The sequence below is a fragment of the Bolinopsis microptera genome, chromosome 13 (genome assembly GCF_026151205.1).
Source record: "Bolinopsis microptera isolate Bmic1 chromosome 13, MBARI_Bmic_1.0, whole genome shotgun sequence".
In the NCBI taxonomy this organism is placed as follows: Eukaryota; Metazoa; Ctenophora; class Tentaculata; order Lobata; family Bolinopsidae; genus Bolinopsis; species Bolinopsis microptera.
In genome coordinates, this window is record NC_087084.1 from 411705 (window position 1) to 472652 (window position 60948).

Genomic DNA, 60948 nt, shown 5'->3' on the forward strand with positions numbered 1-60948 from the left:
ACTTATCCTACCTACCTATCCTACTTAAAACTTACGTATTAAATAACCGACTACAGTTTCTCGCACAAATAACAGTACATACCATTACTACTCCCTGCTACTAGAGTAATTACTTTCCGCCGTGATAACAACTCTATTAAACTATTCAGAACATTAACATGCAGTGATGGTAGAAATATTAAAATGTACTTGTCAGATGACTACAACACACATAACCCCGGCATGCGCAGGGATTATATTTCAATTTCTCCCGCGACGCGCGGGAAAAATTTATAATAATTTCGAGTGCGAAGCACGAGGGATTATTATGAAAATAACCCCGAACGTGCTTTAGCACGAGGGGTTATTTTAATATAACTTAAGCGTGCCGGTGTTATGTGTTATAAACCCTTCCGGGTTAGTGCTAGGACCAACAAATTTGACATTTTACTCTTAATTCTAGCTATATGAGATCAGTATGGAAAATATGAAATGGAATTGGGGAGTATATTATACTACCAAATAAATACAACTAAGGTACTATGGCATTTGAAATTTGCGTTATATCTAAACATTATTCCAAGTCCAAGTAAGTCCAAGTAATGTAAGAGTTTAAGTAATGTAACTGTAAGAATGTAAGCAGTGTGCTGGAGTTTTGCCAGCGCCTGCAGTTAGACCGATACGTAGATCAAGTGTATCTATAGTTCTTACGTTAAGCCATCTAGGTCACGTGACATTTTTTACCAATGCGCGTCGTAGTAGTTAGTCACGTGATACACGTCATCAAAACACGTGACAGTGCGCCGTTGAAATTCTCATGGAATATCAAAACAAAACAAATCTTGTTGAGCCAAATTAGCGGGGCGGGATTATAGAAGCTGTGCCGGGGTTATTTATTCAGCGGGAAAAAACTAACTGCGGGAGCCGGGATTATCAGAATCTATCTAGCGGGAGCCGGGATTATCAGAATCTTATTCTAACCCGGAGGGGTTTATAATAACATAAACCCGCCACGCAAAGGGTTTATATAACAGATCATCCCGCGCTAGCGGGATGATCTGATAAACACATACGAGTGCGCGCAGCGCACGAGTTTTGTGTTAATATGTAATCCCGAAGCGCCAGCTGAGGGATTACATTTATTTAGCCCTGAGCGTGAAGTGTTTATGGATTATAATTATCTCCGGCGATTTCGACAAGGGATTTATACTTTAGAAGAGAGTGATAAAATAGTTTTGTTGTGAAAAGGTCCAAATCTTCGTCCCAATCCCTCAATCTTCGGTTTAAAGCGGTAAAGACAGAATACATAGTCTTCATCTTCAAGTCAAATCCAACAGAAACAAGAAAGCACTCTAAAATGTAGTTGAGTCGTTGAACAGGAATTTGGTCAAAGTCATTGAAGTCACGAGCAAATCTGGATGACTGAAGCCAAGAATTAAATTTGTTTAGAGCCCAGTTGTTGACTCTAACTGTACTGTCCGGAACACAATTGGAAAGCAGTTCATCAATCTGAATGTCAAACCGATCTGTCATAGTGGAACAATAGCTTGAACGTTAGCAGGAACAAGAGCTGGAAGGAGAGCAAGCAAAACAATACTATTTTTAGGGCACGGACAAGGGTAGCTGGCTAGTCGCCAACTTCTCACGCCACGCGTTGGAGAAATTCCAAGAATTAGCTGCTTTGGCAACGTTCCCAGGAATTTGCGTGTAAAAGAAGTGGACGGTTACGATGTTTCATATCACGTGGTGCGCTTTCGTGTCACGTGGTATAGACTCGGCGTATGCTATTGGTGGCACGTGGTACGCACGTGACGCGCCCACGTGATCGTGCGTCTAACTGTTCTACTATTATCGAGTTCTAATCAGCAGTATCATTGATTATTGTAAGTCGGAGAATTGAATGATAAACATCAGTTACGACTAAAAAGCGGGCCGGGTTTATACAAATTTCCGGGGCGGGATGATATCACCTTGAGATGTTTATCTAACAGCGGGCCGGGCTGAGTGATAATATGATCCCGCGTCGAAATCCCGGAGATATTTATAAGTAAACAAGAACTCTGGAGTTATGCCTAGATTATAATATGTAATGGTACTGTAACCATAGTAATATTGTAGTTACCATAGTAACATTACCTTATATGGTGACCGGCATTGCTTTTACTTATCGGAGGCAATAATTAAGGAAACTAAACTAGTAAGCTGTACTTTGGAATGCAGGTTTTGGTACCGGAACAATTATTATATCCGATTATAAGATTATGATAAAATTTTTGTATAATAATTTTTTTGGAAAATTCTCAAAAGATGACGACAACTGGGCATGGTAAATGTTATACAATAGTACATTGTACACAATAAAATTGACAGTGATATGTGTATTATAGAGACTATTATAAGATAATGTGTTACTGTTAGTGTTAAAATGCTGTTACCATGGCACACCACATCTCATTACAAGGTACACTACCAGTGTGCATATTATCTACACGTGCACAAGCTAAACACCTGTACAAGATATGAGATGTAGTAAACTACAAGGTACTGCATGCTATATGGTACAACTATTTTAATACGATTTAAAGTTTAAACTGCAACAAATAATCCTTACACAAAAGTAAATCTGATATTGACTAAAGTAAAGTTTCTGAAGATGGAAACATGTTTGTAAAGTGAACTAACTGCATTATATATTAACAACTCTTAAAAATGTGCGTGTCAAGCAAGGAACTGTGCACGTGCCGAACTTAAGTAAAATGTGAATAATATGCATTTAGCAATAAAATGGTTACTTTTACCAACTTCACGAGGTATAAGGTAACCTTCACGTTAAAAGGTAAAATAAATGCACTTAGAGGACTCACACACTACTCTCTAGCTCTTTTATCTCGCACGTGCACATATGGAATATATTGTGTAGTTATTCATTTCACTATTATGACATAATCTGGTCCGGAATGTAATCTGGTCTGGAATGTAATCTGGTCCGGAATGTAATCTGGTCTGGAATGTAATCTGGTCCGGAATGTAATCTGGTCCGGAATGTAATCTGGTCTGGAATGTAATCTGGTCCGGAATGTAATCTGGTCCGGAATGTAATCTGGTCCGGAATGTAATCTGGTCATGTAATCTGGTCCGGAATGTAATCTGGTCCGGAATGTAATCTGGTCCGGAATGTAATCTGGTCCGGAATGTAATCTGGTCCGGAATGTAATCTGGTCCGGAATGTAATCTGGTCTGGAATGTAATCTGGTCCGGAATAAAAGTTCCTGGTCCGGATTAAAGGTGGAGCGTTAATGGTGTATTTAAACTCCCATCTCCTTATCTCCTAGCCTGCAGCCTATATGATACATACACTAAACAGGAATATATAATACAACTATTTAGTATTATATTATATTATAACCAAGTACGATAAATACCCTACATAATGGCGCACTGCAATAATACATTACACAAGACCTCCTTTTCAGTACGATACTATATTATAATAGCACCCATACTTCTCTAGCAGTAGTTAAATACAGTAACACCTATCATTAGTTAAATTAACACTTACTTATTAACTATAACAGTATTTTAGTTCTATATTTTCATTGTATTGTGGCACCAATTCATAGCAATTTTACAGAACTATTTTATAATAGTATTCTACTAGTTTATAGTTATAGTATTATTTTAGTTATAGTATTATTTCATATTGAATTGTAGTACTAATAACTTGATAATGGTATTATAGCTCATGCTATGAATAATCATAACTTAATATTCATAACTTTTATTGTGATTGACATTATTTGATGCGGGAAAAGGTTACGATTAGGGAATACTTCTAAGAACTTCGTTATCATTGTCAAATAAAAATCCATACTTTTTACAGTACAGATCTGTATGCTGAAGAGAATTTAAAACATACTGATTTTAAATTACCTCGACTATAGCTGCATTTCTAGTATATTACAGTATTACCCCCCCCCCCCCCCCCCATTTCTAGTATATTACACCCCCCCCCCCCCCCCATTTCTAGTATATTACACCCCCCCCCCCCATTTCTAGTATATAAAACCCCCCCCCCTCATTATGATGCATAGTATATTACACCCCCCCTCATTATGATGCATAGTATATCCCCCCCCCATTTCTAGTATATTACCCACCCCCGGCCCCCCCCCCCTCATTATGATGCATAGTATATTAGGGGGATATTTAAAACATATAACTGATACGAAAGATTTTATTAGCAGGAGCTTTCAAAATACTTGTGTAAATCGTCTTCAGCCATGTTTATCAGTTTATGCTACGTGACCCAACTTTTAATTTAATTTTTAAATTACATAGAATATATTCTAAAATTTGCAACTGTAACGAACACAAATATTTAAAATTCCCGAAAATCGGGAATTGAGAAAATTTCCCGGTCGGGGATTCCCGACTGAAAATCATCGGGAAATTCCGAGATTCGGGAATCCCTATATCGGGATTGACTTCACTAGAGAGAATTCCATGATTCAGGTACATAGAACTTGCTGAACTGCTAGTCGACTTCAGTTCAGAGAACTTTGGTATTTTCATATTATTATGAAGATAGATTGCATGCTGTTCTTGTTCTGGTTTCTTTGACAGCCATCAGCCATGTCATCTCTATTCGATTGAACCAACTCCTGGAGAGGCGCCAATCCATGAGTCACCTTGAAGCAGATGAGGCACACTTTGAAACATATCCTCAAACCAAGTTATGATAGTGGTAAGTGTGAAAATTACTTAATAAACCCACTAGTCGTCGTTTAAAACACAGTAATAACCTCAAATTTTTTGTTATATAGTAGTGTGAAAGTATTAAAAGATAGTAAGATAAGATAAGATAAGATGTAATTTAAATGAATAGAACGTTGCTGGCGTAACCAATTAGAGCGCACTGACATGACTAGGATAGGTCCCTACACTAAAATCAACAGAACGCAGCACTTCAAACCAAACCGGTTATTATAAACCAAATACTCGTTATATAGAACGCACAATATCTACAGTATATTATGTTATAATATACTAAATGTATAACTCTATACCACAGCAGAGTATAATACACAATAATAATATCATATATAATACAGCACTACAATATATAATACAGCACTACAATGTCAAAATGGTACGGAATAGGCGAGCAGGCTAAATTTAAACCAGGTTGGTATTGTAAGCTTGTGCGGATGTATTGACCAATCACAGCACTATATTAATGTCACGTGGTCTGCAACCACAACTCATGTGATAAGTAGATCCATCTTATTCCTGCTCTAAAAGGATTATATTTATAGCAGGTAGCAGGATTTTTAATTGTACATTGTTAATTGCTTAATTAGACTTGGAATTAGGGGAGAGTGACAGTGACACTAACTAAATCACACTATATAATTATTATATCCACCAGCGGGCTCTTTTTGTACACCAGGGCGTGCGCAGCCGCTTTAAAAAGGCCCCGTCAATTTCCTGATACAGCCCGTTAGCAGGCGACATTTTCCTGCCCGCTGAAGACATAGCCTGCGAGAATGAGACTTAAAACTGCAAATATGTAAACAAGCTGGAAACGTGAACAAGGCTAAGCGTAGTATCTCAAACTGACTTTTAATACGCTACAAACTATACAAACACACAAATTTCCACACAGAAGATGCTCAAACGAATACACGGCACGAGCACCATATTTATGATGATTGATACACAGCAGCAGCATCCCCATATAATTCAACAATATTTTTAAATAATTCTCACCAGCTCACTTTACTTCAACCCCGATACCACGCAGTAACCATAGTAACACGTGACGTGTTACAATACCACGCAGTTACTATGGTAACACGTGACGTGTTACTATGGTTACTGCACCGCACTTTATACGGACAGATGCTGCATTTAAGTTTTGTGAATAATAAAAAAAGTCTCGCTTGAATGACTTAAATCGATCTTTTTAAAGTATATTTTAATTTCGAAGCGTGCAATAAATGTTTGAATTTATTTATTAATAAATCTGTTTCAGAATTAGACTGAACAGAAGTAAATACCTGTGATTTGTGTCATGATCAGATTGACACTACACACAATATTAAACAGTTGAAAATATGCGACCATTGATCTATCAGCAGAATTAAACAATACCAGGAGGAATTTGTTTTACAATGTTTACTAGGATCACACCAACATTCTTTTATCAAGAGCTTTTAGGATTAGCTTACTACAGTATATCATAATGTAGTAAGCTATATAATGCTAGAAGCCCGCTGGAATCTTCTAATTGCTCGTATAGCACCACTGTGAACCGTATAGAGTATTTATAAGTAGTCATAGTACAACGTGAGCGCAAATATGAGCTAGTCATGACGTACCAACCCGCGCGGTGCTGCATTGTATCTGATCGCGCAATCTTTTGAGACACAGTAGAACTTGCTATGTATGGAGACAGCGAATTAATACTAGAACGCTGAAGCCGTCTTAAGTTCATCCAATTCATTAGAACAAACTAAACACTGAAATTGAAAAGAAGCAGTGTAAATGTAGTGTAAATGTGTAGTGTGTATAATATATATATATAATATGTATGTATAATGTATATAATGATAATGTATTATATTGTATATTGTATATAATAATAATATTCATGTAAGTATGTACATATTATTAAGAAGAGACTGGTTATAATGAAATATTATTATATAATGTATAATACATTACTGTAATACTACTGTTTTAAGAGTTCACAGTCCTTAAATTGTTATAGTGATGATTGATTACACACATTACATTGTATTATTATATATAATATGTATGGATAAACTGCGTTGAGTGTTTGGGCCAAGAAAACAGTTGATAGTCATCAGGATGACCCGGATACAAAAACTGATTAACTATAATACAGATATTGATTATGCTTGTATATACTACAGTAGTATTATATAATATAAGATTATATAATATATATATAATAGTAGTTTGGAAAAATTAGATAAACTAAGAAGCTGTGACAGCGCGGCGGGAAGTTAACTTGCAACAGGGGTAGTCAAGGTTACTTGCAACAGGAGTAGTCAAGGTTATTGCGACAGGAGTAGTCAAGGTTACTTGCAACAGGAGTAGTCAAGGTTACTTGCAACAGGAGTAGTCAAGGTTACTTGCAACAGGAGTAGTCAAGGTTACTTGCAACAGGAGTAGTCAAGGTTACTTGCAACAGGAGCAGTCAAGGTTACTTGCAACAGGAGTAGTCAAGGTTACTTGCAACAGGAGTAGTCAAGGTTACTTGCAACAGGAGCAGTCAAGGTTACTTGCAACAGGAGCAGTCAAGGTTACTTGAGACAGGAGTAGTCAAGGTTACTTGCAACAGGAGCAGTCAAGGTTACTTGCAACAGGAGTAGTCAAGGTTACTTGCAACAGGAGTAGTCAAGGTTACTTGCAACAGGAGCAGTCAAGGTTACTTGCAACAGGAGTAGTCAAGGTTACTTGCAACAGGAGTAGTCAAGGTTACTTGCAACAGGAGTAGTCAAGGTTACTTGCAACAGGAGTAGTCAAGGTTACTTGCAACAGGAGCAGTCAAGGTTAATTGCAACAGGAGTAGTCAAGGTTACTTGCAACAGGAGCAGTCAAGGTTACTTGCAACAGGAGTAGTCAGGAGGTAGTGTTACTATGGTAACGTCAATGTTTCTTACAACAGTGTGTATTGTAACAGGGTATGTGTTTTAAAACACCCTTATACTCATATAGAAACGCCCCAAAGCATGTGAGCATATAATTCTAATAGTTTTCCTGTGAGTTTATATTCCAGCTCCATATTAGGGAAGATTACTAGTTCTAAACTTCTAGAACTGCGAACCAACGTCCAACATATTATGAAGATAATATATATGAGCAGTGACGCCACTGTATATGAGACAAGAGAAACGCCATCTTAGGACGTGAGGAGGATTACTACAATTCCTTCTCAAATATATATAATAATATATAATAATATATAAAATATATCAAAAAATAAATAAATAAGAAAAAAAAAATATATATATAACATATAAATGTAATAGATTTGTAGTGTTGTAATTAGTTCTAAACTACATTATATCTTTATTTCACGTCTTAATTATCTATTACAATTTTATCATTAATAAATTAACAAGTAATAGCAATAATTAAGTTATTGCAATGGAAAACTAGGTAAACCTTTATATAGATTATAATTTAAACGTTGAGAAAATTAATTTCAGCAATAGTATTACTATTACCATGGTAACAAAGTTGTAGAAAATTGTCAGTTAAAACCAATAGAAAAAGCTTAACCACACAGTATTTACCGTAGTACCTATAGTAACCATAGTACCTATAGTAACCATAGTACCTATAGTAACCATGTACTGCCCATATTATCATAGTTATCAAATTATACGGTTGGCGGTATACTGGAGTGTGAGAAAAGTTAGGGGTAACACAAAAAAGAGAAAGAGATAAAGTTTCAACAAAAAAAATAGAAAGTGAAGGAAGTCAATGATAATTATATTATGTAACATTTTAGGAAATTTCAGTGTACCAAAATCACAAATGAGTTGACTGGGTACTATGTATGCAATGTAATGTGATGTGTCTCAGTTTGCTGTAAAGATAAATTTGATCCAGTTCCTATGGAGTTACACGGAACATTTAATAATGTATAATAATGTATATAATATGAATATTACATGTATAATAATGTATATAACATGAATATTACATGTATAATAATGTATATAATATGAATATTACATGTATAATAATGTATATAACATGAATATTACATGTATAATAATGTATAATGTATATAACATGAATATTACATATTGTATAATAATGTAGTATATAACATGAATATTACATGTATAATAATGTATATAACATGAATATTACATGTATAATAATGTATATAACATGAATATAACATGTATAATAATGTATATAACATGAATATTACATGTATAATAATGTATATAACATGAATATTACATGTATAATAATGTATATAACATGAATATAACATGTATAATAATGTATATAACATGAATATTACATGTATAATAATGTATATAACATGAATATTACATGTATAATAATGTATATATAATAACACAGTTATTTTGCGTAATTCTCTCTGTACAAGACACATGCTAAAATAATAAGAGATAAAATACACACTGAGAACGGAACTCTGATATTCTCCAGTGGTGATCAATACAATTACCTTAATTATCAGTAATTAATAATTACCTTACCAAACAAACCACCAGGTGTTCAATAAGATTCAAATACCACAGTTCACATACCACCACTGTATCTAGTAATTAGATCTATTAAATTCTAATCTCATCTCACTGGCCCAGGTATGTGGTATAGTATAGTTGCTACTAGGTATTCTAAACTTAAAGGTTTCGAATTTTGATTAATTGGTAAAATAGGAGCCTCCAAATTAAAGTCCGGAGAATGAGGGTAGCCACGTATCAAGATATTATCTACAAACTTTAAAATATTTTAGGAGGTCAGGAATGGGGCATTATCTCACAAAAACAGTTAGTTGCTATAGTTACAGTTTTACAGACAACTGCAAATGCAACTTGAGGAGTCTACTGTGAGTAAGACTACATATTGCTATGGTATGTAGTCATGGTTACTATGGTATGTACTATGTAGTCATGGTCACTATGCAATGGTATGTAGTCATGATTACTATAACTATGGTAGTCATGGTTACTATGGTATGTACCATAAGTAACTACCCATGCGCAACCCTTTAATAACTCACGTTATTCGTCTCCAAATTGCACCAAAATTTCAGAGATTATAGATATGGGTCAAACTTAGATTTCCTGAAAGTTTCATAATCCCAATTACAGTGGGCGTGGCGTGACACTCCCTCTTCTTCACTATTGTCTTCATAAAATGAGAACGCGTTAAGCTAAGAACTCAAAATTTTGTGCACACATTTGGCTTGATAATTTAAACCTTTCCCAAAGTTTCAAGTTCATTGTTCAAAATTTGGCTGAGTTATGACCATTTCAAAATCGATCGGATACGTGATCCGAGCAATACTGTGTGTTCAACAATAACTGATCACATATTACAGACCTAGCCAGGAGTTGCTAACTTTAGTGCCAGCTTTGGGAACCGTTATACAATATATTAACATTATATACCACATTATATTGAACGGTTTGAGAGTTTGTGAGAAAGTAGATTTAGTGGCCTGTTATAGCTACTCTAGTAGCAGGGAGGAGTTATAGCTGTTTTCTCTGATTAATTAGATTGCTTGAAAGAACGTTTATACCAGACGCTCACAGTGGTTTGGAGTTACGCACTACAGAATAACTAACCAGAGAAAACTTAAAAGCGTGGAGTTTAGCTGCCCAGCTGACATTTCACATTCAAAGAAATAAATTACAGAACTTCAGAAAATGCAGCATGGGGAATGGGGATTTAAATATCATATCTCCAAAATGTTAGTTTAAGTGCAATACATGAATGTAATACAGCAATGTAACATGTGTACAGCTATGTAGTCTCATATATAATATAATATGAACATCATAATATTATGATATGTCAAATTGTGTGGTAACCTATTTTTTCAAACTTATCTTATCACAGACACATTGTCCTAAAAAACACTCATTATAAATTTAAGAGACGATGTTCTTCAATGTTGCACTACCAATCACTTGATTGCATGCAATATTCGACTCAAGACACCTTACAAATCTTAACAGATCACAACAATTCAAACTTTTTCTCGTGTTTGTCATAGATTTGGCTTATCATCATGGCTGAGATGTCCTCTGAGGTTCCGACTCTAAACTTGTTTGAGATAAACAGAGGGCAGAACTACTTCCTTAGATTGTCAGTACTTGTAGTAGAGATTGTCCCATCCGTTCTTAGGTGGGTGATCTCATTAACACTTTAATTTTTGAATAAAAAAATCACTTACTTATTTTAGAAACTATATTTTACTAGTTAACGCTATCAATATTCAAGTTTTCATGAACTAATTGATTCATTTCAGGGAAGCAATTAAGATACTTGGGCCAGATAAGTGCAACAATTCAATCCAGGAATGGCTGCTTGATACAAGCATCTGGTCAAAACTCCGACAGAAAGGTTTAAATGGTAATCAAGTGTCACTTTTATACTTCTCGACAAAGCTCACTGACCAGCAACCAGCAGATGCAGTGAACACTTTTGCAGCATTAGACGTTACATTGGCATCTATTTTCCTGTCATTCACAAAACCAGTCCAGGGCTGGAAACCCAAGACACATGAAGCACTGTGTTACATGCGGACTGTTAAGAACACAGTGTACTCCCACACTAACAAGTGCTGGATTTCCGATGATGTTTACAGCTCACTCGAGACAAGCATTAACGCACATATCAATGTTATACTGGCTGATGAAATGATAAATTTTGAGGAAATGTTCAGGAAGAAGATTGAGGATTGGCTGAGTAAATCAAAAGAGCTGATGACAAGCAGAGATGATGTGCTAAAATATTTACAGGGTGAAATGAAACATGACTTGGTGAGGATCAAAGAGGACCAGATGCTTTTACTGGACAAAACAGAGGAACAAACAGGACTACTGAAAAGTCTCATTGAGGCAAAATCAAACTCTATAGGAGATATTTGGAACCGATTAAAGGAGGACAGTTGGAGAAGATACAAAAATCCACTTTTTAACAATGTGACTCTTTTAGGACCATTAAAAAGGTGCACATTGACTCTGATGGATTTGTGGCAGGAACTCGAAGTGTCTGGTAATGGATGGCTATCTGGACAAATCTCACTGGTGTGTGAAAGATTCCTTAAAACAACACAACAAAAGTGGTGTATAGAAGGTACAGGGGCATCTGGTAAAACTTGTTTCCTCAAAAAACTCTGTGTGCAAGCAGAGGTGTTCAACCCAGAAAAGTTGATCCTTTTTATAGATAAATCCTCTCTGACTGAGGGGTCATCATCTAAAAACATGTATCATGGTATAAATGTTCTGTCTACCCTCACCAACTTGGGAGTTTTTGGGACATTCAATGAAGCAGAAAAAAGGTCTGTTGAACATTGTTTAAGGCAATATAGTGACAATATATTATTCCTTTTTGACGGAGAGGAAATGGATTCAATGGTTACTGCTGCAGAGCAGTTAAGGAATAGCAAAATAATAACTACATGCCGTGGCAAAGCAGATCATAACATTAGGTCACTTATTCTTGGAATCAGTTCAGCAGGACGTAACTCGTTGCTTCATCGATGTCTCATCAATCTACTAGGCTCATATAATATTGGAACACATTTGCCAAAGCTGAGGCAATTTTGTGGAATTTTTACTGGTAATGAAGTTCAGAGCCTGGCAAAACATGCAATATTTATACAATTTATTAGTGTCTTATATTTTGAAAGGCACTGCAATACTTCAGCAGTTCAACATTTTTTATCTAGACAAGATGTCATGAGTGATTTGGTAAGAAGCCTTTTGGTTACAGATGGTCAGTCTAGAACTATTGGGATACTTGAGGATTACCTTGACAGTTATGGTCTTTAACAAGGATTATTTTGTTGTGATATACCATTTCATTTCTAGCCACTTGAATTATGGACAATGGACATTGGGCAACCATGATTCAATAATTCATAACTCACCAAACTGTTCAGTTCACTTTGTAGGTTTATATCATACAATGTTCTTTTTATATCTCTACTGAAAGATGCACCTAGAAGGCTCCTTTTAAATTATTAAATTTAAGGCCTAATATGTAATAAGTAGAACTGGACGCATAATATGATTAATAATTTTACTCTCAATGTAATTTTAGATTAAATGTAATCTAGCAAGCGTGCTAAATCACTTTACACTCGATCTTTGTGATTTTTATTAAAAGGGCCCCGACAGTTAAAATCAACTTGAATCGATGTATTTGATCGAGCGCTGATTTTGAATCACCCCATATTAATTTTTTTATATATAAAATTATTCAAACAATATACACATAATTGTTAACTGGTGATACTCGTAAAATATCTGTTCCGTCGACGAGTCCAACTCGGCGCGCGTCCTGGTAGGTTGTAAACCTAAAATCCCTATCTAAATTATTGGGATATTAATAATGGAATTTTAATCTTAATGCTTTAGGCCCTGTTCATGTTATGGGGATGATGATTAATCACTCTACACTCGACTGTCACGTGACAATCCTAGCCCTAACCCAATCTTTGACAAAAGCATAAGCTGAAACCCTGACCCTAACGAGAAATTATACCAACTTCCATATACGGTCATATCACGTGATCGAGACAGTTTTTCGCCAATAACTTGCCTGGCACAGGGAGACTAAAGTGCAAAGAAACTGTTGCTAACTGCTGCTGACTGCTGCTAACATGCCGCTCTTACTACTGTACTAAATCGCTCGTCCTAATTTTAATGTTCAAGAAAATTCTTGAGAAAAGGCTCTTTGGGGTATGAAATTGATCAAAATCGTGATCGGTGTATTTTTGAACGCTGATTCCGAATCACCCCCATGACGTAGGGCCGGTAAAATGTTTCCCTGAAGAATTATGGCATATGGGCAAAAAACCGTTTTGATCACTTGTTTCACAAGTAGAATAGGTCGCGCGCTACTGCAAGCGAAAGGGCTCTGCAGCTGCACTGGTTAGATCAAACAGCAACCTAGAGCTAGGAAAAAAGTCACATTGCATGTTGATGGTTCACCTAACTATGTGCTTTTGCGCCGCTGCGGGCGCGCAAGAGCGGAGGCGCGCTACTGCAAGCGCAAGGGCTCTGGATAGAGCAATGTTGATGCAATTAATAGTTAAGCGAAAGCACATGGTTAGCTGGTGAACAAAAACATTATAATTTTCTTATTTCTTCGTTAAAAATACAATAACGCAAACACAAACGTACAAAAATTTTGGTGACGTACCTCGATTCCCCGTTCAATTTTGGTCAATCAACTTAGTTTAAAATTACTGGGCGGCGGCCGGCACTCAGCCTGTCATTCCGCCTAATTTCTATTCTCATATGATTATGAACATAAATAAAATAGCCTGGGTCCCCAGGTAAAGTAAAAAATCAATTAAGTTATTGAACTCATTCATACGTATTTTGAAAAACAACGCTGCATCGATGCGCCTCACAAATTATCATTTTTGCTTCGCGTATTTTATTGACATCGTCAATCAAATACGTATTAAATTGGATATGTGCTTTGGGAAGGGATATAGCGGGCGCCATTCAAATTTATTACCGGATAAATGATATTTTCATTGTATTTTATTGTACAGGCTTGAATAACTAATTATACCAAAATGTACTCTCTAAACCATCGGCAAGCAATTTTGTAGGGTAGGCTCTTCCATGCTCTTAGGGTTAGGAGTATAGTTTTATCTGAGTACTGTCTCTCTCTCCTCTGTTTCCCTTTTCTGACATAGTTCAAGTTCTCCCCATGCATAATTTGAGCTTCTTGGTTAGCCTTCTCAAAACTCAACACCTCAACAGCAGTTGCAAGGTTCGACTCCTTTTCTGACAGCAGTCTTGATTGTCATACGTTGTATGACCCGCCGTGAAACGACCGTGGGGGTCGCAACGTGATACAAAGTCTTGACTGGATTTTAGGGTCTCTCAAACCTACCAAATACTGATCTAATAGAGCGCTGTCAAAGTTCCTGAAATTACAGTCGTTGGCTATTACTCTCAATCTGGCTAAAAACTCACTGGCTGGCTCATTAATGTTCTGCATTGTCCTGTAAAACTTAAAACGCTGAGTATACTGGGTTGGTTTGGGGGAAAGGTGGTCTACCTCAGCATACGTTTATTCAGTTACATTGTCAGGGTTCACCAGTGATTTAATAAGTGAGTAGATTTCACCGTCGACTGAGTTGATGAAGACTTTGATGTTCTTCTTGTTAGCCGCGGTTACCTGATCAGCATTCTCTGCGTCTTCTGGTCAAGTCGTTCAGTAAACGACCGGGGGGAGGATTTGGCCGGGGCCAGGGCCAAGGAATGTCCAAATTTTGCCGGGGCCGGGAATTGGCCGTTCTGGAATTTGGCCGGGGCCGGGGCCGGGGCCGTGAATTTAATAAATCCACGGCCAAGTTAGAAATTTTAGGATTTAGGTGGAATATCGTAATTGTAAAAACTATCAGAGGTTACAAAAACAAAGGACTGCTCTTGAAAGTTGGCACTCTGGACATCATCCTTTCAAAATTGAAAATCCATTTTAAGATTTATATGAAAGTTTTAGGCCGATTTCGATCAAAAATTCCCGGCAAAAATTGAAAATCGGCCGGGGCCGGGGCCGGGAAGAAATAGCTCCCCCGTTGCCGGGATTTCACGGCGCCGGGAATCCCGGTCGATTACTGAAGTCGTTAACATTGAGATAAAATTCATATCGTTCAAACCATTCACGGATGTTGCTCGACTTCGTAAGTACTTCTTTGAAGGGGTTAACATTTCTCGTCGCCATTTGTTGTGTTCTGTGTAGGGTTCTTAGGGAGCACTAAAACGATCGTTTAATCAAGAACATAAGCTAACAATATATTGCGTTAATATGTATGTATGTATGTATGTATGTCGACAGAGGGCAGCGCTAGGCCCGCTGTGGTGCCCTCAACCTACTTTTAGATTAGAGGGTCATGTAGGCGACATCCATGTCCAGTGGACAACGCAGGCCGGTGAGCTGTACACTGGGCACGCGCGCGTAATAATAGAGCTCAAACAGGTAATAGACCCCGCGAGCGTATAGGATCAGGATTTTACAGGATGTGGACAGCCGGCCCTGTGACGGTGATGGATGCGTGCAAATCTGAGGGCTTGAGTCGATTGTATTGTGGTGCTAGTGTACTCTGATAAGTGAAATAGCCCGAACCAGGTAGCTCACCTGCTCCGCATCGCGGGGGGCCGTTCCAATTTACAGGTGTACATGGGGAGATATGTCGACGCTCGTGAGTGAATGGGGAATAGCTGATTTGTGCGAAGGTGATGTGTGGGTTATGATGGTGCTGTTACTTTATAAGTATTGAGTTTCACGCTACATAAATATTTATAGTAGCATGGTTAAGATTCATAGTTCGTAGTATAGTAGTAGTTAAGTCATTTTTCTTTGTTAAAGAAGTAAGACGCATGAGTTGATAAATTGTTATCGGGTCTTCTCCGATATATTCAAGGTTGATGGCGATAATTAAAACAACGAAGAGCTGCAATTGTAGAAAGTGATAATAAATATTTGTAAATAAATCTCGTTTGTTTGTGAATCCTCTTTATCGACACTAGGCAGGGTATGATGTTGAGGCGAAGTTCGGGACTGATCTGGTATCATCTTCCTTGAGTTTACTAATCTTGATCAACCTGGAGTTTCAAGTATGTGGATTAGTACGTCGCAGTTTATTTTTGCGCAATCTCGGGCGCGCGCACTAAATTTTCTGTTAGAAAAATGACAGCTATTATGTTGCTACATCCTTGAGATGTATGGCGTTCGCGCGTTACGTTTAATGCGGGAAATTTGGAGGACGGATTTTACCGGTTTGAGAAAATGGATTTGATTGTTCATTGTAGTTGTGTTTGGTGGAGCAAGGCGGTAAGTTCGTTTTTTAAGGGGTGATAAGTGGGAGTGTTCTAACCTGGTGGTGGTGGAGGAACTGCTAATACCGGATGAAGGGGTAACCTGGAGGCAGTGATTGGATCTCTACTGGTTCGGAGAGTGGGAGTCCCTTATTTAGGTTGTTTGCTGAATATCTGTGTCAAGTCGTTAATCTGGAATAACTCGGGTTTTAGTAATTTATAAGGTGGGCTGTAACATTGCGTTCCAGCCCTGAGAGGGAAAATAAACTGGTAAGAAGATGTGATAATTGGAAAATTGATGCAGATTACATATTTTATTGACTGATCATAACAAGGAATAATGTTATGTGGAGTCCAACTTGTAGTTATTCATCACATGTGATGGTTTAGCGAAGATTTCTGGATCGGAGTAGTATGATGCAGATATCAGATTTCGTAGTGCTGATCCATTGTGTTGATGTACTGCTGCTTAAACTGGTTTCCACGTATGTATGTCACAAGGGTAGCCGGGGTACTCGAATCCTAATTAGATCTCTAGCTTTGTGTTTGCTGTAGAGTGGAGAGTGGATATCCATAGTGCTGTGTACCTGTGTAGGGTTAAAATTCCAAGGTTGCTGAAATGGTGATGGTGTTAGAGAAAGACGCAAGGTGTAACACACCGTGGTAAGAAAGGCATTATGGTAGCAGAGAATGCATTATGACAGGAGAATGAGCGAAAGTAATGCAAATGAAAAAAAGGACCGAATTGCTGAGGTGATTGAGTGAGTGAGATGCTGCATTGCTACTGGCTGACTCGCCAGCAACAATGCAAGTCCAAGAAGAAAGAAGGAGAGACACTGTCCGTTATCTGGGTGAGCCACCACCGACAGTGCTCCCACTTATGTGGGGCTGAGGGTGTTGGCTCCAAGAACCAGCCGTGAGCAAACAGCGCCTGTCCCCCTCTATGGTTAACTTGAGAGTAACAGGACTATGCCATTCTCCAGGCCAATCCGTTCAGTAACCAGCTGACCCAGCACCACCTCTGATGGAAGATGTGGTTCGGATTGGACTTCGCTAGGATTTGTCAGTTTTTCTGTAGACACTAATGCTCCCTCGAGGAAAGACATGAGCCCCGGCAAAATTGACCAAAAACGTGGCAGGGATTCTCACTCTACTATTGCGTTAATATAAATATACAACAGATCCTTTGCTGCAAAATTGCACGTGCCACATTTTAAATTAAACATAATTCATGATTGGCTATTATATCAATCTGGGGAGACAGATATGCGACAAAGAACTTTGTCAATATAGATAGTCTAGATTTGAACTTGGAGCCACAAGGCAAAGGCCCAAGGGTGATTTTCAAATGTTTATACCAATATTTGAGATAGGGAAAATATTGAGTTTTTGAAGGGTTATTTTTATATCTAGAGTCATTGTGACATTATGTGTATACTGTTTTTTAATAAAAAAGAAAATAACTGCTGCAAGAATAGGGGTAGATTGGTACCCCTCCCACAAAGATAACAACTGTAGTCACAGAAAAGCGTAGAATTTGTTGTGGTTTGGCTCAACTTAAAACATAGTACTACGGGTTTCCAAGGTAAATAAAAACACCCTGCATTAGGAGTAACAATGGGGACAACAATTAAAGTACTGTCTCTGAACATGTGGGGGGTCCCGTTTGCCAGCAAGAAGATTAAACAGCGCTCAGAACACCTGATAGAACACCTTATGGTGTCAGATTATCAGATTGTGGGGTTACAAGAGGTTTTTACCTCCTGGCATGCTAAACTTATACAGGATGGTGTCAAGGTAACAACTTTAAACTCACCTTCATACACATTACACATGCTTTCCTAGGTAGTGTTATCTGCTTTTGGCTGCCACATAGCTGTTTTGTTTTTCTGTGACCTGTGATTTTTAATAGATTACACTGTTGAAGTAACACCTTCCAAATGTAAAAACAATTTCATTATTTGAATTTTTACTTTGACTAATGATTTCAGTCAATATTTGGTCATAGTCACTGGTTCAGAAGCGGATCTTTGGGTAGTCCTGGTTTGCTTGTTCTCTCCAGGTAACAGTAACAGTAGATGTATTTATTATGACAAGCTGACAAGTATTATATATGATCACCCTTTAATACCACAGTTTCAGTTGTTTTCTGGTAACAATTTTACTAAAACCGCCCTTGCGTCAGGTACCCTATTGTTGAGATTGCATTCCACCCGTTTGCTCTGAATGGGTACCCACAGCGTGTAGCACATGGGGACTGGTGGGCAGGTGAGACAGTTTGTAACTAATATACACTGACTCAGTGATGACATTTATAATACACTAGGAACCTCTTAGTCGAAAGCTTTGGTCGCGGAAATTTAAAAAATCAGTTTTGTTTTAATTTCTCTTCATCATCTAGCTTTGCAAACAGTATAGATTTTATTTGACAATGTTTACTTTACACCCCTTACAATATAAACTACAAACAGCGTTGTAAATTTTCGAATTCTCTAATTGGTACCTTTCACCGCATCAAAAACATTAATCGCAAGTAACAACTAAAGTTATTAATAACTTATAATAGCGTGAGCGTTAATGTGAGCTAGTATCATAAAGCATGACAACGCGTGTTGCTAATTTGTGGTTGCTTGTTCAATCTCTTGTTGTTGCTAAGCAACAGCGCAGTAAACCTTTGATGAAATTACGCCATTATTCTGTCGCTAATTTCTCCTCACTTCCAAGTTAATTATAAAAAATCTGAAGCTTGAATCAAAATTCTAAGAATGCTTTCTATCCTTTTTCTACAACCCTGCTAAATTGCTAGGTTTCAACTCCATTTGGGAGCTGAAATTGGTCACAAAGAAGGGTCGGTTTTTTGTCAATTTCAGTTTCCATGTCCCTGTTGTGGGGAGATTTTGTCAAAGTTTGAAATGTAATAAAACACTGTAAAACCTGTACACTCTGCAGAAAGGAAAATAGTTCGGTAAATCAGGATGTATGGTAAATAGGGGGTGTACATGATACAGGGTGGCCCATAAAACACTACCCATCCTTATCTATATTTTTGTTTTTAAAATAATTAACAAGATCTCAGCAAGCTGTAACAATTTTAAGAGATAAGGATGGGTAGTGTTTTATGAGCCACCCTGTATAAAGCGAGACGATATATAATATATATATTGTATGATATATTCATAGACACAATGTTTCGTCCTATTAGGACTTTAACACGACTTTCCGCAAAAACCGTAAAAGATATACAACTTAAACTTTTTTGACTGGTTCAAATGCTTTAATGGCCTTCAAATCAGCATGAAAAAATAACAAATTTGCCAAGGAATAAGAATTTTGGTGCCCAAAATTTGGACCCCCAAGTGGTGTCAAAAACGCGAATTAAATAGGTAATAATTATTTTAGTCTCTTGAGTCTTGACACCACTTTAGAGTTAGACGGGTTCCTGCTAGTCATAATAAATCCCAATCAATACACAATTACAATAAGATAAATAATTGAATACACATTTCTAGCTGTTAAATTCGGCCTCTATACGGCCCAATTTCCCGATGCCGCCTAAGAACTCACGTGGTTATCGGTTATCTGTTGCTGCTAGTCAAACTAAAGTGTAGACAGGGGCACGTTACATCAGGCAGGTTTTACTGTGTATTTATTCTAGCACCTTTTTGGCATTTTGACCAGTATGAAAAAATAAAAAAATAGACCTAGGGTTAGACGGGTTTCTGTTAGTGTACACTGTACAATGAGTATACAATGAGTATACAATGAGTATACAATGAGTATACAATGAGTATACAATGAGTATACAATGAGTATACAATGAGTGTACAATGAGTATACAACGAGTGTACAATGAGTATACAACGAGTGTACAATGAGTATACAATGAGTATACAATGAGTATACAATGAGTATACAATGAGTATACAATGAGTATACAATGAGTATACAATGAGTATACAATGAGTGTACAATGTTTACTTTACACCCCTTACAATATAAACTACAGGTAAAGGAGTTGGTTTGTGTAGAATTGACCACCCATTAGCTACGGTAGACTTCTACATAACTCACATCCACGCTAATTACACACACACTGGCTATGATATGTACACTGGACACAGGTTTGAAATAATATGTTAGTGTGATCTTACCTTAAAAACTTGCTCGCTCAATTTCCTGAGTCTCAAATAAGTTCTGATTCAATAAAATGTATCTCTATAATATATATATACTGTAGTATGTATATATGTATCTGTATATCTGTATACTGTATATCTGTATACTATAATTACTACTATACTACTACTATAACTAACTAACTAACGCTATCTCTTAAGGGTGAGCCAGATGTATTGCATGGCTAAATACATAGCAAGAAGTTGCGACTCTGACGCTATAATAGCAGTAGGGGACTACAACTGTAAAGAGGACGAGGTTGCAACAGAGGTGTTTGTTGAGGCGTCAGGGCTAACAGACAGGTAGTGGAACAACAAATACACTTTTGAGAATCATTACTATCTGGTCACTAACCAGTTACTATCTGGTCACTAACCAGTTACTAACTGCTCACTTACTGGTTACTAACAGGTTACTAACTGGTCACTAACCAGTTACTAACTGGTTACTATATGGTTACTTTCTGGTTACTATCTGCTCACTAACCAGTTACTAACTGGTTACTAACTGTTACTAACTGCTCACTTACTGGTCACTAACTGGTCACTAACCAGTTACTAACTGGTCACTTACTGGTCACTAACTGGTTACTAACTGGTTACTATATGGTTACTTTCTGGTTACTATCTGTTCACTAACCAGTTACTAACTGGTTACTAACTGTTACTAACTGCTCACTTACTGGTCACTAACTGGTCACTAACCAGTTACTAACTGGTCACTTACTGGTCACTAACTGGTTACTAACTGGTTACTATATGGTTACTTTCTGGTTACTATCTGTTCACTAACCAGTTACTAACTGGTCACTAACCAGTTACTAACTGGTCACTTACTGGTCACTAACTGGTCACTAACTGGTTACTAACTGGCCACTAACTGGTCACTAACCAGTTACTAACTGGTTACTATATGGTTACTTTCTGGTTACTATCTGTTCACTAACCAGTTACTAACTGGTTACTAACTGTTACTAACTGCTCACTTACTGGTCACTAACTGGTCACTAACCAGTTACTAACTTGTCACTTACTGGTCACTAACTGGTCACTAACTGGTTACTAACTGTTACTAACTGGTTACTGACTGTTACTAACTGGTTATTATATATATATGTATATGGTTACTAACTGTTACTAACTGTTTACTATCTGGTTACTACCCAGCTACTAACTGGTTACTAACTGTTACTAACTGTTTACTATCTGGTTACTACCCAGCTACTAACTGGTTACTAACTGTTACTAACTGTTTACTATCTGGTTACTACCCAGCTACTAACTGGTTACTAACTGTTACTAACTGTTTACTATCTGGTTACTACCCAGCTACTAACTGGTTACTATCTGGTTACAAACTGGTTACTATATGGTTACTATCTGGTTACTAACTGGTTACTAACTGGTTAATATCTGGTTACTAACTGGTTAATATCTGGTTACTAACTGGTTACTATATGGTTACTATCTGGTTACTAACTGGTTACTAACTGGTTACTAACTGTTTACTAACAGGTTATCTCATATTGCAGTTACAGAGAACTACATCCAGATAAGATAAATGATCCCGGATACACTAACGATACACCAGGTAGGGATCCAGCAATTAAACCTATTCCTTAATCAAATGATGGAGTAGTTCGCTGTTTATTAGTCTCATGATTTAAATACTGATAGTTGGATAATATCCGGTTGGAAGAGACAAGGACAAATGAAACGGGAAGTTAGGAATGTAGGCAAATTTTCGGCGTCAACGCCATCTTCAGGCTAAAATTGGTACAAATGTTAGTATTATATAATTATAAATGGTTCTACACTAGTTAAAATGCTAAATTAAAATTACACACACTGAATACAGGTTACATCAAATGGTAATATACATTGAAAATTGTGATGTACACACGTTTTACACTTTGTCCAAGTACATAATATCTACTGAACATAAGGGTCGTGTGCTATTTGTTTAAATTTGTCTCTGAATATGTTGTTAAAGAAATCCCTTAAGCTTCTCGCACTCTTTCTTATTATTGATACTAGGTTTAGATAAATTTATGTAGTACGCTTTTCGTTTAATGGTGCTATATAAGTTAATTTCTAAAATATCGAAAGAAATGTCTGGATCTAAGTTATTGTGAAATTCTAAATAATGAGCAGCCAACGCATTATCAGGATAGGTTAAAGGCCTGTTGACTGCTCTTCGATGCTCAGAAAATCTATCGTGTGCTGTTCTACTCGTTTCTCCTATATATACTTATAGCTCTTGACATAATTTACACGTGACTTTGTATATTACACATTTTGGTTTGCAGTGGTGATTTGTTGTGATGAGTGGACATATTATGATACAGTTTGGTATGGTGCAGTGTGGTTTGTCGTGTGGTCGTGATGAACATAAAATATCTGAGAGTTTCTTACCTGGTGTGAATATGAATTTGACAGGTAAGTTCAGGTGTCACGTGTCACGAAGGAAAACATGCATTACCCTCCGCAAAGCCATTTTAATGTATATTCTCCGCGTGCAGAGCAGTTATGGTGTCGTCGCCACGGTTACCCTCCGCATACGTTTGCACGATTCGACGATAGAATTACACTTTCAAATGCGCGGCGCCAAGCTGACTGGAAGTTTTCATAAAAGTTACGGTCAGCGTATGTAATTACAATGATTTATTCTCGATATGTTGTTTTAAAATGGATTTACATACATATAAATTCATTCCCGTTTTACGTAGGTTTATTGTTTAGGTGTTAAATGTTAAAGTCATGACAAACATTGTTAGGCTCTGGGTTTTCAATTTCACACAACCTCCTCAAATAGGACAGGATCGTGCTAGCCGTACACTAACAAGCTGTAACAAGCTGCCAACCACACCACAGCCTACATTACATTTTTTTAAAAATCTCAACACTTATTTTACTTCGGACATTCCAACAGCCACATTGTTACACAAGTGTGTAACCAGCCAATTACAGGAAGCCGAAGGATTCAATTATACATTAGGCCAGTGACGGTTAAGGTAGTGTGTACCATACTTTCTTCGCCCGAGACTTTGCTGCAATGGGCAGCTCCTCATTTAACCCTCCCACCCGATTTCTCGAGTATTTGGCTGAGTGGACCGGGGGGCTGCATAGACCACTCAGGATCCTTAGCTGAGCGTCGACGACGCTCACCCTACGGCTAGTGACAGAGTCGGGAATCGAACCTGGTACCTCAAGCAATACCAGGCAGATTAACCAACTGAGCCACTAAGCCGTAAAAAATATTCTATGCACGACATTTAAGGCTTTATTTTCATACCTTACAAGACATATTTATAACGTACGAAATGTGGCGGTTTTCCGAAAATTTCGCCATATTTTCGGACCGCCAAAATTTCGGTCGTCGTAATAGAATCCGTCGCATTATCTTTTAGCTTATTTCAATGACTGTGCCTTCACTGCTTTATTTTGTTTCTAAAAAGTAATTTCAAGTAAAATAAATAAATAAATTCTGGCATCTTGGGACAAATTATTACCACACCAATGACGAATTGAATGTCAAGCAATACAGTTTAAATTTGCATTAAAATACATGTATGTGCTAACATGAAAGTCTTACAGTCTTAATACAGACTAAGTTTGAACATGATTTTACCGAATTTCAGAAATTTCCTTACTGCTTACTGTCACAAAAAATGATGAAAAATACCCTTATTTTCTGTGACGTCCGAAATTTGATGGTTTTTGTTCAATTTCGCCATATTTTCGGACCGCCAAAATTTCGGTCGTCGCAAATTAGGCCGCCATAAATATGTCTTGTAAGGTATTTCACAATGGCAATCCCTCCACTTCCTACTACCAATAATGTAGAATGAAAAAGCATTATTAAACATTTCCACCATCATAAATTTAAAACGATCGACAAAAGGTAATGCCTACGGTTGATGGAAATTTAGCGTCTGCTAACCGGCGCAATTCTTGTTTAGTAATAATAATAATCTAATTTGATAAGTGGAAGTAAAAAGTTACATAACGAGACAATTATAATAAATTTGTTACAATATTAGGTATAATAATGATTCTGTTAAACTAGAAAAAAGTTACGGCTGCAAAAAACAAAAAAAGATTCAAGATTATTTGATGGGGATTCAAGCCATTTCATAGCTTTGTCTAAAATATCATACTTAAAAGATAAAATCAGTAGTATGTTAGTATAGTAATATCATCAACTTCAAAGTGAATTAAAACAGTACAAACATGCGGCTATTTATACCGATATTTATTCACAAGATATTTAAATCCCTATACTAATTAATAAATTAACGTGGTTCAGTTAATTAATTTTATTAAAGTATTTTAAAGTTTGAAGTGTTAATAATATCTTACTTCAGCAGAATCTTTGAGTTTATCAAGTAGACTACTCATGCGATGATAATCCTTAAGTATAGTACTTTTTGTAGGAAACATTATTACTATGCACTTAACTCGTGCTCGTGACATGGCCATATATAAAAGTTCTGAATCACATGAAACATTTGTAGACCCGCCATACAGTATCTCAGCTTCACAATCATTTAACGTTTGCAGTGCTATAACTACTGGCCATTCTTTTGAATATATTGACATCAACCCACTTGGTGTAATATCCTTTGAAAATAATATTTCATCCACAATGGTTTTAACTAAATTTTCTATGTCATGATCCCAAAGATTGTAAATAATACCCACATCATTACTATCTATTATATCATCAAAACATAGTTCATTAAATTCTTTGTCAAAAATAGAATATATAAGTTCCTTGTTCAACTTTTGCAGAACATGAACGATAGTTTTTGGTCCATGTATGTAGTGCCCGGGGGCTTGTAAAATGGCTAAATCATTTCTAAATGTTGATACTATGTGTCCAGGCTCAGTGATATGTTCTCGAATGACTGACAATGTTTTCGACAAATCAGAGGTGTTTCTCAAATTCTTTGATAGACTTACAAGCTGTTTAGATGATAATTTGTCGTTTAAAAAGCTGGCTAGTCTAGAGTCATATCCGAACCTTTCCTCCTCATCAACAATATAATGCGGGCTTTGTAACGTGTCACATGAGATCCAAACGTGATAAGAACTTGGCAGTTCAAACAATGCTTTAAATGTCTCAAAGTTTTTATTGATGTCTTCTTTTACTATATGCCACGTGAACACTCCTTGAATATCGTCGAAAAACACGTGAATTCCTTTTCCTTGGAATAAACGTATTAAGGTTGTATTATCGATGCCTTCGATACGCTTATTTTTAGTATTAAAATCCCTAACCATTATTATGACAACTTGATTATCATTAAGATAGTCTCCTAATTTACGATAGATGTCATCAACAGGTTTATGAATCATTTCTCTACCAGAAATAGAAACGTGCTTAACACCTGCTTTTTCTAGCGGCTTATGTAGATACTCTGGGGATTTCATGACGTTATCAATGACACACGTTTGACAGAAGAACACAATTTTGTTATCTTCACTTGACAATGCTAGTTGTAGTATCTTAGCTAGTAGTACAACAGTTTTACCAGCTCCAGCGGGTCCATTAATCCACAAAAACTTCTCATTTGAATGTATCAAATCGTACTGTTGTTTAGTCAAGTTGTCTATTCCTAAATAGTCCCTGACAATCTTGGGTGATGGAATGACGTCAGGGTTATTGCTCCTGAAGGTAAATCTTCCTGAACACAGTTGCTCGCCGATTTTTACTATACACTTACCCAAACTACATTTGGACTTATCACAAATGGTCTTGTCTGTGCACCATATAGCTAATAATAAGTTCCTAACATCTTCATGCTTGGTGCGAAACTCAGGACGCAAAGGCTCATCCAACACTAGATCACTTACATTGTCTTTCCACCAATCACTAAAATCTTCCAAATCTTCTTTGAACATTATTGATGAAAGTTTATCCCTGCTAAGCGGAAATTCTTTTTTGAATGCTTTTTGAAAGTTGGGGTAAACGGTAAACTGGAGAACTGTTAACCGTTTACAAAATCTTTTAACAAATTGTACCATCTTGCTCCTCTGGTCCAGTGATATCTGGAAAGTGTCGGCCAACGCTTGCGACTGTTGATCGTTGTTACACCCAGGGTGTGATTGATTTCCGATATGACCCTTATTCTTCACTTCGAGTATTACAAAGTAGTTTGGCGTTATCACTACAAAGTCACTCTCACCCTCCCTATTTTTGACTACCTTCTTCTCACACTTGGGGCATGTTCGTTTAACATGGGTTAAATCTCCCAGATAATATTGGAAATGAGTATATTCAAAACCATGAAGAACAATAAAATCTCCACCAATTAGTTTCTCCAAAGCTCTGTATACAATAACCTCAGCCTCATAGTTGAGTTGCTGGTTTCTGTCGTTTTCAAAACTACATCCGGGCTGATCTTCAGGGTAAAGGTCTACATACTTTTGTTGAGGAGCTCTGGGTAACATGATGGGATGTTTGTCTCCAGTTGAACAGAAGGTTTCAAATATCTCATTCCCATTCCGCAGGTATTTCTCGTACTGTGTTTCCTTCTTGGTCATAGCAAGCAATCCTTACTGTAGTACAAATGTTAAGTACTTTAGTCACAATTAACCTTGTCAGCTAAACAAATTAAGAATAATACCGAGGCCCTGATGCTAGGAGCTATCAGTACTTAGGGTTTTAGCCGAACTTAATGAAACTTGGTTTCCCGGATTTTGCCACTTGCTAAGCTTTGTCTCACTTTCTTAGTAGAAAACCAGCGGTCACCACTTATTGAGGTGACAACCAGCCCCCCTTAATGACAGGTACAGAAAGTGGAATTTAAGATGCAGAGTGATAAAGACACGTACAAATAAGATCTTAATAACTACGATTAAATTATCACTAACGTAACAAATATTAAGTAATTTAGTCCCGAGTAACCTTGTCAGCCAATCAGATTAAGAATAATATCAAAGCTCTGATGCTAGGAGCTATAATTATATAGGTTTATAACCGAAACGTTTCCTAAACCTTCCTTAACATTCACTAATATTCCTAATATTCCTAATATTCCTAATATTCCTAATATTCCTAATATTCCTAATATTCCTAACATTCCTAATATTTAATAATAACGCCTAACGGTTATAATGCAAAGTCGAACATCATGTTGTTGAATTTAAAACGAACAAAGCACAACCAAAGGAAGATCACGAGCAATTATATTAATGTAAGTCTCTAAGATTCACTAACACATGCTGCAGTGTCAGGTTTCATTTTACAGAGAAACTATCGTTATTAAAGCTTAATTGTGTAATGATTTAGTTAGTTTAGTACTTATGTTATAGTGAGTTATTTAAGTACTATTTACAATTTAACACGATATGTGGAACCAACTGGTCTGGGGTTTGGGAAACTGCCGGATGTCAATCTCTTTTTCGGTTAAACGGATCTTAACTCTAGAAACCGAATTGAGAGTTAATCGTTTTACGTAGAATTAAAGGTGCTAAGAGACAAAGAAGTACAAATAGAAATAAAGACAACTTTAACAGCATCTGATTAACTACGACTAAGTTCTTCTTTTGATTGGTCGGCGTTGACAGTAAGCCTTCCTTACGGTGGCTTTCACAACGCGTCCCTATTCTCCAACTCCTGCTGCCAGAGAGAGAGACTCTCAATTTATATACCATAAATATATTAAACATAGATATCGACAACAGACTCCGAGAGTCTTGAAGTTCTGTTACCACCGCTCGGCGCTCCTGGTGCAACCCCGCCGTGTTAACGACAGAGAGACAGGGACTTCCAGGGGAGGTCATGGCCTGCTACGTGCAACTCGTATGAGTATGCAATTTTCCTGTAACGTCACTGTAGATCGCTCCTCTTTCTTCATTTGAGTGTCCGATCCAAAACCAAATCTTAGGGTACACGAGACGTGGAAGCCTGTGAGCGTGTTAAATCCTAGGGTTACACGAGACGTGGTAGCCTGTGAGGCGTGAGCTTGTAGACCGCTCCTCTATCGTTGTTTTGAGTGTCCGATCCAAAACCAAATGCTGGGCCGGGGTTACACGTCATGTAGGAGCTTGTGAGCCTGTTAGTTTCCTGCGGAAGGTGTTATTTGCCTGTGGGAAAAGCGGTTATGCTGCGGTTCTAAGGTTAGTAGAGGCTATTAGAGCCTTTCCTTGTTGTAGAGATGGCTAGTCCCTTCCTTTGCATAGGTTAGAAACACCCATGCACCTCCCGTTCGAGCCACCCACCCGGCACCCCACACCGCGTGGAGGTTCGGTGAGGTTTTCGTGGGGCCTGTGACTAAGTTATCATTAACTTTAAAATATAAGATACCTTAAGAACGACAAATTTAGTCTACCATAAACTTAGTCAAACTTTTGACTAAAATTGTTGTAAACCAAATTTCATGTGACTAAATATTTTGGCGACTAATTTGAAGTAGACCAAAATTTTAGTAGAGCATAAATGAATTAAATTTTATTGAGCTTACATTCTTTATCATATGTTTTAAATGATAAAGAGTTAAATATCGCTAACTGTACACATAACAGGTCCCTATTGTATGTAATAAGAAATTGTATGCTATGATATGTAACTAATGTAACTAATGTATGTAACATGCCGTTGGAATGTTCCCAGATCGAGAATATTTCTCCTTACCAAAATACACGCGTATGGTGTAAGTTACAGGATCACGAGGTTGATAATTTGTCCACGTGACCGTTTGACGCGCGGTGTGCACGTGGGTCCATGGGAAATTTCTGATACATGTGTTCCTTTGTCTGTACTTAGGTCACTATAATTTGGGGGGGGGGGGGGGGGATCATGTTTTTTTGTCCGTTTTTGTCCGTTTGGCAGCTATATTTTCAAAACGGACAAAAAATAAAGCGGACAAAAACGGACAAAAACGGACAAAAACGGACAAAAAATAACAAAAATTGAAATAACATTTAGATGCTTCCTCCTCCTCCTCCTCCTCCTCCTCCTCCTCCTCCTCCTCCTCCTCCTCCTCCTCCTCCTCCTCCTCCTCCTCCTCCTCCTCCTCCTCCTCCTCCTCCTCCTCCTCCTCCTCCTCCTCCTCCTCCTCCTCCTCCTCCTCCTCCTCCTCCTCCTCCTCCTCCTCCTCCTCCTCCTCCTCCTCCTCCTCCTCCTCCTCCTCCTCATCCTCCTCCTCCTCCTCCTCCTCCTCCTCCTCCTCCTCCTCCTCCTCCTCCTCCTCCTCCTCCTCCTCATCCTCCTCCTCCTCCTCCTCCTCCTCCTCCTCCTCCTCCTCCTCCTCCTCCTCCTCCTCCTCCTCCTCCTCCTCCTCCTCCTCTTCCACCTTCTCCTCCTCCTCCTCCTCAGCCATCCTCCTCAGTCCTCCTCAGTCCTCCTCCTCTGCAGTCCTCATCATCCTCCTCAGTCCTCCTCCTCCTGGGTCCTCCTCCTCCTCTTCATCCTCCTCCTCTTCCTCCTCAGTCCTCAGTCCTTCTCCTCAGTCCTCCTCCTCATCCTTTTCGTCAGTACTCCTCCTCCTCAGTCCTCCCCCAGTCCCCCTCCTCCTCCTATTCAGTCCTCCTCCTCCTCCTCCTCAGTTCTCCTCCTTCTCATTCCTCCTTCTGAGTCCTCCTCATTCCTCCTTCTGAGTCCTCCTCCTCCTCTTTCTCCTGAGTCCTCCTCCTAGGTCCTCTTTCTCCTCCTCCTTCTCAGTCCTCCTCCTCCTCCCTCTCAGTCATCCTCCTCAGTCATCCTCCTCAGCCATCCTCCTCAGCCATCCTCTTCAGCGATCCTCCTCAGTACTCCTCAGTCCTCCTCCTTCTCAGTCCTCGTCAGTCCTCCTCCTCAGTCATCCTTCTCCTCCTCCTCCTCCAGGGGGGACCCTGTTTTTTATCCGTTTTTTCCGTTCGGAACCCTATATTATCAAAACGGACAAAAAATAGAGCGGACAAAAAAATGGAAATAATATTTAGATGCTTCCTCCTCCTCCTCAGTCTTCCTCAGTCATCCTCCTCCTCCTCCTGAGTCCTCCTCCTGGGTCCTCCTCCTCTTGGGTCCACCTCCTCTTCATCCTCCTCCTCTTCCTCCTCAGTCCTCAGTTCTCCTCCTCAGCTCAGTCCTCCTTCTCAGTCCTCCTCCTCATCCTTTTCCTCAGTCCTCCTCCTCAGTCCTGCCCAGTCCCCCTCCTCCTCCTCCTCCTCCTCCTCCTCCTCCTCCTCCTCCTCCTCCTCCTCCTCCTCCTCCTCCTCCTCAGTCCTCCTCCTCCTCAGTCCTCCTCCTTCTCAGTCCTCCTCCTCCTCCTCAGTCCTCCTCCTCCTCAGTCATCCTCCTCAGTCCTTCTCCTCCTCAGTCCTTCTCCTCTTCCTCCTCCTCCTCAGTCTTCCTCATATTCCTCAGTCCTCCCCCAGTCACCCTCCTCCTCAGTCCTCCCCCAGTCACCCTCCTCCTCATCCTCATCCTCCTCATCAGTCCTCCTTCGCCTTCTCAGTCCTCCTCTTCAGTCCTCCTCCTCCTTTTCCTGGTTCCTCCTCCTCAGTCCGCATTCTCCTCCTCAGTCCTTCTCAGTCCTTTCCCCAGTCACCCTCCTCCTCATCCTCCTCATCAGTCCTCCTTCTCCTTAGTCCTCCTCCTCGGTTCTCCTTCTCAGTCTCACTCCTCCTTCTCAGTCCTCCTCCTCCTCTTCTTCCTGGTTCCTCCTCTTGGGTCCTCCTTCTCCTCCTCAGTCCTCCTCCTCTTCCTCCTCTTCCTGGGTCCTCCTTCTCCTCCTCAGTCTTCTTCCTCCTTCTACTCCTCAGTCCTCCTCCTGCTCAATCCTCCTCTTCCTCCTAAGTCCTCCCCTCCTCAGTCCTCCTAAGTCCTCCCCTTCTCAGTCCTCCTCCTCATCAGTCCTCTTCACCAGTCCTCCTCCTCAGTCCTCCTTATCCTCATCCTTTATCTCCTTTCTCCTCCTCATCCTCCTCATACACCTCCTTCTCCTCATCAGTCCTCCTCCTCACTCCTCAGTCCTTCTCCTCCTCCTCCTCCTCCTCGTCCTTAGTCCTCTTTATCAGTCCTCATCAGTCCTCATCGGTCCTCCTCCTCCCCAGTCCTCCTCATGGGGCCTTTTCCTGGGTCCTCCTCCTCTTGAGTCCTTCTTCTCCTCCTCCTATTCATTCCTCCTCCTCAGTTCTCCTTCTCAGTCTCACTCCTCCTCAGCCCCCCTCCTCTCCCTCCTCAGTCCACCTCCTCAGTCCCCCCTCCTCCTTTTCCTCTCTTTCATCTCTCAATAATTTGTTCAATTTATAATTATTGTTGGTGTTATTGTTAACATAATTTATTGTTATATACTAAAATGTTTTTAAGCGCATTTGAGTCTGACTCAAAATGTGCTCAAGAATCTTTGTGTTTAACAAAGTTTTACTCTCCAGTAATAAAACTTTTCATCCCTTTTTATGTTATTAAAAAATGTGTAGACTATTCTTTGTGCCTAATTGAAGATTAAAAGTTTGAGAAAGGACCATGGTCATTAACCGGGCTACCCATTTCTGCAGATAGCCTGTTACAAATTGTGGAGAAAATTTAAATCAAAAGTTACAATTTTTGTCCGTTTTTGTCCGTTTTTGTCCGTTTTTGTCCGTTTGGCAGCTATATTTTCAAAACGGACAAAAATTAACGGACAAAAACGGACAAAAACGGACAAAAAATAACATGATCCCCCCCCCTAATTTTCAATTTCGCATATAAAGTCATACTTTATAGTATAAAGTTGGACTTTATAATATGCGAAATTGAAAAAAAATAATAATAATGGAAAAATCAAATAAATGGAATGAAAAATGGTCTCGAAAAGTCAAAAAATTCGACTAAAATTGTTGTAGACTAAAAATTTGCGAAATATGTGCCCAAAATTATGGTAATAAAATTTATAGTAACAAAATTTATTGTGACCCAAATTTTTTAGCCCTAAGGTAATCAAGTAACACAACTCAATATACCTTACGAAGCACAGAGAGCACAAAGAGAAATGACAGAAAAGTTACACTCACTAATTCCAACATGGTATTACATAATTCACATAACAAAAACAGTCAAGTTGTGTTAGAGGGCAAATTGAGTGACTTCTTTGGAAAATGGTTCGTTGATAAATGGTAAGGTGCATGTCACGTGGTTGGTATCTTGTATGTGCGATGATGATGGGTTGTGTCGTGTTGTAGGTGAGAGAGGGTGAAGTCTTCCTGTTTGGTTTATACGTCATGGGTGTTGGTAACTGTTGTTGAACAACAAGTTGTCTACTATCTTCATGGACTCTTCTTTATACTCTGGTGGTGATGAGCAATAAGCAGCCGTTTTTTAGAAGTTCTTGATAGTTGATGGTGGCTACTTTTGTTCCCTCATTGTGGTGGCTGTTAGCGCTAAGTGTGATCTTGGAAATGCTTTTTTCTACTTCTTGTGGTGTAGTGTTCCCTGCTCGTCGATCTTTATCTATTCCTTAATGAACGAGAGAGAATAAGAATAAAATTTATACAGCAATACAATAAGAATATTTCATTTTGTATAATGTATAATGTATTTAAATGTGTAATGTATTTAAATGTATAATGTATTTAAATGTATAATGTATTCAAATGTAAAATGTATTTAAATGTGTAATGTATTTAAATGTATAATGTATGTAAATGTATATAGTCCAGTCATTTAAGGACAGCTGCCTGCAAATCTTCAGATACTCACGAAACTTTGCACAGACCTTCTCAAAGGTATGAATAAACAATTTTCGGTTGGAGACATTTTTTTTACCGTGGGGAAAACCCAGGAGGGCCACGCCCATGTTGTCCCAATAACGTAACTGACCCCTTGCTTCTGAAGGTCGTAGAGACTTCAAAATAGGCTTAAACGAAGCCGCATATGCATGTTTATATAAGAGTTATTGATCAACACATGGCCTAAAATCCTTACTTTTCGAGAAATTCGCCAAAAACCATTTTGGGCGTGGCGCTGAGTCCATTTTACTTACTTTTGATAGGATTGTGATAGAGTCTTTGGGTAGAGTGCAAAAGAACCGCAATTGGCATATTTATATATGACTTACGAAGAAACATATGCCTTAAAGTGCTTACTTTTCGAGTTATTAACATAGAACGGGAGGCAAAAATGGCTGATATAACCAATTTTGCTCTATTTTGTGCAAATTTTCTCTGTTTTTCCCCAAATAACTCGAAAAGTAAGCATTTTAGGGTGCATGTTGCTTCATAAGTTGTATATAAACATGGCCATTCTGCACAATTTGCACTCATTCAAAAATCTCTAAGGCCTTCATAGCTTAATGTACCACATACCCATATTTTTGCATGATTTCTGGAACCGAAAATCAGTTTTTCGCCAATAACTGAAAAAGTAAGCACTTTAAGGCATATGTTTCTTCGTAAGTCATATATAAATATGCCAATTGCGGTTCTTTTGCACTCTATCCAAAGACTCTATCACAATCCTATCAAAGTTAGTAAAATCGGCTCAGCGCCACGCCCAAAATGGTTTTTGGCGAATTTCTCGAAAAGTAAGGATTTTAGGCAATGTGTTGATCAATAACTCTTATATAAACATGCATATGCGGCTTCGTTTAAGCCTATTTTGAAGTCTCTACGACCTTCAGAAGCAAGGGGTCAGTTGCGTTATTGGGTCAATATGGGCGTGGCCCTCCTGGGTTTTCCCCACGGTAAAAAAAATGTCTCCAACCGAAAATTGTTTATTCATACCTTTGGGAAGGTCTGTGCAAAGTTTCGTGAGTATCTGAAAATTTGCAGGTTCATGTCCATAAATGTCCATAAATGATTGGACTAATAATGTATTTAAATGTATAATGTATTTAAATGTATAATGTTTTTAAATGTATAATGTATTTAAATGTGTAATGTATTTAAATGTGTAATGTATTTAAATGTGTAATGTATTTAAATGTGTAATGTACTTAAATGTATAATGTATTTAAATGTATAATGTATTTAAATGTGTTATGTATTTAAATGTATAATGTATTTAAATGTGTAATGTATTTAAATGTGTAATCATGTATTTAAATGTATAATGTATTTAAATGTATAATGTATTTAAATGTATAATGTATTTAAATGTGTAATGTATTTAAATGTATAATTTATTTAAATGTATAATGTATTTAAATGTGTAATGTATTTAAATGTACAATTTATTTAAATGTGTAATGTATTTAAATGTGTTATGTACTTAAATGTATAATGTATTTAAATGTATAATTATTTAAATGTGTTATGTATTTAAATGTATAATGTATTTAAATGTGTAATGTATTTAAATGTGTAATCATGTATTTAAATGTATAATGTATTTAAATGTATAATGTATTTAAATGTATAATGTATTTAAATGTGTAATGTATTTAAATGTATAATTTATTTAAATGTATAATGTATTTAAATGTGTAATGTATTTAAATGTGTAATGTATTTAAATGTATAATTTATTTAAATGTGTAATGTATTTAAATGTGTAATGTATTTAAATGTATAATGTATTTAAATGTATAATGTATTTAAATGTATAATGTATTTAAATGTGTAATGTATTTAAATGTGTAATCATGTATTTAAATGTATAATGTATTTAAATGTATAATGTATTTAAATGTATAATGTATTTAAATGTGTAATGTATTTAAATGTATAATGTATTTAAATGTGTAATGTATTTAAATGTGTAATCATGTATTTAAATGTATAATGTATTTAAATGTATAATGTATTTAAATGTATAATGTATTTAAATGTGTAATGTATTTAAATGTATAATTTATTTAAATGTTCAATGTATTTAAATGTGTAATGTATTTAAATGTATAATGTATTTAAATGTGTAATGTATTTAAATGTATAATGTATTTAAATGTATATAATGTATAATGTATTTAAATGTGTAATGTATTTAAATTTATAATGTATTTAAATGTATAATGTATTTAAATGTATAATGTATTTAAATGTATAATGTATTTAAATGTATAATGTATTTAAATGTGTAATGTATTTAAATGTGTAATGTATTTAAATGTATAATGTATTTAAATGTATAATGTATTTAAATGTATAATGTATTTAAATGTATAATGTATTTAAATGTATAATGTATTTAAATGTATAATGTATTTAAATGTATAATGTATTTAAATGTATAATGTATTTAAATGTATAATGTATTTAAATGTATACTGTATTTAAATGTATAATGTATTTAAATGTATAATGTATTTAAATGTATAATGTATTTAAAAGTGTATAAAGTATAACTCCCCCGCAGAGTGTAGCTGGAGGGCAGACACCAGTCTAGCCACGCTGTGCAGTAACGGCACCTGTAAACGTATTGACTACATTTTCTTCAACTCGACTAAGCTCTCCTGTACAGACTCTTCAGTAGTGATGGGTAAAATACCCGGCCAGACTTTCTCTTACTCTGACCACTTGGGAGTGTCCAGTACATTTGTATTGAAACCCCCCTCCACTGCAGTTCGTGTGTGTAAACTATCTAAAAGTACTGCGGAGGGAGCACTGGAGTGTATACACAGAAGCTTAGCCGCTACCCATGTAGATAGCACACAGAAGGTAGTGTTGTGGTTGTGTTTAACAGTGGTGTGGTGTGTGGTGGTAGTGGCAGCTGTACTGGAGCTGTTACCTGCTGTAGTACTGGTACTTGTGGGGAGCATCCTCGCTGCAGCTGCTACTGCTGTCTTCTGGTATCTTGTTATCTTCTGTAGGTCTGAGAGTTCTAAATTCTCTGAAGCTTTCGATGAGATGCAGATACTCACTAGGTTTGCTGAGTAGTTAACAGTTAATTATATGAAGCCCCCCCCCTCCTGTTACCATGGTTACAGCCTCCCCCATCTACTAATACACCCTGTATATTAGGTGATGCATCACCTAATATACAGGGTGTATTGTACTTACTACTTTTAAAACAGCAGTACTTTTGTTTTAAGGGGGTTCACCATGATTTTCTTGTGAAATTTTATTTCGAGATAGGGGACCACTAGCTACAAGTAGAGCACCTAAAATCTGGGTTTTGAGCATGTTAAGACTTAAGATGATTTGGCATAATTGGGCATAATTTGGACCAAAAATGGGCGTGGCTCACCCAGAGTCCAGAACCCCTCAAAAGTTGGGTCACATGCCCTAGTTTGTTGGTAACTTAAATTTCACAAGAAAATCAGGGTGAACTTAAGTAGTTACAACTTATTGTATATTAGTATATGTTACTTTAGTTAAGTTTTCTGAATTTACTAAGTTTTTGAGATAAATTGTATTTCGGAAGGATTTTGATCTTCAGGGATTTATTGCAGACTGGGTAGTTGATTTATTTAAGAAGATTGGTTTGAGTAAGTAAGTACTTGTGAGTAAGGTTCCATTACAGATATTTGATATAGTTTACAGTTTCACAGTAACTATTGTTTAGTCAAAATGTATAGCTCAACATTCTTTTCTTCTTTATAATACATAACTGAAAAATTCTGATTGTACAGTGATATTATGGTTTATATTGAAATGAAGTTTTGCACTTTTTAAAGAGTTTGTTATTCTGGTAATCTTGTTTTGCTCTTATGAGTGGGTCAATCATTTATTTTTAATTGTAGTTGACGAAATGAGAGTCTCCACTCAGTGTGTTAAAACATAATTCTTTGTCGACGTTTCGGCTACATGCCTTTGTCATAAACAGGAGGTACTGAAAACATAGCTGCAAAGATACAATGTTAAAATAATCTATTAATACTACGAAATATAACAACAAAAAAATAACATCTTGAAACACAACAACAATCACAAATTTATCCAAAAGAAACATAAAATATAATGGCTAAAAGAATCCACACCGCAACAAACCGTGAACAATTCCTCATAGTACTACAAACATTTTACCAAGATAGCTCCTTCATAAAACTGATTAATCAAAAATTATCTAGGTTTATAAGTTCAATATTACATTAAATTCCAAGTATATTTTATCCAATCACCTTCATTTACGGACTCAGACAATTGAGTATTTATTTCTGGGTTTTCACGTTTTATTAGAACCGACTGCCACAATTGACGGTCCACATAGTCTTTACATCTTTTTCGAACTATAAACCGAAACGGTATGTTTGGCATTGAAATGTCTGCATGCTCCTCTAGGTAGTGCTTCCCCATGGCCGTAGATTTGTTGCCATCCCTTACTGATTTGTAGTGTTCCCAGGCTCTACTTCTTTTAAACCTACCAGTTTCCCCAATGTAGGACTTATTACATATTTGGCATATTAATTGCGGTGTGGATTCTTTTAGCCATTATATTTTATGTTTCTTTTGGATAAATTTGTGATTGTTGTTGTGTTTCAAGATGTTATTTTTTTGTTGTTATATTTCGTAGTATTAATAGATTATTTTAACATTGTATCTTTGCAGCTATGTTTTCAGTACCTCCTGTTTATGACAAAGGCATGTAGCCGAAACGTCGACAAAGAATTATGTTTTAACACACTGAGTGGAGACTCTCATTTCGTCAACTACAATTAAAAATAGTTTGTTATTCTGTAATTACTTAAAATTAACACTGCAAAATTTCAGAACTTTAGTAAGTTAAGTCTCGCAGTTTAGAGATGTCTGGCTCTACTCTAGTAGCAGGGAGTACTGGCTTACTAGTTGAAATTACTGACTACTGTTATAATATAATGAATCTATTGATTGTCAAAATATTTTGCAATAAGTCAGATTATATATTTTAATTAAGTTCTGTCATGTTATACATTACTATTAATATAACTACTGCTATTAAATTTATCAGATAAAATTAGGATCGAACTATTGTTTCCCTAATACTCACGTTATCTAACATATAGCTTATGATAGCAAAGTACGGCACATGTCTATAAAGCCCGATGATTTGGAATGCGACTTTTTAAAATATCCCATTCAGTCTCAAGGTATGTAATATTTCAAATTATTAGTTTACTCTCGAAACAAGCTAGTCTGAGGTTTCTGTTAAAAATGTTAATTTAATTACTGTTTTAATTAATTACTGTTTAATTACTGTTTTAATTAATGGTTAAAATCACTCAAGTATTTGGATTAACTTTGCAGGCGAGTTTACATACGAAGAAAATAAAGACTACACAAAGTTTACACAGCACAGTATACACTATGACAACAGTAACCATGGCAACAGTAACCATGGCAACAGTAACCATGTCGACAAAACCTCTCACCACACAACATATTCCCATTTAACTTGCTCAGACGACAGTGTAACCTCAGATAAGAGGAGTATTACAGATAGTCCTACAATAGTTTCAGACAATAACAGTTCTGAGATCTCAGATAATTCCAGTTCTACAGTGTTCCGAGCTGAGAATTCAAAACAATTATCACAGAGGAAACAGTTAACAGCTGAAGAAAGAAGAGAAAAACACAGAGTAGATCAGCAAGAGCGGCGAATAAACGAGCTGCCCTGGGAGAAAACACAGCGGCTCCAGCGCAGCGCAGAGCGTCAGCGCTTAAAGCGCATGAACCTGTCAGAGGTGGAGAAGAAGCACGCAAAGGAGGTAGCAAAGAAGAGAACTAAAGAGAGAAGGAGTAGAGAGACTGAGGATGAGAGGGAGATAAGGAGAATAAGAGACAGGATAAGGATGAGAGAGAAAAGAGCACTAATAAAGCAAGTGAGAGTGTTAGGCGCTGAGGTGGTCGCGCAGACATGCGTGCGGTTACTCAATCCTCCAACTAGCGCGCCGCAGATCAATCAGAATATTGCTCTACCACTGTTAAACTCAACAACTGGAGTGGTCGATCTATCAAACATAATTCTTAATCCAGACACATTCCCCCCTCACTGTAACGGTATATTAGCTCAGTCTTCAGACACGTTCCCCCCTCACTGTAACGGTACTGTACTAGGAGGTAGTAACGGTACTATATTAGCTCAGTCCTCTGTCTATTCAACTGAAGAAGGAGGAGATATGAGTGATAACGAGGAGACTAAGGAGGAGCTACTAGGAGGAAGTAATATTTCTAACTGTGATTCAGATAGCTCCCACGTCTCAACCACCGCTCTCTTCTCTGTAGCTAAAGATTACCTCTCATCTGAGCATGAAAAATATTTAAAGCAAAAAGAGAGACAGAGAGTGAGATGTAAGGAGAGGAGAGCTAAAGAGGGGCCTGAAGAGCGCGCGGTGAGACTGCGCAAGGCTGCACAGCGCCAGAGACAGAAGCGCTTGTCCCTGACAGAGGAGGAGAAGTTGTTGTACAATGAAGTAAACAGAGTGCGCGCTAAGCAGAGGAGGAGTCAGGAGTCCCCTCAGCAGCAGGAGAGGAGGCGCACTTCAGAACGCGTGCGGAGGAGGGAGCAGCGCGCGCTGTCACGCCAGTTACAGGACTGTGGGGAGGGACCTCCTACTTTTATTACTAGTCATTCAGAGGGACCAGACTTTACTAACTTTTCATTGGATCTCAGTTAATTTTATCATTTTGTATTGCTTCAATCCTACTATATATTAAATACAATAAATTAAACAAAATACTATAAACTGAACAAATTTCAGAAAATTTTCTAGAGAAATATTTCCCACTGACTCCTAACTGCAACTTAACGTTATATCATGTTAGTTAGTTAGTTAGTTAGTTAGTTAGTTAGTTAGTTAGTTAGTTAGTTAATTAATTAGTTAGTTAGTTAGTTAGTTAGTTAGTTAGTTAGTTAGTTAGTTAGTTAGCTAGTTAGTTAGTTAGTTAGTTAGTTAGTTAGTTAGTTAGTTAGTTAGTTAGTTAGTTAGATAGTTAATTAGTTAGTAAGTTAGTTAGTTAGTTAGCTAGTTAGTTAGTTAGTTAGTTAGTTAGTTAGTTAGCTAGTTAGTTAGTTAGTTAGTTAGTTAGCTAGTTAGTTAGTTAGTTAGTTAGTTAGTTAGTTAGTTAGTTAGTCAATTAGTTAGTTAGTTAGTTAGTTAGCTAGTTAGCTAGTTAGCTAGTTAGTTAGTTAGTTAGTTAGTTAGTTAGTTAGTTAGTTAGTGGTGTTTACATGATAATAATGTATCCAGAGAGGTAAAGTATTGTTTGAAAGTATTCAGACAGTAAAAGAGATAATATTGTATTTTTCGTTTCTAAATTTGATTGTGTTATTTTTACATCCATTTACCTATTTCGTCGGAAAGAATATTAACTTGTGTTTTACTTGTTTACTTTGATCTTCTCAACGATTCAACTTCATCTTCAGCTAATTGACTCAATTAGGAATTGACTAAGAAAGTAATTATTTTGAATGATTTGGAACAAGTCAAGAGTGTTTTAAACTCACATACTTAAAAACATATTATGTAACAATACATATTATAAGGGGTCGTTCACATACTATGTAATCAATTTTTGGACAATGTCCCTCTCCCCTCCGTTATCACTTTTACACATAGCTATTGTGTCATAATTACACTAGCGTAATCATTTGGAAACCCCCGACCCCCCCCCCTCCCCCTCGGCTGATTACGTAATATGTGAACGCATCCTGACTAATATCTGAATAGGATGCAAGTTGGAACAACCACTGTTGAGAGCAACCCTAATGCTAGCTACCTGGACAGCAGGTTACTAACTTTATTAACTAATGCTAGCTACCTGGATAGCAGGTTACTAACTTTATTAACTAATGCTAGCTACCTGGATAGCAGGTTACTAACTTTATTAACTAATGCTAGCTACCTGGATAGCAGGTTACTAATTTTATTAACTAATGCTACGGACAGCAGGTTACTAACTTTATTAACTAATGCTAGCTACCTGGATAGCAGGTTACTAACTTTATTAACTAATGCTAGCTACCTGGATAGCAGGTTACTAACTTTATTAACTAATGCTAGCTACCTGGATAGCAGGTTACTAACTTTATTAACTAATGCTAGCTACCTGGATAGCAGGTTACTAACTTTATTAACTAATGCTAGCTACCTGGATAGCAGGTTACTAACTTTATTAACTAATGCTAGCTACCTGGATAGCAGGTTACTAACTTTATTAACTAATGCTAGCTACCTGGATAGCAGGTTACTAACTTTATTAACTAATGCTAGCTACCTGGATAGCAGGTTACTAATTTATTAACTAATGCTACGGACAGCAGGTTACTAACTTTATTAACTAATGCTAGCTACCTGGATAGCAGGTTACTAACTTTATTAACTAATGCTAGCTACCTGGATAGCAGGTTACTAACTTTATTAACTAATGCTAGCTACCTGGATAGCAGGTTACTAACTTTATTAACTAATGCTACGGACAGCAGGTTACTAACTTTATTAACTAATGCTAGCTACCTGGATAGCAGGTTACTAACTTTATTAACTAATGCTAGCTACCTGGATAGCAGGTTACTAACTTTATTAACTAATGCTAGCTACCTGGATAGCAGGTTACTAACTTTATTAACTAATGCTAGCTACCTGGACAGCAGGTTACTAACTTTATTAACTAATGCTAGCTACCTGGATAGCAGGTTACTAACTTTATTAACTAATGCTAGCTACCTGGATAGCAGGTTACTAACTTTATTAACTAATGCTAGCTACCTGGATAGCAGGTTACTAACTTTATTAACTAATGCTAGCTACCTGGATAGCAGGTTACTAACTTTATTAACTAATGCTAGCTACCTGGATAGCAGGTTACTAACTTTATTAACTAATGCTAGCTACCTGGATAGCAGGTTACTAACTTTATTAACTAATGCTAGCTACCTGGATAGCAGGTTACTAACTTTATTAACTAATGCTAGCTACCTGGATAGCGGGTTACTAACTTTATTAACTAATGCTAGCTACCTGGATAGCAGGTTACTAACTTTATTAACTAATGCTAGCTACCTGGATAGCAGGTTACTAACTTTATTAACTAATGCTAGCTACCTGGATAGCAGGTTACTAACTTTATTAACTAATGCTAGCTACCTGGATAGCAGGTTACTAACTTTATTAACTAATGCTAGCTACCTGGATAGCAGGTTACTAACTTTATTAACTAATGCTAGCTACCTGGACAGCAGGTTACTAACTTTATTAACTAATGCTAGCTACCTGGATAGCAGGTTACTAACTTTATTAACTAATGCTAGCTACCTGGATAGCGGGTTACTAACTTTATTAACTAATGCTAGCTACCTGGATAGCAGGTTACTAACTTTATTAACTAATGCTAGCTACCTGGATAGCAGGTTACTAACTTTATTAACTAATGCTAGCTACCTGGATAGCAGGTTACTAACTTTATTAACTAATGCTAGCTACCTGGATAGCAGGTTACTAACTTTATTAACTAATGCTAGCTACCTGGATAGCAGGTTACTAACTTTATTAACTAATGCTAGCTACCTGGACAGCAGGTTACTAACTTTATCAACTAATGCTAGCTACCTGGATAGCAGGTTACTAACTTTATTAACTAATGCTAGCTACCTGGATAGCAGGTTACTAACTTTATTAAATAATGCTAGCTACCTGGACAGCAGGTTACTAACTTTATTAACTAATGCTAGCTACCTGGATAGCAGGTTACTAACTTTATTAACTAATGCTAGCTACCTGGATAGCAGGTTACTAACTTTATTAACTAATGCTAGCTACCTGGATAGCAGGTTACTAACTTTATTAGCTAATGCTAGCTACCTGGACAGCAGGTTACTAACTTTATTAACTAATGCTAGCTACCTGGATAGCAGGTCACTAACTTTATTAACTAATGCTAGCTACCTGGATAGCAGGTTACTAACTTTATTAACTAATGCTAGCTACCTGGACAGCAGGTTACTAACTTTATTAACTAATGCTAGCTACCTGGATAGCAGGTTACTAACTTTATTAACTAATGCTAGCTACCTGGATAGCAGGTTACTAACTTTATTAACTAATGCTAGCTACCTGGATAGCAGGTTACTAACTTTATTAACTAATGCTAGCTACCTGGATAGCAGGTTACTAACTTTATTAACTAATGCTAGCTACCTGGACAGCAGGTTACTAACTTTATTAACTAATGCTAGCTACCTGGATAGCAGGTTACTAACTTTATTAACTAATGCTAGCTACCTGGACAGCAGGTTACTAACTTTATTAACTAATGCTAGCTACCTGGATAGCAGGTTACTAACTTTATTAACTAATGCTAGCTACCTGGACAGCAGGTTACTAACTTTATTAACTAATGCTAGCTACCTGGATAGCAGGTTACTAACTTTATTAACTAATGCTAGCTACCTGGATAGCAGGTTACTAACTTTATTAACTAATGCTAGCTACCTGGATAGCAGGTTACTAACTTTATTAACTAATGCTAGCTACCTGGATAGCAGGTTACTAACTTTATTAACTAATGCTAGCTACCTGGATAGCAGGTTACTAACTTTATTAACTAATGCTAGCTACCTGGATAGCAGGTTACTAACTTTATTAACTAATGCTAGCTACCTGGATAGCAGGTTACTAACTTTATTAACTAATGCTAGCTACCTGGATAGCAGGTTACTAACTTTATTAACTAATGCTAGCTACCTGGATAGCAGGTTACTAACTTTATTAACTAATGCTAGCTACCTGGATAGCAGGTTACTAACTTTATTAACTAATGCTAGCTACCTGGATAGCAGGTTACTAACTTTATTAACTAATGCTAGCTACCTGGATAGCAGGTTACTAACTTTATTAACTAATGCTAGCTACCTGGATAGCAGGTTACTAACTTTATTAACTAATGCTAGCTACCTGGATAGCAGGTTACTAACTTTATTAACTAATGCTAGCTACCTGGATAGCAGGTTACTAACTTTATTAACTAATGCTAGCTACCTGGATAGCAGGTTACTAACTTTATTAACTAATGCTAGCTACCTGGATAGCAGGTTACTAACTTTATTAACTAATGCTAGCTACCTGGACAGCAGGTTACTAACTTTATTAACTAATGCTAGCTACCTGGATAGCAGGTTACTAACTTTATTAACTAATGCTAGCTACCTGGACAGCAGGTTACTAACTTTATTAACTAATGCTAGCTACCTGGATAGCAGGTTACTAACTTTATTAACTAATGCTAGCTACCTGGATAGCAGGTTACTAACTTTATTAACTAATGCTAGCTACCTGGATAGCAGGTTACTAACTTTATTAACTAATGCTAGCTACCTGGATAGCAGGTTACTAACTTTATTAACTAATGCTAGCTACCTGGATAGCAGGTTACTAACTTTATTAACTAATGCTAGCTACCTGGATAGCAGGTTACTAACTTTATTAACTAATGCTAGCTACCTGGATAGCAGGTTACTAACTTTATTAACTAATGCTAGCTACCTGGACAGCAGGTTACTAACTTTATTAACTAATGCTAGCTACCTGGATAGCAGGTTACTAACTTTATTAACTAATGCTAGCTACCTGGACAGCAGGTTACTAACTTTATTAACTAATGCTAGCTACCTGGATAGCAGGTTACTAACTTTATTAACTAATGCTAGCTACCTGGATAGCAGGTTACTAACTTTATTAACTAATGCTAGCTACCTGGATAGCAGGTTACTAACTTTATTAACTAATGCTAGCTACCTGGATAGCAGGTTACTAACTTTATTAACTAATGCTAGCTACCTGGATAGCAGGTTACTAACTTTATTAACTAATGCTAGCTACCTGGATAGCAGGTTACTAACTTTATTAACTAATGCTAGCTACCTGGATAGCAGGTTACTAACTTTATTAACTAATGCTAGCTACCTGGATAGCAGGTTACTAACTTTATTAACTAATGCTAGCTACCTGGATAGCAGGTTACTAACTTTATTAACTAATGCTAGCTACCTGGATAGCAGGTTACTAACTTTATTAACTAATGCTAGCTACCTGGATAGCAGGTTACTAACTTTATTAACTAATGCTAGCTACCTGGATAGCAGGTTACTAACTTTATTAACTAATGCTAGCTACCTGGATAGCAGGTTACTAACTTTATTAACTAATGCTAGCTACCTGGATAGCAGGTTACTAACTTTATTAAATAATGCTAGCTACCTGGATAGCAGGTTACTAACTTTATTAACTAATGCTAGCTACCTGGATAGCAGGTTACTAACTTTATCAGCTAATGCTAGCTACCTGGATAGCAGGTTACTAACTTTATTAACTAATGCTAGCTACCTGGATAGCAGGTTACTAACTTTATTAACTAATGCTAGCTACCTGGATAGCAGGTTAATAACTTTATTAACTAATGCTAGCTACCTGGATAGCAGGTTACTAACTTTATTAGCTAATGCTAGCTACCTGAATAGCAGGTTACTAACTTTATTAACTAATGCTAGCTACCTGGATAGCAGGTTACTAACTTTATTAACTAATGCTAGCTACCTGGATAGCAGGTTACTTACTTTATTAGCTAATGCTAGCTACCTGGATAGCAGGTTACTAACTTTATTAACTAATGCTAGCTACCTGGACAGCAGGTTACTAACTTTATCAGCTAATGCTAGCTACCTGGACAGCAGGTTACTAACTTTATTAACTAATGCTAGTTACCTGGACAGCAGGTTACTAACTTTATTAACTAATGCTAGCTACCTGGATAGCAGGTTACTAACTTTATTAGCTAATGCTAGCTACCTGGATAGCAGGTTACTAACTTTATTAGCTAATGCTAGCTACCTGGATAGCAGGTTACTAACTTTATTAACTAATGCTAACTACCTGGATAGCAGGTTACTAACTTTATTAACTAATGCTGGCTACCTGGATATCAGGTTCCTAACTTTATTAACTAATGCTAGCTACCTGGATAGCAGGTTACTAACTTTATTAACTAATGCTAGCTACCTGGACAGCAGGTTACTAACTTTATTAACTAATGCTAACTACCTGGATAGCAGGTTACTAACTTTATTAACTAATGCTAGCTACCTGGATAGCAGGTTACTAACTTTATTAACTAATGCTAGCTACCTGGATAGCAGGTTACTAACTTTATTAACTAATGCTAGCTACCTGGATAGCAGGTTACTAACTTTATTAACTAATGCTAGCTACCTGGATAGAAGGTTACTAACTTTATTAACTAATGCTAGCTACCTGGATAGCAGGTTACTAATTTTATTAACTAATGCTAGCTACCTGGATAGCAGGTTACTAACTTTATTAACTAATGCTAGCTACCTGGATAGCAGGTTACTAACTTTATTAACTAATGCTAGCTTCCTGGATAGCAGGTTACTAACTTTATTAACTTATGCTAGCTACCTGGATAGCAGGTTACTAACTTTATTAACTAATGCTAGCTACCTGGATAGCAGGTTACTTACTTTATTAGCTAATGCTAGCTACCTGGATAGCAGGTTACTAACTTTATTAACTAATGCTAGCTACCTGGATAGCAGGTTACTAACTTTATTAACTAATGCTAGCTACCTGGATAGCAGGTTACTAACTTTATTAACTAATGCTAGCTACCTGGATAGCAGGTTACTAACTTTATTAACTAATGCTAGCTACCTGGATAGCAGGTTACTAACTTTATTAAATAATGCTAGCTACCTGGATAGCAGGTTACTAACTTTATTAACTAATGCTAGCTACCTAGATAGCAGGTTACTAACTTTATTAACTAATGCTAGCTACCTAGATAGCAGGTTACTAACTTTATTAACTAATGCTAGCTACCTGGACAGCAGGTTACTAACTTTATTAACTAATGCTAGCTACTTGGACAGCAGGTTACTAACTTTATTAACTAATGCTAGCTACCTGGATAGCAGGTTACTAACTTTATTAACTAATGCTAGCTACCTGGACAGCAGGTTACTAACTTTATTAACTACTGCTAGCTACCTGGATAGCAGGTTACTAACTTTATTAACTAATGTTAGCTACCTGGATAGCAGGTTACTAACTTTATTAACTAATGCTAGCTACCTGGATAGCAGGTTACTAACTTTATTAACTAATGCTAGCTACCTAGATAGCAGGTTACTAACTTTATTAACCAATGCTAGCTACCTGGATAGCAGGTTACTAACTTTATTAACTAATGCTAGCTACCTGGATAGCAGGTTACTAACTTTATTAACTAATGCTAGCTACCTGGATAGCAGGTTACTAACTTTATTAAATAATGCTAGCTACCTGGATAGCAGGTTACTAACTTTATTAACTAATGCTAGCTACCTGGATAGCAGGTTACTAACTTTATTAACTAATGCTAGCTACCTGGATAGCAGGTTACTAACTTTATTAACTAATGCTAGCTACCTGGATAGCAGGTTACTAACTTTATTAACTAATGCTAGCTACCTGGATAGCAGGTTACTAACTTTATTAGCTAATTTGTTTTAATTATTTTACTTATTAAACTTGATTACAGGTGGTTTATTTAACTAATACCATTGTGTTTGTTGATTAATAATAACATTACCAGGTATTTCTGGATAGCTTATACTGGAGCAGTGTGTTTCCTTCACCTCATGTGTTCATGTGTCCCCTCTATTACAGCTACAACTGGCTGGCTCTGCACTATTAACGTGCACAATATCGTTAGTAATCAGTAATTAGTAACTTATTAACATTAATTAACACTATGTTTTAATTAAACTATTGTCAACTATAGTATTATAAGATGCAAGAATATAGTCTTAGGTACTGGTTTCATTAAAAACGAAGATCACTTCCTCAACCACTGTGATCTTAACGCTGTTACGAGAGGTGAAAACAACTGCGACATCATATCCTCCTCAGTGCGGAGTCCTCACACTGCCAACCTGCTAATACATAATATATATTATATATATGGGCAATTTCATAAAACATGAACAAGGAGGGAAAAAATGTATATATATATATTATATACATTATACAACGCAGCCTAGCGTTGCTAAACTATTTGCCTTTACTTTTAACACATCAGTTTCTTGCATCTACTCTAGTAGCACACTACACGCTGCTACATCTACTCTAGTAGCACACTACACGCTGCTACATCCAGTTTCTTGCATCTACTCTAGTAGCACACTACACGCTGCTACATCTACTCTAGTAGCACACTACACGCTGCTACATCCAGTTTCTTGCATCTACTCTAGTAGCACACTACACGCTGCTACATCCAGTTTCTTGCATCTACTCTAGTAGCACACTACACGCTGCTACATCTACTCTAGTAGCACACTACACGCTGCTACATCCAGTTTCTTGCATCTACTCTAGTAGCACACTACACGCTGCTACATCTACTCTAGTAGCACACTACACGCTGCTACATCCAGTTTCTTGCATCTACTCTAGTAGCACACTACACGCTGCTACATCCAGTTTCTTGCATCTACTCTAGTAGCACACTACACGCTGCTACATCTACTCTAGTAGCACACTACACGCTGCTACATCCAGTTTCTTGCATCTACTCTAGTAGCACACTACACGCTGCTACATCTACTTTAGTAGCACACTACACGCTGCTACATCTACTCTAGTAGCACACTACACGCTGCTACATTATATACTCTAGTAGCACACTACACGCTGCTACATCTACTCTAGTAGCACACTACACACTGCTACATTATCTACTCTAGTAGCACACTACACGCTGCATCTACTCTAGTAGCACACTACACGCTGCTACTAGAGTATCAGTAGCACACTACACGCTGCTACATCTACTCTAGTAGCACACTACACGCTGCTACATCTACTCTAGTAGCACACTACACACTGCTACATTATCTACTCTAGTAGCACACTACACGCTGCTACATCTACTCTAGTAGCACACTACACACTGCTACATTATCTACTCTAGTAGCACACTACACGCTGCTGCTAGAGTACCAGGAGAATGGTTTTATTGTACAGGTTCTTATAATTCTGTTAAAATCTTATCACACACTCTACTACTACACACACGGATAAAGTTACTTTTGTGTATGATATTTCCAACAAGTACAAGTACAATACCTGTTGTGTCCCTGTAATACACGTAATTGTTTAAAGGTGACCTGAGTAATTGTTTAAAGGTGACCTGAGTAATTGTTTAAAGGTGACATGAGTAATTGTTTAAAGGTGACCTGAGTAATTGTTTAAAGGTGACCTGAGTAATTGTTTAAAGGTGACCTGAGTAATTGTTTAAAGGTGACCTGAGTAATTGTTTAAAGGTGACCTGAGTAATTGTTTAAAGGTGACCTGAGTAATTGTTTAAAGGTGACCTGAGTAATTGTTTAAAGGTGACCTGAGTAATTGTTTAAAGGTGACCTGAGTAATTGTTTAAAGGTGACCTGAGTAATTGTTTAAAGGTGACCTGAGTAATTGTTTAAAGGTGACCTGAGTAATTGTGTAAAGGTGACCTGAGTAATTGTGTAAAGGTGACCTGAGTAATTGTTTAAAGGTGACCTGAGTAATTGTTTAAAGGTGACCTGAGTAATTGTTTAAAGGTGACCTGAGTAATTGTTTAAAGGTGACCTGAGTAATTGTTTAAAGGTGACCTGAGTAATTGTTTAAAGGTGACCTGAGTAATTGTTTAAAGGTGACCTGAGTAATTGTTTAAAGGTGACCTGAGTAATTGTTTAAAGGTGACCTGAGTAATTGTTTAAAGGTGACCTGGGTAATTGTGTAAAGGTGACCTGAGTAATTGTTTAAAGGTGACCTGAGTAATTGTTTAAAGGTGACCTGAGTAATTGTTTAAAGGTGACCTGAGTAATTGTTTAAAGGTGACCTGAGTAATTGTTTAAAGGTGACCTGAGTAATTGTTTAAAGGTGACCTGAGTAATTGTTTAAAGGTGACCTGAGTAATTGTTTAAAGGTGACCTGAGTAATTGTTTAAAGGTGACCTGGGTAATTGTTTAAAGGTGACCTGAGTAATTGTTTAAAGGTGATCTGAGTAATTGTTTAAAGGTGATCTGAGTAATTGTTTAAAGGTGACCTGAGTAATTGTTTAAAGGTGACCTGAGTAATTGTTTAAAGGTGACCTGAGTAATTGTTTAAAGGTGACCTGAGTAATTGTTTAAAGGTGACCTGAGTAATTGTTTAAAGGTGACCTGAGTAATTGTTTAAAGGTGACCTGAGTAATTGTTTAAAGGTGACCTGAGTAATTGTTTAAAGGTGACCTGAGTAATTGTTTAAAGGTGACCTGAGTAATTGTTTAAAGGTGACCTGAGTAATTGTTTAAAGGTGACCTGAGTAATTGTTTAAAGGTGACCTGAGTAATTGTTTAAAGGTGACCTGAGTATACTGTACCTTATATATATATACTAGTCTCAAATAATACTGGAAACTAGCTGAAAGCTTTATCCGAGGAATATTAAAATATAATAATATAGATAGTATAATATAGATAGTATATATATAGATAGTATAATATAGATAGTATATATATATGGGTAAACTAGACCTGCATATATATTCTTGTGAACTCGGCTAGTATATATGAAACATTTGTCATGGAGTTGTAGAGGGAGTTATGTGCCTCGCCGGGCTAAAGTAGTGGATGACCTTGCTGTACGGCAAGTTAAACAAGGATCTGAAACTACTAGGTTCCGTACAGACTCAACTCTGCACCCGTGTCAATATGTTCATTATATGCAAGCCTCTTGATTTATAAGCCAGGGGAACGGCCCATAGCAGGGTAACCAGGATGGCCCGGTACCCAAAAACCTGATTAACTAGCAAAGATAAAAAATAACAATAGGTAATAAATAGATACCAATACTATACCGATATAAGATGCATAGTTCAGAAGGATCAAACCGGGATGTTCCTTCTGTTAGTCTTTTGTAGGAGTCCATGGCTGTCGTATTCTTGTCTCTATTTCTTTTCTTCTCCGTGTTGTATTAGTCTTGCTGTAACGAGGAGTTAAAGAAATGTCTGGTATGGAATACTATGTTCCTGGGAGGTATCATGTTAAAGATATAGAGGGCTGGGGAAGTCCCTGAATCATGTCAATGAGCAATAAGAGGAAACTGAGTAGGTAACGTGGTTGTCCCTTCCACAATCAGCAAAGATGAAAAAGAGGGGTGAGGGGGGAGAGAGAGAGAGACAGGCATTAAGTCAAGCTACGAGAGCCGTCCAGTGGACTGTTGAGCCCTTAGAACTGGCTGGGTAGCAGGACCTTCTGCAAGTCTGAACACGATCTGGGGAGGGGAGGGTGATTGTGGTAGAGGGACAATTACGTCAGCTAAGGCTAAGAGAAAGAGACTAAGGGGGTTCATAGAAATCTAGATACTTGGTAGCTCTAGCGAACCCCACTATGTTACTGATAGAGAAGGTTTGATGGAAGGTGTCCTCTCTGATGGTATAGTTACCAAGGTAGTATTTCCTGTGTATGGAGAATGCTGGACAGCTTGTGAGGTAGTGTGCTGTAGTTTCCTTGTCTTCATCACACTTTTTGCATATGCTGTTGGGTTCGTTGCCAATCTTGTTTTGGAAATATCTGAGATAACTGCATCCTGTGAATAGATGGGTAAGAATTCTGGTATTGTCTCTATTATGTCGTTTAACGTCAAGGTGTCTGTCAAAGAAACTAATAATGTTGGATTGTTGAAAATCGGTGGAGGATCTGAAGAGTAATAAACGTTTATAGTGAAGTCGAGAAAAGTAACTGTCTAAAATATTAGAGAGAGAGGAGTGAGTGTAAGGGGCAAAAGGAGGCGGTCCAATGGGAGGAGAGTCGGATCCTTTGTTTGCCAGAGAATCTGCGAGATCATTGCCTATTATTCCACTATGCGCCGGTACCCAGTGGAGGGTGACGGATATCGTCCTGCTAAGTGCGTTGAGGGCTCCTAGAGTGTCTAGGATGAGGTGGGATCGGGTGATAGTGCCCGATAAGGCAAGAAGAACTGCTTTGCTGTCGATACAGATGTGGAGCTCAGTAGCTTCGTAAGAGTTCTTGGAGAGGTGGATACAGAGGTGGAGTAAAGCCAGTAACTCTGCTTGGAAGATGGTTGTGGTGTTTCCGAGTTGGTGGAAATGTTCTGTAATAGACGATGAGTTAAGAAAGAGGACGAACCCCGCTCCTGCGAGGTTGTTCTTCACCGAGCCGTCGGTGTATCCCACTAGAGTGTCTGGTTTATGTAGGAGAGGGATCTGAACAAGGGCAACCGAGCGGTCGAGAATATCCGTTGTGAAGGATTGTGACAGGTTGAGTGATGCTGGTGCTATGTCTAAAAGGGAAAGAGGTGGGAGAATCTTCTTGAGCTGATCATTGAGGAGTATTGAGTGAGATGTCAGCTTTCCGTCTCTAAGTCCGTATGAGGCGGACGAAGTGATGTTAAGCCTGAGGAAAGTTTTAAGAGAAATGGAGTGAATCCTGAGGTCGAGAGGGGGGATTTGGGTGAGGACCTCTAAGTAACAGGTCGGAGAGGAGGAGATGGCTCCTGTGATCAGGAGTAGAGCTGTTCTTTGTACGTGGTTGAGCATGTTAGTAGCCCATTTTCTGGAGTCCAGTATATGGCTCCAGACCACTGATCCATGAGAAAGAGCTGGGATGATGATTTGTTCGTAGATCCAGAGTGTGTAGGAAGGTTTAAGTCCCCATTTTTTGCTACAGGCAGATCTGATGGTGTGCAGGTTCCTGATAGCTTTATTACAAGTGGCATCAATGTGGGGTCTCCATAGGAGCTTGGAGTCAAGGGTAATACCAAGGTACTTGACCTCATTTACAAGGTGAATGTTGATGCCTCTAAGAGATAGGGGTTTATCAAGCGTCCATAATCGTTTCCTGGTAAACATGATAGCTTGGGTCTTGAGAGAGCTAAGTTTTACGCCGATGGTCGTGCACCAATTATCAATGATAATGAGGTATCTTTGACAAATGGCTCTGATGGTGGGAATGTCTAATCCTCCTACTATGATGGAGAGGTCGTCTGCGAAGGCTTGAATGAATGATGTGTCTAGGTTGTGGTTAGAGAGGAGGTCGTTAAGAGTAAGGTTCCAGAGAAATGGCGAGAGTACTCCTCCTTGAGGGCAGCCTCTGCTGATAGTTCTAGAAATAGAGATACCGTTAAGGGTGAGAGTGATAACTCTACGGGAAACCATATAGTAAATCCAGTTGCATAAGGTGGTGGGAATTCCCGAGTTGTTGAGGTTATGGTAGATGGCGTCATAAGAGATGTTGTCGAAGGCTCCTTCAATGTCCAAAAAGAGTCCTAGGGCTTGATTTCCAGCTGAGAGGGAAAATTCAATTTTGTTGGTAATCTTGTGAAGGGCGGAGTCGGTAGAGAAGTTTCTCTTGAAACCATGTTGGTTGTCTGTAGTGAGGTTGGAGAGTCCAATGTCGGCTTCAATGTACCAGATGATCAGTTTCTCCATAATCTTCTGTAGAGTCGAAGTAAGGCTGATGATACGAAATGCTCGCACATTTGTATAGTCGTCTTTAAGAGGTTTGGCGATGACCACACCATTAGCCTCATTCCAGTCGTCAGGTGTGATACCCAAACGGAAGGAGTGTTTATAAAGGTGAAGAATACAAGGTGAGATAGAATCCCAGCATGCGTTAATCATATTGAGTCGAATGTTGTCTGGTCCCGGAGATTTGTTCGGAGCCATGTCCATGCAGACTTTCTTCAGTCTGATAGGCGTGATCAAAGAGTTGATGATGTTGTCATGATCTGGGCCTGGCCTGGGTCAATAGGAGTGTGTGCTATCGGGTTGTCAATGGGGAGGAGAGCTTCCGCTAGCGTATCTAGGGTTTCTCTTGGAGATGATGTGAAGCTGCCGTTCGGTTTTTTAAGGGATCCTAGTTGTCCGGGATTAGTGTTCAGTGATTTCATGACTTTATGGAGTCTAGCTGCTGAGGGTATGCTAGAAATAATAATAATATAGATAGTATAATATGTAGATAATTTATAATGTAGATAATATAATATTGATAATATATAATATAGATAATATAATATAAAATAATATAACATTGACAATAATATGATGTAGATAATGTAATATAGATTCTTTCCCTTATCAACCCTACATGCATCACACCTGATCACACAGTGTCAGGGACCTGATCACACCTGATCACACCCAAATATAAAGTTACCGCTTCTTTAGATAATATTATTATTTTTTCATTGAAACAACTTATAAATTAACATTCCGCAGGGGAATTTTATCGTGTTTCACTATCTGAGAGGATCTCCGTTTGGTTGCAGCGATCAAGGAGAGAACAGACAGCTAACACATTGGGAACAGATAAACCACGGCAAACAGTGGACAAACACAAGGAAATTCCTTATCATCTTCCCCTGTATATTGTAAGTAAAACACAAGGAAATTCCTTATCATCTTCCCCTGCATATTGTAAGTAAAACACAAGGAAATTCCTTATCATCTTCCCCTGTATATTGTAAGTAAAACACAAGGAAATTCCTTATCATCTTCCCCTGCATATTGTAAGTAAAACACAAGGAAATTCCTTATCATCTTCCCCTGCATATTGTAAGTAAAACACAAGGAAATTCCTTATCATCTTCCCCTGCATATTGTAAGTAAAACACAAGGAAATTCCTTATCATCTTCCCCTGCATATAGTAAGTAAAACACAAGGAAATTCCTTATCATCTTCCCCTGTATATTGTAAGTAAAACACAAGGAAATTCCTTATCATCTTCCCCTGCATATAGTAAGTAAAACACAAGGAAATTCCTTATCATCTTCCCCTGTATATTGTAAGTAAAACACAAGGAAATTCCTTATCATCTTCCCCTGCATATTGTAAGTAAAACACAAGGAAATTCCTTATCATCTTCCCCTGCACATTGTAAGTAAAACACAAGGAAATTCCTTATCATCTTCCCCTGCATATAGTAAGTAAAACACAAGGAAATTCCTTATCATCTTCCCCTGTATATTGTAAGTAAAACACAAGGAAATTCCTTATCATCTTCCCCTGTATATTGTAAGTAAAACGCAAGGAAATTCCTTATCATCTTCCCCTGTATATTGTAAGTAAAACGCAAGGAAATTCCTTATCATCTTCCCCTGTATATTGTAAGTAAAACACAAGGAAATTCCTTATCATCTTCCCCTGCATATTGTAAGTAAAACACAAGGAAATTCCTTATCATCTTCCCCTGTATATTGTAAGTAAAACACAAGGAAATTCCTTATCATCTTCCCCTGCATATTGTAAGTAAAACACAAGGAAATTCCTTATCATCTTCCCCTGCATATTGTAAGTAAAACACAAGGAAATTCCTTATCATCTTCCCCTGCATATTGTAAGTAAAACACAAGGAAATTCCTTATCATCTTCCCCTGCATATAGTAAGTAAAACACAAGGAAATTCCTTATCATCTTCCCCTGTATATTGTAAGTAAAACACAAGGAAATTCCTTATCATCTTCCCCTGCATATAGTAAGTAAAACACAAGGAAATTCCTTATCATCTTCCCCTGTATATTGTAAGTAAAACACAAGGAAATTCCTTATCATCTTCCCCTGCATATTGTAAGTAAAACACAAGGAAATTCCTTATCATCTTCCCCTGCACATTGTAAGTAAAACACAAGGAAATTCCTTATCATCTTCCCCTGCATATAGTAAGTAAAACACAAGGAAATTCCTTATCATCTTCCCCTGTATATTGTAAGTAAAACACAAGGAAATTCCTTATCATCTTCCCCTGTATATTGTAAGTAAAACGCAAGGAAATTCCTTATCATCTTCCCCTGTATATTGTAAGTAAAACGCAAGGAAATTCCTTATCATCTTCCCCTGCATATAGTAAGTAAAACACAAGGAAATTCCTTATCATCTTCCCCTGTATATTGTAAGTAAAACACAAGGAAATTCCTTATCATCTTCCCCTGTATATTGTAAGTAAAACACAAGGAAATTCCTTATCATCTTCCCCTGTATATTGTAAGTAAAACGCAAGGAAATTCCTTATCATCTTCCCCTGTATATTGTAAGTAAAACGCAAGGAAATTCCTTATCATCTTCCCCTGCATATAGTAAGTAAAACACAAGGAAATTCCTTATCATCTTCCCCTGTATATTGTAAGTAAAACACAAGGAAATTCCTTATCATCTTCCCCTGTATATAGTAAGTAAAACACAAGGAAATTCCTTATCATCTTCCCCTGTATATTGTAAGTAAAACACAAGGAAATTCCTTATCATCTTCCCCTGTATATTGTAAGTAAAACGCAAGGAAATTCCTTATCATCTTCCCCTGTATATTGTAAGTAAAACGCAAGGAAATTCCTTATCATCTTCCCCTGCATATAGTAAGTAAAACACAAGGAAATTCCTTATCATCTTCCCCTGTATATTGTAAGTAAAACACAAGGAAATTCCTTATCATCTTCCCCTGTATATTGTAAGTAAAACACAAGGAAATTCCTTATCATCTTCCCCTGCATATAGTAAGTAAAACACAAGGAAATTCCTTATCATCTTCCCCTGTATATTGTAAGTAAAACACAAGGAAATTCCTTATCATCTTCCCCTGCATATAGTAAGTAAAACACAAGGAAATTCCTTATCATCTTCCCCTGTATATTGTAAGTAAAACACAAGGAAATTCCTTATCATCTTCCCCTGCATATTGTAAGTAAAACACAAGGAAATTCCTTATCATCTTCCCCTGTATATTGTAAGTAAAACACAAGGAAATTCCTTATCATCTTCCCCTGCATATTGTAAGTAAAACACAAGGAAATTCCTTATCATCTTCCCCTGCATATTGTAAGTAAAACACAAAGACATTCCTTATCATCTTCCCCTGCATATTGTAAGTAAAACACAAGGAAATTCCTTATCATCTTCCCCTGTATATTGTAAGTAAAACACAAGGAAATTCCTTATCATCTTCCCCTACATATTGTAAGTAAAACACAAGGAAATTCCTTATCATCTTCCCCTGTATATTGTAAGTAAAACACAAGGAAATTCCTTATCACCTCCCCTGCATATTGTAAGTAAAACACAAGGAAATTTCAAATTACAAGCCGATTAAAGTTGAGTGAAGAAGAATTACGATTTTTGCCCCGACAAAATTGTTAATGCTACCAAACATACAGTTCTTGAAATATCTCCCAATTGTTTAAGTAACGTCCCCCTAATTTGAAGTAAAGTTCCTCCTAATTGTGTCAGTCATGTCCCCCTAGATATGTCCCCCTAAACACGCTTTATGTTAAAGTTTTTTAAGTTTGTTGCCATTCAATAATAATTTTAAAATTTTTTGTAGACTTATCAGATCTTTAAGATGTTTATTGTTAACTACTTCAGATTTGTGTTAAGTTTGATAATAATGTCCCCCTAATTATGTAAGTAAGGTCTCTTTGTCCCAGGTTTCTGATGTGCCAGCACTACTGCGACTACTCTTCTGACGTACTCTTCCAATCAATACCTTCCTTCCTCTTACAGTTCATACCTAAACAACCCTTCATGCACGCCAAACGACTATTTGGTATTAACAAATACTAATTAATTAATCAATTAGTTAATTAATAAATTAGTTTTAATTAGATTCCAGCAAAGACATTCCAGACAATTCTATTGTGACCCATTAACCAATGTTTTATGGACACCTTCATTTGAGTTTGAGGATATTGGTAAATATTAGTGGTCCTATTAAAAGGGCACAGTGTAGTTGACTTTGTCACACTATGAAATTATTTAAACCCTTGATGGTTAGGATATTCGTCTCATCACTAGGATGGGTACATTATGACCCTTACCTCGTAAACCGCTCGATCCCTGCCCTTTAACCAATGTTGTATCAGATTTGTTAGATTGACCTTATCTACTATATTTTAGACTAAGGGATGCTTATTGGGCAGCTATAGCTAACAAAGTCGCAAAAAAAGGAACTTTTTAAACATTACAGTGCATAAAAACAATAAATTTTATTTCTGAGCAGTGCATATGGAAGTATGGGTCACGTGGCTAATGTTCAGAACTTCTTAACGTGCTAGGTTAATGATGCCAAAATTAAGCCACTATCGTCGAAAACGCTATTATTTTTGTTTACCACTATCCTCAAAATCAAATGAACGTGTCCATATAATAGGATCTTTATTGAGAATTGTTATTTAAAAGTAAGCAGTGGCATATGAGAGAGCAACTTTGTGTTTTAATTTTGTGGAATTTGATTTATTTAGTTGTGTTTGTGTAAGTATTGGAGTTGTTGGGTGACTGCCTTGTAGTACACTTTTATATTAATACCATTCAAATTGTTACACGATTAATAGCATATCACACTTTCCAAGGGTTTGCATACAAGTTTTTATTGCGTCATGAAATAATATTATATCTTTTTGTATTATTTGGCATGTTAGTTTGTAATCACAAATTTTTCAGCGATTCAGAGATTTATTGTGTGGTAGAGCGGGGGATGATTATATCACCCCACCCCCCCCCCCCCCCCCCCCCCAGTTACATCACCCCCCCCCCCCCCCCCACCCCCACCCCCCCCCCCCCAGTTTACATCACCCCGGCAATTCCGATAACGTAACTTAATACCCGTGATAACGAGTAAACGCCTGGTTGTAGCACTTCCACCACTCAATCTGCTTCAACTCTAATTACATTTTATCCGGGAGAATGTTGAGTAAAAGTCGGATGATGTTTTTATCTGGGTCGTAAAATCTTGGGAACTGTTCTGTAGAGTATTTATAGGCTGTATAGATCCTGTTCTTGTGTAAAACTAATTGTGAGTGAAGGAAAGCTGTTATATTAGATACGTAAGCAATGTTTCGCTAAACGTTAAAAGAGTCTACATAAAACTGGCAATGGAACGCGCAGTTGAAATATTTCAGAAAGATTCGCGCTCACCATACGCGCAGTGATATGGTCAGTGCGCGCGCTGAGTTGATATCATCTGATGATAATATACAGATACCCTGTCTGTACTGATACGGGATTTGTCCCCAGGTAAGACGCCCCCCCCCCCCCCCCCCCCCCCCCCCTAATAACGTAAGCATTTGCCGGAAAAATGAAGATCTACGGTAATAATATAGTATAAATTACAATGCCGATAAATTATATATGTAATATGATATTGATACTCCTACTTATTTTTATGAATCACGCCCTGTGAGGACTTTAAAACATGAGCATATTACTTACAACTTAGCAGGGTAAGTATCAGCACACTTAGCCGGGTAAGTAACAGCACACGACAAAACAACTTTAGTCATTAACTCGTTTATAATCTGATAATTGTAAGCAATTCTTAACTTAAAGTTTACGTAACGACTACAGTCTACACGTATAACTTACTTAATTATAACCTTTATAATTATATTCGCTACAAAGTGAGGAATAAACCACACCCGGATGAATAGTTACATTTGTTTGTTCAGATTATGCCGATGATTATGCTCTAATCTGGATATTAATATCAACACACTGCCGTGAAGTCTTCTTGTTTAGTAAGGTTTGTAGGTGTAACATATCCTAATTGTAACCATGACAACGGATTCTTATCTGGGCACGACTCTCACTCCACCTTGACAAATATCCCTCCCTCAGTTTGATACTTTCGTTTCCTTCTTTTAAACCGCCAAATTCATTACATTGCATATTATTTGGCCGATTAATTAATTACACTTATAGCTGTCAACACTTATAGCTGTCAACACTATTAAATGCCTTTTAATAGGGTCACTTTGGTATCTGTTATTAAATTGAAAATAATTCGGTCATTGATTGTTTGCTAGTAAATACACTATACACTATACACTATACACTATACATTGATTGTATGCTAGTAAATGAGGAATACTGATTTCGAAATATGCATTGATTCGAAGATATTCATTCCACGTGTACAGTGTAAAACTGATATTGTGTGATCAGGGAGTGTGCTGTCCCATCTTCATGACAGCATGACATTTGAAACCGAAATTCTAATATTAGAAATACTTTCAATTTGGAATAACACGCGTCCAGGTTATTAAGTTTAGTAAAGGAATAATTCGATTGTGCTCATTAATATTAACGTGAACTTGGCTGTAAAATGTAATTTAAGACCTTACCAGGGTAGATTGTAGATAGAATATTTTGTTCCGCTCGATTCAGGTTCCTGTACAGTGTACGTTACTCCTGTAATCTGTATACTTTTTACACTGTTTAAAATATCTCTCACTACGTTAGTCAGATCCTCTAGTGTTATTATGGTTACTATGGTTACTATGGTTACTAGTGTTATTATGGTTACTATGGTTACTAGTGTTATTATGGTTACTATGGTTACTAGTGTTATTATGGTTACT

At 37.3% G+C, this 60948-nt stretch overlaps 3 protein-coding genes across 3 annotated transcripts; all 3 read left to right on the forward strand.

Moving 5' to 3' along the window:
- The first annotated feature begins 18187 nt into the window (after nucleotides 1–18187).
- LOC134825188 (putative neutral sphingomyelinase) lies at nucleotides 18188–37268 on the forward strand. Its single transcript, XM_063837338.1, has 7 exons — nucleotides 18188–18371; nucleotides 18566–18636; nucleotides 18760–18842; nucleotides 20581–20695; nucleotides 20912–21052; nucleotides 22282–22340; nucleotides 36012–37268. Exons 1-7 carry the CDS (start codon nucleotides 18192–18194, stop codon nucleotides 36530–36532), a joined length of 1170 nt encoding a protein of 389 aa, XP_063693408.1. The 5' UTR covers nucleotides 18188–18191; the 3' UTR covers nucleotides 36533–37268.
- Nucleotides 37269–38581: 1313 nt separating this feature from the next.
- On the forward strand, nucleotides 38582–40498 carry LOC134825293 (uncharacterized). Its single transcript, XM_063837456.1, has 3 exons — nucleotides 38582–38661; nucleotides 38819–39580; nucleotides 39626–40498. Exons 1-3 carry the CDS (start codon nucleotides 38601–38603, stop codon nucleotides 40186–40188), a joined length of 1386 nt encoding a protein of 461 aa, XP_063693526.1. The 5' UTR covers nucleotides 38582–38600; the 3' UTR covers nucleotides 40189–40498.
- Nucleotides 40499–41242: 744 nt separating this feature from the next.
- Nucleotides 41243–59035, forward strand: LOC134825191 (ORM1-like protein 1). The gene is made up of 4 exons (XM_063837344.1): nucleotides 41243–41301; nucleotides 48158–48272; nucleotides 54826–54977; nucleotides 58021–59035. The coding sequence occupies exons 1-4, from the start codon at nucleotides 41243–41245 to the stop codon at nucleotides 58154–58156; spliced, it is 462 nt and encodes a 153-aa protein (XP_063693414.1). The 3' UTR covers nucleotides 58157–59035.
- Nucleotides 59036–60948: the final 1913 nt, after the last annotated feature.

Excerpts from the sequence above, each read along its gene's own strand:
- LOC134825188 (XM_063837338.1), top strand. The coding sequence starts at position 18,192 with ATGGGGACAACAATTAAAGTACTGTCTCTGAACATGTGGGGGGTCCCG. Across the intron at positions 18,637-18,759 it reads GGTTTGCTTGTTCTCTCCAG|GTACCCTATTGTTGAGATTG; the intron begins GTAACAGTAACA and ends CCCTTGCGTCAG. Across the intron at positions 18,843-20,580 it reads ACATGGGGACTGGTGGGCAG|GTAAAGGAGTTGGTTTGTGT; the intron begins GTGAGACAGTTT and ends TATAAACTACAG.
- LOC134825293 (XM_063837456.1), top strand. The coding sequence starts at position 38,601 with ATGTCTATAAAGCCCGATGATTTGGAATGCGACTTTTTAAAATATCCC. Across the intron at positions 38,662-38,818 it reads ATATCCCATTCAGTCTCAAG|GCGAGTTTACATACGAAGAA; the intron begins GTATGTAATATT and ends TTAACTTTGCAG. Across the intron at positions 39,581-39,625 it reads TCACTGTAACGGTATATTAG|TAGGAGGTAGTAACGGTACT; the intron begins CTCAGTCTTCAG and ends ACGGTACTGTAC.
- LOC134825191 (XM_063837344.1), top strand. The coding sequence starts at position 41,243 with ATGCAAGTTGGAACAACCACTGTTGAGAGCAACCCTAATGCTAGCTAC. Across the intron at positions 41,302-48,157 it reads GCTAGCTACCTGGACAGCAG|GTATTTCTGGATAGCTTATA; the intron begins GTTACTAACTTT and ends TAACATTACCAG. Across the intron at positions 54,978-58,020 it reads ATCATCTTCCCCTGTATATT|GTTTCTGATGTGCCAGCACT; the intron begins GTAAGTAAAACA and ends TCTTTGTCCCAG.